The sequence below is a fragment of the Juglans microcarpa x Juglans regia genome, chromosome 2D, assembly GCF_004785595.1.
Source record: "Juglans microcarpa x Juglans regia isolate MS1-56 chromosome 2D, Jm3101_v1.0, whole genome shotgun sequence".
Taxonomy (NCBI): domain Eukaryota; kingdom Viridiplantae; phylum Streptophyta; class Magnoliopsida; order Fagales; family Juglandaceae; genus Juglans; species Juglans microcarpa x Juglans regia.
Genome location: NC_054596.1, coordinates 33,600,808 through 33,672,896, shown reverse-complemented (window position 1 = coordinate 33,672,896; position 72,089 = coordinate 33,600,808). Strand labels below are relative to the sequence as shown.

Genomic DNA, 72,089 nt, shown 5'->3' with positions numbered 1-72,089 from the left:
TTTGCCACGAGGAACAAAGAAGGTGGGGTAGTTACTTGTCTTGGGCGGAATATTGGTACAACACTACCTTCCATGCTTCCATACAAAAGAGTCCATTTGAGGTGGTCTATGGAAGGACACCCCCTACATTGGTGAACTATGAGAGGGGCACGGCCAAGAATGAGGAAGTGGAACAAGAACTAATCACTAGAGACGAGGTCTTAGCAAAGGTAAAAAAGGAACTTGCTTAGGCCCAACAAAGGATGAAGAAGTACTATGACGAAGGGAGAAGGATGGTTGCCTTTGAAGTAGGGGACTATGTGTACTTGAAATTGCAACCTTTTGGCCAAAAGACTTTGAGGAAGAAACTTAACTTGAAATTGGCCAAGAGATATTATGGTCCTTTTAAGGTACTTGAAAGGTTGGGAGAAGTGGCTTATAGGTTGGAATTTCCCCCAACCTCCAAACTACATCCGGTTTTCCATGCCACCGTGCTCAAAAGAAGAATTGGGGACCCTAGTCTCATTGTGGATGAGCTACCTAAGTTTGATGATGAAGGGCGAACGCTTTTACAACCAAAGGAAGCTCTCAATTATAGGGTGGTTCCAATAGGAACCATGAGAAAAAGTGTGTGGCAAGTTTTGATAAAGTGGGGTAAAGCCCCAAAGGAGGAGGCTACTTGGGAGGACTACGATGATATAAGGACAAGATTTCCTCTATTTATCCTTGAGGGCAAGGATATACTTAAAGAGAGGGGATTGTTAGACCCCCACGTCGAGTTGCCTCTAGAGGAGCCGCCCATGCCCTAGTCATGGTGGAGACATGCACCTTGGCTAGCCTACAACCATGCCTTGGCTCGTGGGATGACACGCACGGGGCGCCCAGAATGCATGCATGCCTTGGCCCGCGCGATGGCACCCACGGGGCGCCCAGCATGCAGGCTAGCGAGGCTAGCAGGTACACGGTAGCATACGCAGGCCAGCGCGCGCATGCGCGCGGCACCAAGCGCCCCAGCGGGCCGCACGCCCAGACACTTCGCAGTGTGCAGATCCGTGCGCACACCAGTGGGCCGCATGGCCCTGCGAGCACCCAGGCGCCGCACAGGCAAGCCAGCCCGCGTGCGCGCGCACACGCCCAGGTTGACCATGCCGCACACCCGCATGGCCTTAGCAGCCCCTGCCGCACATCAGCTTGACCATGGGCCCTTGCCGCATGCCAGCACGCCCACGCCCACCCTGCAGAGCACCAGCGAGGCTAGTGGCACGCCCTATGGCGTGTCATCCAGCGCACGGCTCCATCCCGTGCCATGCAGCCAACGTCCAAGCCACCCACTTGGACCATGCCGAACCAACACTTAGCCATGGGCCAACCAACCAACATGCAACCACTTAGCCCACCATGGGCCCGTGCATGTCACACCATCGTTTAGTCCATGGCTCTATTTTATTATTTTATTTACTTGATCCTTTAATTAATTGTTATTTACTTTGAAGGGACCATTTTAGGGTTTCCAAGTTGTAAGCTATAAATAGGAACCTTAGTCATTTCATGAACATCTTTTGGCAAATTCCCTAGTGGGTAGACTTTTGTTCTTGAGATCATATTTCGGTGCTAGAGCACTTGGGCTTTTTGGGTGCAATTCGTGAATCCCAAAGAAAGGATCACACCTTGCAATTCGTGAATAGGTGTGGTTCATTTATCTATCTTGTCTCACAACTTGGTGCAATTCGTGAATCCAAGTTGTTGTTCTATTTTTATGTTCAAGTTCATCAATAAAGAGGTTTATTTCATCTATGTGCAATTCGTGAATCATAGTTGAATTGGCTATCTTTTGTTCACTTGGTTCTTGATAATTATATCATTTGTTCATCGTGTTCATCATTTGTTCATTGGTGACATCCATTCCATTACAATCATTCAATCCAAACCAACACAAGTTTTGACCAACACAAGTGTTAGTCAACTTCCCATAGTTGAGTGATTCCTTGTGTTGCCCTAGCCGCATCCTTCCATAATCAATCAAGTCAAATTCGGCAATCACTTGCCTAATTAGACTTGACCTAGCAGACCCTCATACTTCCCATAATTAGAGTTCCTATAATTTAGGAACCCTAATTGACTATTTCCTACTATATCCGGCCATATCCTTGTTTCCTTCTAAATCCCACGAATTTAGGAGACCTTCCTAAATTCAAATCCCAAGCCGTCCAATTCCTCCATCCTTGTCCAAACCCTAGCCAACCAACATACCTTCCCAAACCCTAAACACCAACCCGAAGTGGCGCCAACCCTAGCACCTCCTAGTGCTGTGCGCCCACAACCATTCCTAACTATACACTACCTTGAACCATTTCCTTGTTACCATCATCCTTCTAGCCTAAACACCCAACCTCACCATACCATATTAACCAATTGACCATCTTTGGTCAAGAACCAAGCAAGAGAGGAACTAGGGATAGGTCAATTCGAGACTACCATAAGCGTGGTGAACTCAGTGTTTAGGGACTTAACCGAGGTCCCTAACAGAGAGGGTGTGCTTGCCTTGTTACTTGGAGCAAGGTAGCCTCTTTGGGCTGCCAATAATCAGGCATCGGACGCTTTCTTGGTCTCAATGAATGACCCTCTTCATATCTCGCTATTGTGAAAATCTACATGAGATTATCTCCTTTTCTTCTTTGGGCCACCAGAAACGGGGGCATCAACATCAAAATTCTATGAATCTTTGCAACACATTTTTTTAGTGTAAGTATTGTTATATGTGTTTATAATTTTACTTACAAGACTCATTTTGTTAATTTTTTTTTTTTGAAATTCAAATTTCATGATTTTCAACATATCAACATTTGACACGTGGAGAAATAAATTTTTTGTAAGTTTTTTTTTTTAAATACATTAAGCATTTTACTTTCAATATATCTTGCCCAAAATGGGATAAAGGCATTTTTTTTAATTTTCAATCTAGATGAAATTAATGTGATTTTCTATAATCTTAAATTGGTAACTTAAAATATGTCCCCTCAATCTCATTGTCTCTCCTTTTATACAATTCTTTTTAATACTTTCATAGCTCTTTTTTTTTCCCCTTTCTTTCTTTATGTGTATCTCAGATTCTCATTGTGATTTTTTAAAAAAAATTATTCTTTTAACACCAATATCTCTCTCTCTCTCTCTCTTTTTTTTCATAGACTTCAACATGTATTTATTTGATAAAACTTCAATTCTTGTACATGTGAATACATACACACAATACATGTATTTATTCTATAAATTGTCAACTCTTATGTGTACATATAAATAATTTCTAAATTGGAATGACTTATGAAATGGAATTGAAAATTTTGGTGTGAGCCCCAAGTAGGGGTGGGCAGTGGGTGGCAGCACCCACTGCACCGTCTCGTTTGCCCCGGCCCCGCCGGGACCGGGCATCAACACCAAAATTCTATGAATTTTTGCAACACATTTACCCAACAATATTCACATTTTCTTAATGTGCTTATAATTACCTTTAAGATATTTAAATACCTACAGATATTATACTTTCAGATATTGTAAGTAAAAAAAAAAAAAAAACTATTTCTCATTCAATATTATTATTCTTTTGGAGTAATACCTAGATATATATACATACATATATATATATATATAAATATATATAGGAGTGTGAGTCATAGTTTTGAGTTTCGTTCTATTCTTATCAGAATTCTTTGTTCCGGTGTAGTAACTAACACACTGGCCGGGACGGGGGATCCACCTCGCACAGGCGGGGGGCGGGCCCCCTCGCCGGTATGAAAGGGGCGCTGTGGAGGAGGGGGACGGAGGGGGCTCAGTCCCGCTCCATAAATCCCCTGCCCCGCCCCCGCAATTATAAGGGTAACCCCAAGTTTTCAGTTTTCTCGAACCTTCTTTGACAACCTAGTCCCTTTTCTCTCTCGATCTTTCTCATCTTTGTTTCTCTTGATCAAAACCCTCTTCGCACATGATCTCTCTCGATCTCTCGTCTTTGAGCCTATGCCCCTCCTAGGTAGATGAATCCACTGCTTCAACCCTCTTCATCTTCTTCCTCAAAATCCCCTTCCTCTGACTAGTTTCGTTTGCAAGACTCTCTCTTTATTTTGTAGGTTCTTGAAGCTTTTGTTTTCCTTACATGTATTTCACAAGAAACTAGATTAATAAGGAAGGAAAATAAAGGAAAAAGAAGAAACCAACATGTCCGCGAGCTCCACAGACTACAAAGGGCAGAGCCTGTTTCCAGATCTTCAAACGAGGTTGTTTCGCTCCTTCGAGTTCACTCTGTGCTAAAATATTTATGTCTTGTTTTTGTTTTCACTCTCATTTTCTTTTGGGGGGTTTGATTCCGTCATCGAGTTCTGGGGTTTGGTTTCAATAGCTTGTCGTTGTGGTTGGAAAAATGGTGGACACTAGACATGGTAGTAATCGATTGGGGAAGGGAAGGGTGAGGGGCAGACAGATAGAAGTCCACCCTCGCATCCTATGCAGCGCAGTGGACAGGGTACCCCGCCCCCGCATGGACAGGGGTAGATTGTGGGAAAAAAATCCTCACCCCCGCCCATGCGGCGAGGGGGGCGAGGAGGGGGTGGCCTCGCCCCGTAGGGACAGGTTGCACCCCTAGCTCCAAGAGCAAGACGACTTGTAGTAAGGTGACCATGATAAGGTGAGTAATGGAGGTGAATCATCTTGGTTAAACAATGATGGTGTAGTATAAGGATGGGTCCTGATTTGATTTTTTTTCATACATCACAAAATTACTAAGTTAAAAAAAATGTCTCGGCCGAAATGCACAGGAACCAAAATCGGACCCCAAGCATTTCTCAACCACTTTGAGGGAACCACTTTAAATGATAGTTTTTTTAAGGATAATGCTAGGGTGCTTCCCAAATGTGTCCACCAAATGTGCACACTAATACAAATGAGTTTTTTTTTCTTTTTATTTTATTTTTCTTTAAACATCCTTAACCATTAAATATATATATAAATTCATTAATAGTCAATTCCTTAATCATTAAAAAAAATAAAAAATAAAAATATATGAGTGAGCACAATTGGTGATATATTTAATAGCCATACTATCATTTTCCTTTTTTCAGCTATGCGATATCATTGATGGGGTTAATGGTTAGTTGTTTTGAGTTCTAATCCATTGCTTTGAACTGTATGGTGGAGAGACTTGCTTTCGATCTCATCATTAGAGCCTTTGTAAGGGAAGATTGTAAAATAGTTGGATAGATAGCTTAGTTCAATTGCAACCGAAATCTTCCCACGTGATAGTGCCGGCACTTGCTCTTCGTGCACTAAGCATATTTAGGCTGTCTTTGAACGTGAACTGGTTGAATTCTTTATGAATAGTAATGAGTTAAAATGGTAAAATGAGTTTTATAGGATCTACATAAAATGTATTTAAATGTATTTAGATGTTAAGATGAGTTTAGATGTATTTATAAAAAGTTACAAAAGGTTATGAGTTTTACGTGTAAAGAGGTTTTGAGTTGAGATGAGTTTAGTAATTTAAGAGTTAGATGTTTGGATGTTAGACTTAGCTTACAATTAAACTGAATTGAGTTGAATTCAGATGAATTTAATAACTAAACGAAATTTTAATCAAGTCGAGTGACCAAGTTTTAAGCGGCTAGACTCGACTTGGCTCATTTATATAGAGCTCGACTTGGCAAGCAAACAGCTCAGCTTGAGCTCAAGTTCCTTTAACATTTGAAATTAATTTATGAAACTTAATAACTACAAAGTGAAATGAAAAATTTATTGAAATTGGTCTCATTCATTTTCACAAAATTTTTCATCTCATCTAATCTAATCATTACAATTTTTTCAAATTCTCACACAAAATATAATAAACAATTCATTTTTTTCAAATCTCAAAACAAAAATAATATTAAAAAAAATTTATTTTAACAATATTTTATTCAACTTTCAAGTTTTATTTCAACTCATCTAATCTTATTTCATCTCATTTGCAAAAACAAACGAGACGCATTTTCACTTTATCCAAAGTTGCATATTACATTTCCAAACCTTGAACTAAATAATTTCAAAATGGAAGAAAATTAAAAAGAAATCGCATGATTGAATAAAAAATAAAAATAAAAACAAAAATCACATGAATAAATTTACTTTAATTAGTAACTTTACATCTCAAAAGGCAAGAATTAGATAATTTCTGAATACAAAATATAGTCTAAATATAATTTAATCAATATTTATAATAAGAAAAATATCTCTTATTTAAACTCAAAATCTTTCAACCGGAACTAATAAGTAATTAATATATATATATATTAACATTAATTTATGTATATAGTTAAGTAACTAATATCTAAGCATTTTCGATATATTTAATATCTAAGCATAAATAACTAGGTTACATATTACCTATTTAATTATAATGTTGGATATGCTAATTACACCATTACAAATATGATATTTGTACATACTTAGTGGTATAAAGTTAACTAATACAGTAACATCAATATATATACATACAATTACATATATACATATTAAAGGATATTGATATATGGTAATAAATTACATATATATATATATAAAGGGATATTAATATATAATAATAAATTACACAATAATATATAAATAAGTTTTAATAGAATCGAACTAACGAGCGGAGTTATGTTTAAACGAGCATAATGAGTAGATATTATTTATTCATTGATCAAGTTTTTATTTTACGATTGAGTTTCTATTCTCATCAACCAAGTTCAAGTATAGTGCATTTAATTATGAGCATAGAAATAACAAATTACGTATTGATATATAGTATAGAAAATGATAAATATCATTTCTCGTTTAGATTTATGACTCGGTATATTTTATTTAGCAATAACTCTCGATTTGAATTTTCTTAACAATAACTCCTTTTGTTACAATTTTCGTTTTTCACGTACGGTTGATAAGAACATATGGTCGAATCAAATGGCGCCATGTGTCAATAAGATTTTTGGCCGAAACGTCGAGTCTCAGATGGAGCAGATGGAGCTTTTCATGGCCCAAAAGGTCAATGCCATCGCTTTCAGCCTCAAAACTGCAAGTGATGCTAGGGAGCATCGACCAAGCCCGGGCCATTTCAGACAACAACACTCCCAACACATAGACAAAAGAGCAGTCCCTCTCATAGCTCAGACAAATGGATCTAAGAAGTCAACAACTCCTTATCCATCCCAAGACAATGACAAATAATCAACAGCCATCCACATTTTGAAATTTTCCGAGATTTTACTTTGGCAAAAGAAGCCTTTGATTTAACTGTCATTACCTAAATTATAATGCAAACTGTGTCAACTGCCAATTATCATAGCAGAAGAGAAACGTTGTTCTTTAGAATAACCAACTTACAGCTTATAACCAAAGATTTTATCTTAAAATGGATTGGAGCAACCCTTGAATCCTGTTCATTTAATTGTCACGTCACGTGTATTTGATAATTAACGTTATTCGAATAATCATCATTTAAAGAGTTGTGTTATTTGCAAGCCTCAACATTAAGGTTGCGTTTGAATATTAAAATGAGTTGAGTTGAGTTGAATTGATATAGATTAAGGATATTGGGACATTCAAAAATTAGAAAAATTTTATTTTCAAGTCAGTGTGTAGAGCACACATAGTAAAATATTTACATGACATAATTTGATTTGAAAAATAAATTTTAAATTTTGAATCTTATAAATTAAATATTACTATTTAAGTGATCATGTAGATTGTATTGGGCAGTACAATGAAAAATAAATGTCCAATGCAAATGAAATATTCATCACGTTACTATGACCGTAATTCAAGACTCAAGTTGAGGAAACAGGTACACAACTTGAATTACTACGATGCATAAATAACACACAACGTAGCTAATTATGTATCCACATGAAGGAAAATCCAAGTGTTGATGTGGCAAGGCTCTAATTTTTCTCTCAGGATTGGAGAGGCGATAAGGGTTATGCATGGCGCTGGCCGCCGGCCCTACGTGTTTGACTGCAGGTCAAGGCGTCTCTGTTGAGTGTTTTAATTAGATTCGCACATTGAAGAAAGTTGTGCATTCGAGGGTTGCACTAAGGACATCGTCTGGTCATGGATTTGCTAATATTGTTCTCGCAAGGCCACAAACCCTTCCCAAGGTTGATGTTCCATTGCGGGAACTATGTTTCAGTGATGGGGAGATGTTTTTTCTGTCCTCTAGAGCGGACATCAAGCAATCGGCAGAGGCTTTTCGTTTTTCTGTGGTGTTGAAATTTCTGCGTCAAAAAGCTTCACTTGATTATGTGCGAGGGTTCATAAAAAAATCGGTGGGGTTTGAGATCAATGCCTGTGGTGGGTCAATTGAAAAGCCCTCGGAACGTCTTAGTTTGGATGTCGAATGAAGAGGATTTCATCAGTGTTATGGCTCAGGGGAATGCGAATATTGAGGGTGTGCCTTATAGGGTGTTCCATTGGACATCGGATTTCAATGAAGAAGAACACTCGCCATGGGTTCCTGTCTGGATTACTCTACCAGGTCTGCCTCCTAACTATTTTCATGCGTCTATTTTGCGGAGTATCATAGGGGGCTTTGGACGGTTCTTAAAGAGGGATAATGTGATTATGTGTGACTCGTTTAGAGGTAACGCGCATTTGTGTCGAAATGGATATCTCTAAGCCTTTGAGGCACTCGTCCTAGTTTGGTACACCGGTCTAGAGATCAGTCATTATCAGGAGGTGTTTTTCGAAATGGTTCCAGCATTTTGCTCGCATTGTCGGAAACAAGGTCGCCAGGAGAATAAATGTGTTCATCGGGATCGACATGAGAAAAAAGGGGTGCCATATGGGAATCAAGAAGAGGAAAGAAGAGAGAGGCCCAAACAAGTTTGGAAGGCAGTGGGGGTCCGTGATAAGGAGGGTTTTATGCAAGAGTAGGTTGAAGATACGGTGATTAAATCATATTCTCGTAGGGCGGAAATTCTAGATGGCATCTGAAAATGTAAAGGTGAGGCGGAAAGGACTTTGAGGGATGTTTTATTTTGTCTTTGAATGGAAAGGTTATAAATAAGAGTCAATTTGATCTTGTGGTAGAGCCAGAGGGTCCATTGGAAGATTACTTTACCAGACAGGTTGGTGATATTCAAGAGTATGGTGGTGCAGCTAATGTGGCTATTGATCAGACGAAATCTTCTCCGGAGCAGTTGGGAAGATGGTTTGAGTGACCATGCTGAATTGCCTATTGCCATATTATCTCCCTAAAGTTCCCTAAAGGTGGTGGATGAAGATATGGAATTTGACCTTACTTGTTGGCAGATCGAGGGGTACTTGGTGAGGATGAGGTTTTTTTTCAATACCGAGCCATCTCTGATGGAGAACCAGAGGAGGAGTTGAATGAGCTGGCAATAAAATGTTTTGATTCAGACCTGGATATGAATGTACCTTTAAAGAGGTTAAGTGGGGTAAGAAAAGAAAAATCTATTGTTGTTCTGGAGAGGAGGACTCGCTCTAAAAAATTTCTTTAATTATGATGAATATACTTACATGTAATATTAGGAGGATTCTTTCGTCGAAGAGTACGTAGACTTCGGCACATTTTGAATAAAAGTCGTCCGTTTGTGGTGACTCTTTTAAAGCCTTTTCTTGGTTCTAATAAATGTAGTAGGTGGGCAAGGTGGATGAAACTGCCTTATTTTTTTAATAATGATGTGGTTGGAGGAAAAATATGGTTACTCTAGGAGGAGGGTTTTGATTTTGAGTTGGTATCAATGTCGGATCAGACGTTGTGTGGTTGGTTTGTTTATGGGAGTATGTGAGTTCTGGTGACTTTTGTTTATGCAAGCAGTTTTCAGTGGAAGCATAAGGAGCTTTGGGATTTTTTAAGTGGTCAAGATGTGGGTAGATGGTCATGGTTCATAGGGGGATTTTAATATAATTTGGATGATAATGAAAAAGTGGGTGGCCTTATGCAGGCGTCTCGTGCAAAAGTTGATTTCAACTCTTGTATTCAATAGTGTGGTTTGATTGATCTTCCTTGTGAGGGGCAGTGATTGTCTTGGTGTAATGGAAGGGGATTTGGGCAAGGCTGGATAGAGTCTTGGTGAACACAGAATTTTTGAATTTGTTTGGCGATGCGCGCGTTGTGTATCTTTCGAGAATTTCTTCGGATTATTGTCTGATACTTGTATCTTTGCTTCGTGAGAGGAGGTGGGGGGCAAGACCTTTCAGATTCCAACGTATGTGGGGTACACATTAGTGCTTTCTTCCGTTGGTGAATGAAGAATGGAGCGAGATGGTGGAGGGGTTTCCAATGGTGCGATTTAGTAAGAAATTACAGTTATTGAAAGAGGCCTTGAAAAAATGGAATATAGATACGTTTGGCAGATTTGAAGTGAGATTAAAAGGTATTGAAGATCATATCTTTTTGTTGGAGTAGTCGGTTAGTTCAAATTCAGGAACATGAATTTGAATTATTGAAGTGCAACAAACGCCATTTGCAGTGGCTTCACTATGAAGAAATGTTGGAGTGCCAAAAGTCGCGTGTTAAATGGTTAATGGAAGGTGATTCTAATACGGATTTCTTCCATGCAGTGATGAGAGTTAAAAAGAAGAAAAAGCTGGTAGACCGAATGACGCTTGAAAATGGGCAAGTGTTGGAGTCAAGGAGGTCCATAATGGAGTGGTTGGTTTTTTTTTTTTAGGATCTCCTTACTATGACTAGTGTTGAATTTGATGAGTCATCTTTGAGTTTGTTGTTGCCGTTGGTTTCAGATCAAGAAAATGAGAGTTTGTGGGCGCCACCATTGATGGAAGAATTAAAAGCGGCACTTTGGTCTATTCCGCCAGATAGTAGCCTAGGACCAGATGGTTTTTCGGCTAGTTTTTTCATCCTTACTTGGAATATTGTTAATCAGGATCTTTTGGACATGGCGAAAGAATTTTTTGAGGGGAGGCCTTTGTCGACATTTTTTGGTGCTACAAATTTAGTACTAATTCCAAAGGTGGATGTGCCGGTGGGCTTTGGGCAGTTTCACCCCATTAGTTTATGTTCAGTGGTCTACAAAATCATGACAAAAATTATGGTTTTTAGATTGGCACAGTTACTTGGACGTGTTATCTCTTCGGAGAAGGCAGCGTTCATTCGTGGTAGGAGTATCTTTGATAATATGGCTCTCGCTCAGGAATTGGTTCACAGCAGTAATCGGAAGACTAGGGGAGGTAACATAATGTTGAAAATTGACAAGGCGAAAGCTTATGATCGGGTGAATTGGAGATTTTTAATGGAAGTGTTGTGAAGGTTAGGTTTTTCAGATAAGTAGCGATCTCTTATTTTTAATTTCATTTCTTCTCCATTTTATTCGTTCATATTGAATGGATGTACTAGAGGTTTTTTTAAACCTTCTCGTGGTCTTCATCAAGGAGATCTTTTATCACCTTATTTGTTTATTTTGTCAGAGGAGTTGCTTTCTCGGATGCTGCACAAAGAATTTCAGTTGGGGAGGATTAAGTCTTTTAATCTGTGTGGGGGTACAATGATTAGCCATTTTTTGAATGATGATAATATCTTGATTTTTGCTAATGGTGGAAAGGCCTCTATTCAAAAACTTATGGAGGTGATCCATAATTATGAGCGTATGTCTGAACAGCTCGTTAGTCCCAACAAGTCTTCTATGTTTTTCTCTTCGAATATCTCTTTTGAAAGAAAATTAGAGTTGAAGCGTTTATCTGGTTTTGAGGGTTCTTGGCCTTGTAATTACTTAGGGATTTCATTGCATGTGGGGAGAGTGAAGTTACGTATGTTTGATCATTTGTTGGCTAAAGTTCATAAGAAGTTAGCGGGTTGGAAGAGTAAGATTTTATCTTTTGGGAGAAAGCTTATTCTCATGAAGCATGTTCTGAATAGTATGTCCATCCATATACTCTCAGTTTTGAATCTGCCAAAGGGAGTGCTGTCAGGTCTTGAAGTGATTTTTTTCAATTTTTTATGAGGTTCTAGCATGGAAAAAAAAGAAGCAAAAATGGATATATTGACACAAGATTTGTTTGCCGGTGGAAGAAGGTGGGCTTAGTATTCTAGATCTATTTGAGGTCCAAAGTTCATTGTTAATGAAGTTTGCATGGAAATTAATTATTGGTGGATCACTATGGTTGAATTTTTTTCTCACAAAATATGTGGGTAATGCTCACATTGATACGGTTATGTCTTCGTTGAGAGGTTCTCGATTCTGGAAAGGTTTCGTGCGGGTAATGCCTACTGTGTTAAGGAATTCGAGATGGTTGGTTCGGAGTGGAAAATTGAATTTTTGGTACGACAATTGGTTGGGGGATGGCCCGATTGCGGATGAGCAAATGGTGGGGGGTGATGCTGAATTGCAGGTGCGGTCTGTGGTTGACAGAGCTGGATGGAATTTTGGAATGTTGAGAACGCTAGTTGACGAAAACTTGGTAGAGAAGATTTCTCAATTCCGCTTTCGTTTGTGTGAGGGTGATGATGTTTGCGTCTAGAAGTATTCGGTGGATGGGGTGTTCGCCACGAAATCGACTTGGCAGCTTATTAGACAACACGGTAATTTATGTCCATGGTGGAGGTGGCTTTGGCAGAATCATGAGCCGAAGAAAATGTCTTTTGTGTTGAAGAGCCCAACGAAAGGCATTACTTGTGGATGATACAATCAAACAGCTTGGAATTCCGATTGTTTCGAAGTGCAATTGTTGTGTTGCTCCCCAAGTTGAGACTTTGGATCATGTGCTCTGCGATGGGGAGAGGGCAAGGAAGGTTTGGAATTTCTTTGCAGGAGTTTGTGGGCTTCGGTTGGCTGGATGGGGGTGCTTAATGTATGGTGGTGTCGTGCTTCTTGTTCATCTCAAGTTGGTTGGATACGTGGGATCATTCCCATTATTATTTTCTGGGCCCTTTGGACAGCTCGTTGTGCAGCTCGAATGGAAGATAGAAAATATGATTGGAGGGCCAAAACTCGTGCAGTAAAAGTTTCTTTAATGGAGATATCTAGAACCTTGCGGCATTTCAGGAAAATGGGTCCTAATGATTTATTAGTGCTTCAGGAGCTAAATTGCCCAGTTGTTCCAGTTCGTGCAAAGCTACCAAGGTTGATTGCGTGGCATCCGCCTGAAGTGGGTTGGTTAAGCTTAATGTGGATGGTGGATCTTGTGGAAACCCGGGTGCTTTAGGTGGGGGAGGAATTATTCATGATTCACAGGGACGTGTTCTTGCGAGATTTGCTCATTTTTATGGCCAAGCAACGAACACAATTGCAGAGTGTCGAGTTTTACTTGATGGGTTGCAGTTGTGTCATGCGATTGGGTTGAAAGATTTATTGGTGGAGTCGGATTTGAGTGGTGGGATGGCTAACTTCAAGAGTTTGTAAGTATTGATTTTTATGGAATTTTTTGGAGGAAGTGCATAAGCTCATTCGCACGCTTGATGTCCAGTTTCGGCATATTTTTAGAGAAGCTAATTTAGTTGCAGATTTTTTGACGAAAGAGGGCACTAAAGGAAGATCTTTAGATTTTATTGGTGACAATCGTGCAAGGAAGGCTTCGGGGTCTTATTCGTTTGGATAGATTGGATATTTTTTATATTCAACGTTGATATATTTCTTTGTTGTTTGCATTTCAAGAGGCTTTACTGTTGTAACCATGGTTGTTCCTTCGCCTTTAGTGAGAATTTTTTTAATAATAGGAGGCCTCGACCGACCTTGTTTTTCCATAAGAAATAATAATAATAATAATAAATAAAAATGTATCCACGTACAAAATTGCTACAAACTTCAAAAGTGACTTAAGTTGCTATACGAGTCTTTAGAGTTGGACCTTTTCCTAAACTGGTATTGGCGGTGAAAAAGTCGCAAAAAGATCCTTGAGGTAATATCATATATCAAAATGATCCATTTTTCCAAATTTCATTCATCTATTAATAAAAATTGTTAACTTTGCACTTATTTGTCATGTCATGACCAATACAAGACCGACGCGTTAAAAATGCAGAGTCAACTTGTCATAATTGGTTGATGAATACACCTGGAAACAACAACCAGTGGTGGCAAGTATTGCATCAAATTGATACTCCCCATATTACTCTAAATGTATATTGTGTGGTGTAAAATCCTTCAAATAGCACTATTATAATTTATGAGAAGCTGAATGACTTAGAATCAAAAAAACTCTCTCAAGCCTAGAAAACAATGGTAAGATACACACACACAATAGAAGAAAACACTCTCAAAAATGTTTCTTTTGATTTATGTTGAAAAGTAACTGCAGGGGCAGCCAAATTAGCCATTTAAATTGCACATATGCTTTGATCTTTAAAGCATTTATCGAAAACTCGCTCGAGCAAGGGTAAAGTGAAGTTCTGTTTGAACCAGAAACTTGTTTGCCCAAGCTCGAGCACCGCTTAAGATTGGGAGAAGCAAGACTTTAATAAATTGCAAATCTTCCTCTCTACTCAAACTTCTGCATTTAGGATTACAGTAGGAAAGGGTGCCCTAAAGAAAACAGAGCCATCGTGGAACGTTTCCACTCCCAAGTTATTGATTGAAAGCACATGGAACTCCTTGTAAAAAGGATGACAACCTAACAGTAGGATTGATTCTTCATTTTGAGGAATGACCATTTCTCATCACAACACCTAACCAAATTATGGAATGACTGTTTATGGAAGTAAAGAACGTAAAACTTTGAACTCTAAAAGCTTAAAAAAAATTCTTAAACATTTTGGAGGTGGCTGTTCAGCCACCCCAACAAAACGGCAGGGGTGGAGAATCCTGTTTTTGGGGTGTCCCAACTATGGGAGTGGTCGGATCATCCTGCTGGTTTTTAGGTGATCAGCCACCCTGAAATAGAAACAATTTCAACTAGAAACATATGTATATATATATGTGTATGTATGCATGTATTATGTGTATGTATGTATGTATGTATATGTATATATATGTATGCATGTAGTATGTATCATCATCAAACAAAAGACTAGAAATGTCCACTCCCATTGCTAGAGGAATAAAAAAGGTAGTGCTGAGAGTGGTGCACTGCATTAGACCGTGTGATGAGCTGTGATTGGGCACGCTCACCCGCAATTTAAGTGTGCCAATCACTAATATACTTCTGCCACTCTCTCTGTATAATAACCTATGGGCTCCTGAGGATAGATAACAACGATGACCAGATCTATGATCTAAAAATCATCAAGCGATCACCAAGGAGAGAAATATGTCAGTCATATGAACATTCGAACATTGATCTACTTTTGAACGAACAAAATGTATATGGAATCATGAAAAATATGTCACAACTTTGCGGAGCACAAGCAGCAAATGAAGAATATACAATGTAGTGATCCCCTGAGTAAAATGTTTCATGACTGAAGAGACGGATTGCATTTGTCAATCTACACGTCAGTTTTCTTACCGACCACAAGTATAGTTGTCTCAATCTTCGTCCTCAGCAGCAGCATTTCCATTTGGCTTATGACCATCTTCTCTGACTTCTTCATCACTCTCCTGCAGTTCCGGTGAATTCTCTCTGGAAAACGGCTGCCTCTCTGGTGGCTCATCATCATCAGATTCTGACCATGCCTGCTTCCGTCGACCTGTGTTTGTTGAAGGTACAGCCTTCAACAAGATAAAATTATTAAATGAAAAAAGTACCAGTTAGTAGAGAGGCTAAAGAAATGTTAAAAATAAAATATAGTACTTTAGACCCCCAGGGGAGGGGGTGAGGATACTGTAGCTTGTGGAAAACGAGCAATTATGATAATTTAATGATATGGTATTAAATCATTACTCATTATAAGAAAAGCAACAGGACAACAGGCTACAAATATAGAATATAGGATACCACTACCAAGTAAACCTATCTGATAGATGGATGGGAAGGCATCATTATCTATGCATAACATCAGGATCATAACTAATAAATCAACTCCCAACAAGTATGACACAGAACAATGCATTAATAAAAAATACGGAACGTCCTGTCTCAAAGTTCCAGCCATTATTTATCTCATGACGGGAGTGATAGATGTTGGAAAAGTTAAGAATCCAAGCTGAGATACCAATTGTTTCTCAAGTCAGAACTACAGAGTCAGAAACAGAAACGTAAAATTGTTACCTCGTCTTCAGCATCAGAATCTTCAAGCCCAGCAGCTGCAAGAGGATCGTGAGCATTCTCTTCAGCATCATCCTGATCATTTTGGCTGGCAAGATCCCTATAACTCAAGTTGGCATCTTCATCTTCCGGATCTTCCTGGTCATCCATCATCTCAGCTTCTACCTCTTCTGTCTCATATCGTGACTTTGAGTTCTTGTCCTTCTTTCTTCTCTTTCCACCTTTTCTCCTCCTCTTCTCACTATTCCCACCTTCCTCATCATCAATCTCTGACCTTTCCCTCCGCTTAGAAGCAGGTGTGCTGCTCTTCCATTGTTCCTGATAATGCAAAGAATATGCAAAAGACAGAAAAAGTTGAGGATGTTTTATTATCACTTAATAAGTGACCACTGACCAGCTAATAACTGAAAGGAGACCATGTAAACATCCACAAACATTGAGTTGCTCCCCATGCAATTTGTGAGGCAGATGAACTACAAGCGTTGGGAGGTCACAGATTAACAGCCCATTTGGTGTTGGCATGATCATGACCAACCAATTTGTGGCAACCCCATCTGAGATTCTGAGGTGCACTACAAATCTGGAACCACAATAGTGGCGACCTCAAAACTCAGCAGGGTTTAGAACCGTGCTTATTTGATATGTAACCTTGAGTGGTATAGCTTTTCCTTTATATTTTATACATGCTTGCTCATCTGTTCCTATAACTTAAATATACAAACTGGGAAGTGTTCAGAATGCATTGAACTACAAACGAAAAGGCACCAAATAAAGCCTATCGAGACTCTTACACTTGGGGCAACTTATCGTACCCATAAAGCAGATCAAAAGATAGGCAGATATAGCATGTTTCAGAGACATTCTTTTCATGAGAACCAGCTCCTTTCTTCAGTTTGATTACCACATAATTTGTAATAGACTTCAGTGAGAGCATAAGGCTACGTTTGGATGTTGCGTTGAGTTGAGTTGAGTTGAGATGATAAAATATTGTTAGAATATTATTTTTTAATATTATTATTATTTTGAGATTTGAAAAAGTTGAATTGTTTATTATATTTTGTATTGGGATTTGAAAAGTTGTAATGATGAGTTGAGATGAGTTTAGGTTCCAAACGAAGCCTTAAATCTCAGACATGCATTCTTACTAATTTGATTAAAAAAAAAACTAATTCAGGGTCCACCAATGAAGAGAGTTTTTTTATTAATAAGACATGGTTGGCAATCCTTACCTTTATACGCTGAAAATGTTCCTCCTGTAGCCTGACCCGCTTTAGCTCATCCTCTTGCTTTCTCCTCTCCAACTATTTTCACACATATAAAGTATCAGAGAATTATGATATACAGGATTCAAAGAAATATATCCATGCCCAACAGACATGAATGTTCAGTGTGTAAAGCAGGGAGACCTGGAATTTTCTATGTTCTTCAGCCTTACGACGGGCTTCTTCAGCCAATGCAACCTGCCGAGCAACTTCTTGTCTCTGCCGGATCTGCTGCTCTTCACGCATGGCTGCTTCAAGGTGAGGTTTGGCTGCATCAAGTACGTTCTTGCAATACTCAACATGGGTATCAATTTTCTTCTCATCAAACCCATGAAAGTGGAGGTTGGAAGCAGCAGACAGGTGACTAAACAGACGAACAGCATTTTCTAGCTCTGCAATTGTTGACCGTACCTAATTGAGATCCAACAAACAAACAACATGACAGTCAATAGAGAAGAAAATAATGCATTCAGAGAACTAAATCCTTTCCGAGAAGTTCAATATACTCAATGCTGCTTCTAGCATAACGAAATGCAACATAAACGAACAATAATTAATGTTATTGCCCAACCATTTATGCAGTCTTTAACTCCAAAATGTCTTAATAAAAAGAAAAATAGTAGCAAAAAAAGACTTCACACATTTAATCACCGACCTAAATGAAAAATAGGACTCCATTAACACAAGCAACTGCAACTACAGCAAGTTGATGAAACAAGCATAACTCTCTTCCAGGGCAATAGCTACATAAGCTACATCAACTGCAACTACATCACACATTTAATCGCCGACCTCCATATGCAGAGGTGATGGGTGAGGTCATGGATTAAGTCCCCTGGAATGTGTTCATTGTTAATTAAGGAGGAGGAATTTCCAATTTACTGTTTGTCTTAGTTATATGCTTCTGTTAATCATATGCGATTGCCCAAAATGCATTCATATCAAATCCTTTAATTTTATGCTCCGCTCCACTCATCCTTCTAACCATGTCCATTTATGCTACACTTTTTCCCAACCGTCAGTTTCCTGCAAAAAATATTTCACTGGAACAACTGTGACCTCATCATATTGGCACTAAACGCTCTCATCATCAGATAGGTGTATGGGCAATATTTTCACTATCGGGTAATGTATGTGCAGTGTTGTCATCCTCACAAAAAACATTCAATATGTTTGAACAACTTTCATAGGGAATAGTACCATACAACTAAAGAAAAGAAAAATCATCCAAAAAAAATTAAATGTCGCGAAAACTTGGACAAAGAATTTTCTCAAATAACCTCATCAGCAGTCTTCTTTTCCTTCTGTAGTGTTGATGCAGAGAACTTCTGCATTGTAACACCAGCATCAAACCTAAGTGTGTAATTTGAAGGTGCCAGGTGGATGGCTCTCAGTAAAGTTTTTTTGCAGTCTTGCCACTGTTCAGCTTCATAATGAGTACGAGCTAAATAGAGGAGAATTTGGGAGTCTGTGTTATAGTAAAACTTCCGCAAGCAATTTTGATACTGCAAGATAATAATGATCATGAACACATGCAGGCAGTAGTGAAAAGAAATTTGAAGTTGAAGGGATGCATACAGTAAAATGAGATCAACTTACCATTTTTACAGCCAACGCAAAATTTCCTTGAGCAAAATAAACATGGGCCAAATTTATCCAAACATCTGGCATCTGGACAAATATGTTTCCACTTGCAGCTTCTTGAACCTACAATAATCTCAAAGTGAATCTTCTACCAAGTTTGAATTCTTATATTATACATGTCCCAAAAAATAAGGTAACTTATTCAGCTTACCTGAGCGAAAATATCTTTAGAAACATCGAAGTGGCCTTTTTCAGCCAAGACCACTCCAGCACCATTGGCAGCATACAGATTAGCAGGATGCTGAAGCAGAACCTATAAATATTGACATGGAAAAGTACATCTCAGACATCAGACTTCTCTGTTCATGACGGCAAAGCATTACCAAAATACAAAAAGCATGAGAAGGGGTGGAAATGGAACCTATATGAGCACAATCAAATTAGAGGATGAACTCTAAAAAACGAAAGCTGAAGTATTGAATTGAGACGAGTTTATTAAAACGGAATCCAGACTAATGTTTACAAGTCAAGCAAATAAGCGTTTAGAATGTTCATATCAGAGAAACTCGTTGTTTTTCTGTTCACCCTTATATTAAGGTTCTTACTTTCTTTATTCTTTTATTTTTCCATGCTTGCTATCAACTTCTCTATCTCCCTTCTCTTCATTTTTTATGATGAGGTATCTCAGAAACTCAAAACTGAATGCAGACTAATGTTTACAAGTCAAGCAAATAAGATGTTTAGAAGTTCATATAAAGAAAATCATTGTTTTGCAGTTTACCCCTTTACTAACGTTCTTTACTTTCTTTCTTTATTATTTTCCCGTGCTTGCTATCAACTTCTCTATCTCCCCCATCTTCATTTTTATGACAAGATATCTCGAAGACCGTGTAAATGCAACATGTCTTTTACCGAATTAACTTGTACTGCACCCACATCAAACAGATTAGGTAAATCATCGGTTTTTCACCGAAGGGACATGGCTGTTAGAGATTATTTGCATTCAAGGATTTGAACCTTGGACCTAGGAGGAGCTTACCCACAAGACCAAGGCCCCTACCAATTTAGCCAACCCCTAGGGGCACTCCTCTTCATGAATGAAGAAATGATTGTTTGTAAGCTCCTTTTGATATATATATAATATTTTTACTTATAAAAAAAAAATGATTGTTTGTGAGATTCAAATAAATATATATTTATGTCTTCTGATTTGCAAATGTATTTAAAATCTATACCATTGAATATTTGCCAATCTACACACTTTCATATTCTCTAAAAACACTTCAATCATTTTACATACAATAATTTGAGTAATACTAGTCCTAGGGTGTGCAAGCCCCACTCACACATTTTGAAAAAAAAAAGGAGTCCACCATTAAAAAAATGATTTTTTCATGTGGGTTTCAAATTTACCCACTTTTTTTAAAGGGAGTGCACAGGGCCTGCACACCCTTGGACAACAAATATCATTTCTCTAATATTTTTTTATTAGTAAGTTACATATTTGCCCAGTGGGTCATAAACTCACGATCACACCTTCCAACCCATTCTCATGAAGGAAGAGTTATTAAGGCTTGAGCTCATTGGCTATAGTTTTCATTTTATAACCGTTTTAAAACCAATTTTCTAAAACATCACTTAACACGTCAGATCTGTGACCTTAAAACTTTATGGTTTATTTCATGGTCTTTAAAGATAAGTTTAATTTAGGGCCTGGAATTAAAGAGATAGCAAGACTCAAACTTAATTTCTATTATTAAGATTAGCCCAAAAAAGTCCAAGAAATTTAGAAATCCTGGTTGAAATTTTACCTGTTAATTGGCTGCCAGCATATCCTAGAGATTCTACAAGTTCATTTTTCAACTTCATATCATGAACCTAATTCTATAAGGAGCCTAACTCCTATGTTGCCACCAGCCCTATTGCAGCCCAAGAGAGCCCTAATTTTCCTAATAAATAGAATCATAACCCTTATTATTTCATCTAAGCCACAATTTTCCCTTGCTACAACCCCCTTCCATCTCCACTAAAATATTTTGTTTAAAATCCCCTTCTTCCTTGGCATAAACCTAGCTGTCAGCCCCTCTTTGGTTGATTTAAGTGAGTTTTATCCATGTTCTCTTAAGTCTTTCCTTTAGATTCATTTATAGTTCTTAAAAAAAAACCTTTCTTTAATGAACGTAATATCAACACCAGAAGAGTATAAATATTTCTAACAAATCAGTGTGATTTCATCAAGAAATAAACTTTCAGCCACTCTTAGTTCCTTCCTACGGTTTTAATCAAATTTCCTTTCAGGTAGGGGGGTTGTTTGATTCGTATCTGTTCTTAATTCTATTGTTGGTGAGTTAAAGCTTTAAAATAGCAAGATGATGAAAAAAGACTTGCACTGAGCATTTTACAATAGCAGAATGTAAAATTAGGAACAGATACGAATTAAAGCTTTTATCATGCATTATGTTCAGTGTAAAATGTAAAATGTAAGTCATATCTTGAACACGAACATCTGTAAAATGTAAAATAGCAGAATGTAAGTCATAACTGTAAAATTATGTATCATGCATTTTAGAAAACTTATCATGTAACGACCCAGGAAAAACTAGCCACATCTGCACTATAACTTTTAAAAAGACTAGTCAATTTGAAGCTTCCATAGAATCCCTTATGAATCTTAGTTTCACCAAGTAGCCAATGTGGGACTTGGCACCCATGACTACCATTATAACCTACCCACTCTGTGGGCTACATATTCCTAATGTTGGGACTGGGATGTCACACAGGATGAATTAAGATGCGCAACAAAATTTTATAAAGCATTGTAGTCACCAAGCAAGAAAGGTGGCTGTTTGTAGGGTTGAGCGGTGGGTCACCCATCACATGGCCCACCCGCCCAAACATTCTGCCCTGTTGGGAAACAGGCAGTAAATCCCAGGAAGGGTGGCCAGATTTTACTTAAAACTTAACATACTGGGCCCCGGAGGGAGAGGGGGAGAAGTGGGGGGGGAGGCTACCCGTCCACCTGGGTTTTAGCATCCCACCCAGTATATATTAATATGTATATATATATAATACATATATTTTACATCCACAGACCACATTCTCGATTCTTTTACTTCCCCTCTCTCATTTTTCTCTCATCTCCCTAGGCCTGTAGAAGCCTCCTCTCTCCCTTCTTCCCCTTCTATTCTCCTCCTCTTTCTTATTTTCTCCTTTCTTCTAGCGTCCCTAAAATTCTGAATCTTCAGAGACTCACAACAGCGTTGTGGGTCTGATCTAAGATCAGATATAGATCTGATTTATATATATATATATAAGTAAAAATACTATATATATATATATATCAATAAGAGTAACCAAGTACACTGGATGTATACAAGAAAACACCTAGCCCATACTAGAGAGCTCCTAAAAACCCAAAAAACCCGTGAAAAACTACCCAAAATACACCAAGCCCGAATTGGAATAAAAACACACCTCCTCAACCCCAACCCCTTGTTTCCCGTAAGATTAATACTCCACCCGAAACTCCCTCTACGAGAACGTCTTCATGATTCCCTCCCTTTAGTCTTCCCTCGACTTGAGCTACTACCCTTAGCGTCGTAGTTGATTGCCCAAGAAAGATGCTTTAACTCCTTACTTTTCTTAAAACTTGATTTGGTTTCAAGCGAATAGCTCACCTCAATCGCAGTGAGTAGTGCTTTAAATTGGTCTTCACATCCTCCATATGAGAGCCCCACGATATGCTGAACCTCGTTAACCTTGGGCAGAACCCAATTTGATGGTAAACCTGCTATATTGTTTATCAGAGGGAGAGAAACCAAGGGAACAACATTATCCCCAGACACAGTACCCAATTGCATTCCCGACCCTAGACATTCCTCCTCACAAGACACAAACGACAAACCCATAATTTCCTCCCCGCCATATCCTGCATCCAAATCCCGAACCTCCTCAACAGCTATATGGTTGCTATCCATTGTTGTTGTCACTAGGGGTGTAAACCGGTCAGTCCAGTCCGGACCGGTAGTTATCGGTCCGGTCAGTCCATTCGGTCCGGCCTATTTTTTTTTTTAAATCAATTAATAAAAAAAATTATTTAAAATACTAAATTAAATTAAGTGACTTATTAATGTGGATTAAGTAACAAACTCAATAAAAAAATATTTTATATGGTCAATGATAATAAATTAAATGAAAATTACATTATTAATTTATATAATTACTATATAATTAACTAATTAATATTATATATTAGTTAATTCATAGAATATTAACAAGTGTTAATAACATATTTAAAATTTTATATTGTTAATAGTGATAGGTTAGATGAAAATATATATAAAATATTGTTAATTTATAGAATATTAACAAATATTAATAACATATTTAAAATTTTATATTATTAATTGTACAATTATTATATAAATAATATATATAATTTTTTTTTTTTTATTCAGTCGGTCCGGTCCGGTCCGGTCCGAGAAATCTCCACCCCGGGACCAGACCGAAGACCGAAATTTATGTAGTGTTTGGACCGAAACTGACCATGCATTTGGTCGGTTCGGTCCGGTCAGTTTCTCCAGTCCGGACCAACCGGTTTACACCCCTAGTTGTCACCATTAAGGGTTCCTCCCTTCCATCGACGAGGACATTGCTTGTACGTGCTCCACCCCCTAACAATTCTTTCTGTGCCACTTTGTCAGATCCTACTGCTCCCTCAGGAAGAATAGAATAGGCAGGGGAAGCGCAACCTTTTGTTACCCCATTTTTATCTTCTAAAAGAGGCTCATTAGTTTCTTCCAAAGTACTCAAGACCCTGAAAGGACCCCATCTTCAACTAAAAGTAAGAAACCTGAAAAAAAGTACAAACCGCATTAGCAACTGGTGACAGAGGCAGTCAGACAACAAGCTACCGATGTCCTGAGTGACACCGGCGAGAATAGTGATGCTGGCATCAAACGACCCTATCTGTGACGGCGTCGAAATGCCCTTTGCCAGCGCACTTGAGGCCTTCAAACCCGTAGGATCTAACCCCCGCCCCCCCTTGTCTGTATTCAACCCACCACTCAAACCCACGACTAGGTCCAGCCCCTTATCCACTTTAGTCATGAGATCACTCACATACTCCATAACTCCCGTCAATTGAGCTTAGACAGCCGACAAGACCCCCTCCACTTCTCCCAATGTCACCTGACAACCTTTGTCCCCTACAAGTGTCTTACCCTTTCCTTCTACCTCGGAGCTATTCTTGACTGGACTACACGCCAGTGACCTCAAGCACCGAAGCGTACGAGACACCTTTGACCGAGGAAGGCCTTCCCACCGTCTTTCCATCAACAAACTCCCCTCTATTTGCATGCTTCAGAATAGCGACTTTGGACCTAGTAACGCTTCGAATGGACTGCAGAAAACCAATCCATCCAATGCCATTTGCACCTTCCGGAATCACCAACAAACATTTCCTCCTTCCATTTCGAAATTTTGAGAGTTGCAGAAAGTTGCCCCTTGCGTTAATATGATGTTGAATGATGAGAACTCCATTACCCATATTTAGCTCCCTGAAGAATCCTTCATGACATTTGAGTTCTAAACAATCCTCTATCCCCTTAGCCACCCACGAAGCTGCCGTCCCGCCTAGACACATGAACTTAGCCATCCTTTTACTACGTTCAAAGATGCAAAAGCTATTTCCCCTCTTTTTCGTAAAAACAAAAGTTTTTTATTCCACCTTCAACCACCTCTCACCTTCCATTTGAGACGAATCCATGTTGCGCATCGTCATCGTCTGATCCCAAGTCACAAGATCATCTGATCTTTGATCACTTGTATGATTGATAGGCTCCGATCTTGTTTTGTGATGATGTTGGATCTAATCCGATCTTGGAATGATTATGTTGTTTTGTGATTTGCACTAATTTTATACATTGTTTGGTGATCTGCTGATGATTGTGGAAGTGTTGAATCTGTGGATTTAGATGCAGAGATGGTTTGGATGGATAGTGGGCTTGGAAATCCACCCACCACTGCTGGTGGGGGTGGGGGGTGGAAAATGGCCACCCCACCCAGGCAGGGGAAGTGTTAGGAACTTTACTAAAGAATAATTTTGAAGCCAAGTGACCATAGACTAAACACCTTATTGAGCAATCCGAGGACACTTGTTGGAATTGCAGCAAAGTAATCTTCATCAATACCTTGCTGGATTTTCAGCATGCACACCTTACTTATAGCTATATAGCAATATGTTTAAGGCCTCAAAGATAATCTTTGGTCCAACAACCTATCTATTTTAGAGACCTATAAGTTCCTTAAAACCAAAATTTTCAGCCCCTTAAGACTGTAGGAAGGCTAAGTTTGAGAGAGATAAGCCTTGAGCACAAAGGATGGCATAAACAAGCTTACACTGCATCAACATGTGAGATAGGTTGGAATGTGTGCATGTTGAAAATTTTTTTTTATAAGTATGTGTGCATGGTGTAAATATTCCATGCTAATTATAAAAAATGTAAAAACTCCATGCTGAAATTGATTTAAAATAATGAAAACCAGCATCTTTAAGCATTTTACAGAGGAGGAATCAGATCTTTCCTTAATGTTGGAAGTGATGTTTAGGCAGGCCAAATGGTGTAAAATTAGAATGGCGAAGGAAACCTTGCTGGGTTTGTTAATGAGAAGTTGATTATTTATATATATGATTGCTAGGTTGTTATGTGAAGTTTGTCAAGTTCTTCAAGCTAAGGATTCAGGTGAGTAGATATTATTAAACCTTTATTGTTTCAACTTTTATAATTTTTCTATAAGTAATGAAAGATTTTATTCATGAAAATAATAGGCATAGTCCATGTGCACGAGATGTATACAAGTCAACTTTTAAATAATATGAGTTTTCTGAAAAACATCTTTTCAAGTTATGCATATGCAATAAATTTTCCGCCTTCTCTTCAGAAACCTCTTTTCATGCACTTCATGATATGTTTTTTTTTTTATAAATAAACTTCATGATATGTTATGTTCACAAGTTTATTCAAATGACTTTACGTTGCATACTTCCGCAACGTTTATGATATGAACGACTATAATTTGAAAGGTTATGAGAAAGGAGTGAAAGGTGATGTGCTAATGCAATAGATATTTTCACATGTTATGGCCATATGAGATTATGTGTGATGGTACTGGAGCTAAATGGTGGGGACAGCCATCATGTATGGTCCGGTTCACTTGAGTGCACCAGGGTTATTGAGTGATATCCATATCTTAGAGGTAACTTTACTTGTTGGCCATGGGAAAGGGGTTAGGACTTAGGATCCTTGTGGTTGCCAACCCTCGCATACACAAATACATGAAAATCGATGTTTTTCTGACTTGTGTGCAATGTATTGTCATGATTTTACAATGTTTCTCATACATAAAATTTTTCTAATTTTTTTACTGTATGATACATCTACTAAATGAGTATTCTACTCAAATTTTGTTTTAATATTCTAGCTACTCAGATGCTATTGACGATGACTCTACATGCCAGGGAATTTTGAGTCTATCTAGAACATTTCTTAAAGTAATATTTTTTGCATGTTATTTTTCTAATTAAAGACTAAGTTTGATAGTTTTTTTTTATATATAGGTAAACGATTATAATATATTAATGAGAATAGGCTAAACCTAGGTACACCGGGGGTATACAAGAGTTAACACCTATTTAAGAAGAAGAGAGAGAAATAAGAAAATCATGAAAATCTAGCCCGTTAAAATCTACAGCTTTGGCCCAAAGAAACAGAGTTCTAACAAACAATGATCTAATCTCCTCCAATGATCTCTCTTTTGTCTTCGAAGGCCCGGTCATTGCACTCCTGCCAAATGCACCAAAGAATACATATAGGAATCATCGCAAAGTAGTAGAAGATAGTCCACTGTCTCACCACTTTGTTTACACATGTAGCGACATTCCACCATTATCACCCCGTGTCTCCGTAGATTATCCATCGTCAAGATCTTTCCTAGAGACGTTGTCCATGCAAAAAATGCCGCCCTAGGAGGGCCTTGTTTCTCCAAGTTCTTCTCCATGGGATGTGATTATTTTGCGGTTGTATGAGGGCCTTATAGAATGAACGAACTCAAAATATACCTTTTTTGGCAAGTTTCCACCACAACGCATCAGCTTGTTGTGTGCTTGGTCTCATGGAGTATTGGAGTTAGAAGAAATTTACAAAATTGCAAACTTCCCAATCTTGGGTCGCCCTAATGAAGCTCACATTCCACTGAAATAAGTCACCATCCATCTCCATGAGGTCCGTCATTGGAACTTCTTTCTCACGCGCAAGTGTGAACACTGTAGCGAATGAGTGCTTGAGAGCGCTATCTCCACACCATATGTCATGCCAGAATTTAATTCTTGTGCCATCTCCCATCATGATTTTGGTATGACAAACAAACATTTCCCACCCTTGTCTGATGTGCTTCCACATACCCACGCCATAAACCCCACTTACCTCCCTAGAGCACCAACGCCCCCCCCCCCCCCCCCCAAAAAAAAAAAAAAAAAAAACCTCCATATTTGTAGTCGATTACCAACTTCCATAAAGCTTCATGTTCCGTATTATATCGCCATAATCATTTCCCAAGTAGAGCCCTGTTGAACACCCTCAGATTTCTAATTCCCAAACCTCCAGAAGAGATTGGGAAGCATAACTTATCCCACTTGACCAGATGGAATTTGAAATCATCCCCAGGTCCACTCCAAAGGAAATCACGCTGCAGTTTCTCAATACGTGTTGCAACACTTGCAGGAATTAGAAACAATGATAAGAAATATGTAAGTCGATTAGAAAGAGTACTTTTGATTAGAGTAATCCTTCCACCCTTTGACATATACAATCTCTTCCAACCTGCCAACCTTCGTCCTATCTTCCCAAGTACTACATTCCAAATAGTTTTAGCCCTGGAGACAACCCTCAAGGGAAGGCCAAGATAATTCATAGGGAGAGAGGAGACCTTACAACCAAGGATGTTAGCCAACATTAGGATGTTACAAATGTTGCCAACTGGAACCAAGTTTGACTTGGATAAATTCACTTTCAATCCGGATACCGCCTCAAAGCAAAGTAGAAGTGCCCTTAATGCCTGAATCTGGTTTAGATTTGCCCTGCAAAAAATAAGAGTGTCATATGCAAACAACAAATGAGAAATGTGAATAGTACTCTAATGTATATCAACAACCGAAAATCCAGCCAAGAACCTCCTGTTAACCATCGTTGAAATCATTATGCTACACGCCTCCATCATTATGACAAAGAGAAGTGGGAACAAGGGATCCCCTTGCCTTAGACCTCGGGAGCTATTAAAAAAACCAACTGGACAACAATTCAATAAAACTGAGAACCGTGCCGTCGATATGCCCCACCTCTCCCCAAAACCACACCTCCCAAGCAAATACAACAAAAAATTCCAGTTGACATGATCATAAGCTTTCTCCAAGTCCAACTTACAAAAGAGACCCAGATTGGCAGATTTTAATCTACTATCTAAGCATGAAATTCATTAGCAATGAGTATTGAGTCCAAGATCTATCTTCCTCATACAAAGGCATTTTGAGGTTTTGTAATGATCTGCCCCAACATTTCTTCCGATCGATTTGCAAGCACCTTGGAAATAATCTTATACACCCTATTCACAAGGCTAATAAGTCGGTAATCCCGAACCTCTGATGCCCCCACCTTCTTGGGAATAAGTGCAATAAAAGTGGCATTGAGACTTTTTTCAAATTTCCCAACCGAAAAAAATTTGTGAAATTCCTTCATTAAGTCCTCCTTCACCACTTCCCAACAAGATTGGAAGAAGCCCATAGAAAATCTATCAGGTCCTGGTGCTTTGTCTTTTACCATCTTTCTCACCACTTCATGAACCTCGGCCTCCTTAAACAGCCTCTCTAGCCAAATGGCATTCTGTTGCTCAATGGACTCAAAAGCTAGCCCATCAATCTTCGGCCTCCACCCAATTGGCTCGGTAAGCCAGTGCTCAAAATAACCAGCGACATGTTCTTGGATCTCAGGGATATCCGTGGAAATAGCTTCACCAATATTCATCATCTTAATGGCATTAGCTCTCCTATGGGAATTTTCCATTCTATGAAAAAATTCCGTGCTACTGTCTCCATCTTTCAGCCACAACGCTCGAGACTTTTGCCGCCAAGAGGTCTCCTCCAATAGGGTAACCCTCTCTAGTTCTGAAACTAGTTCTGTCCGTCAAGCAAGTTCCTCTAATGAAAGGACCTGTCCCTCCTATTGCCTATATCTCCAAAGGACTACGGATTCCAAAGCTTTAAATCTTTTTTTAAAGCTTTCAATTTACCTGCAAGAATGAAACTAGGGGTACCTTGGATCTGATAGGAGGACCACCATTGCCTTACCTGTTCCATAAAGCCTTCAGTTTTTAATCACATATTCTCGAACTTAAAAGCACCTCCTCCCTCCTTGTATACCCCCACACTCCAATAAAATAGGTAAATGGTCAGAACATAGGCGAGGCATTCTTTTATGACATACTTCTGGGTAATGTATTTCCCACTCCAGGGAGACTAAGAATCTGTCCAATCTAGACCACGTTTGGTTATTGGACCATGTAAATGTGCCACCCATAAGAGAAATGTCCACCGATCCCAACTCAAAAATGCAATCCGAAAAACTCAACATTGCTGGCCACAACCTACTACCTCCTGATCTTTCACTTGGGAATCTGACAACATTAAAATCCCCTTTCTATACACCAAGAAGTGTCCAACCAGCTATGCAACCCGGCTAGCTCTTCCCATAAAAAATGTCTACTGCTGTCCAAGGTCGGCCCATATATTCCAGCAAAAGCCCATCTAAAACGATCCTCCACATTCTAAAAATAACAAGCCACTATGTATTCCCCGATATAAATAGTGGCTTGTTTAAGTTTCTGTTTATGTGTACAATGGTATGTTGTTTAAGTTTGTTCGTAAGGGTTGCTTAAGCTGTTTCAGTCTATGGAATTCTTGAATCTTTGTACTACGATAGGAACGATATGCAGAAAGAGGATGTTATATAACAAGTGATGAGAAAGACAATAAGCACTAAAAACAATTTAGTTATACAATCTCATAAGTAAAATATTAATGGAATTTCCCAAACCACATAGTCCACCCACATAGAAAAGCTGTAAAGCAAAAGAAATTATAGAATTGAGGAAACAAAGTAGTGCAAAGAGTGGCAATTCAAGGGAAGGAATAAGGAATTGATAAAGCATCATAGAGGGCAGCAATCAGACCAAACAAGACAAGTCAGAAAACCGTACCCGTGTGTAGAGTTCCTTGGCTTTTTCCAAATGGGTAGCTTCCAACTTGGGATTTCTTTTCTCATTTCGAATTGCGGCAAAGTAATTCCAATTTCCCTTTCAAATGTGAAGTAAGCATATGAGATGAAAATGGTAATGAATGATCAAAGGGATAATGTATGCGACAAGAACAGGAAAAGAAACACTTAGAATAATCACATGCAGTTCCTTATCACAAGATGCATAAGCTGGTAAAAAGAAGTTTCTGGGAATGCATTTTGACAATAAAAGCATGCAAAGTGAACAATATACACACCAGAGAAAGAGTAGCATAGGAATCCTTCCCATCAGTGGCATCACTAGCAGCCCGGAAGGTTTCTTTTGCCTTAACCCAGTCATCATTTTTCAACTCCAACTCACCAAGCATAGATAATGCATTGGGGCACTTATCATTCACCTTCAGAGCATCATGAACCTATGATAAAGGCAATATTACATAAAAATATATAAATATGATACATAAAAGATTATAATAAGTAATAAACAGAACCAAGTGATGTTGTAGGGGGGCAATAACAAGTTAACAACCAGTTCGATGCTTAGTTGAACATTGTTTCTCGCTTTTGCAATGGCAGCAAGTCTCAAATATGCATCTACATAGTCTGGATACTGCAATGAACAAACAAAAGGTATCAATCGAGAAAAACCCACAAAAATATCCACAGACAAGGTCAGTTGAAAACCATTTAACATAAAAAAATAGGAATTAAGCAAAACTTACCAAAACATACCAGGACAAGATTCTAAAACAGCAGACAAATATTACAGGAAGTACTTGTTTTTCCGAACATTCCATTAAATTGAAGAGAACTAAAAAAGAATGGGGGTCCTCGAAAGATATCCCAATACAACAAATACAATGTATGGAAATAAAACTAAAAATACGCAGTGGAACCAAAAATTTGGTCAGGACCCATGTTCTTGGTGAAGCCAAGGAAAAGGAATGCCTTAAAAGGCAAGTTTTGATGTAATCCCTCCACGGGATTGTGAAACTACGACTGACGCCACAGTGGGCAATAACGCATTGGACTTGACTACTTCGGAGCATCCGGTGAAGTTTTCTACACTCTCATTCTCGATATCCTTGGAAAGAGAAACAACAACGATAGTAGGCTTTAGACAAAAGAGACAGCAGAGAACTATCCCTCAAAAAGAGAAATCAAAACCTTATAAGTGCTGCTGAAATGAGAGGGTGCTGGGCCACACGTGTGTGTTGAATCTCTGATCCGGTGATGTATTATTGTGGATCAGTGGTCTTCTATACCGGAGAGGGGTGGTGCATGGTAGCTTTAGATAGGTGGATGGCAGCAGATCTAAGATTTTAGTTCCACTCAAAAGGAAGAGGAAAATGGAGAAAAAGAGAAGAAAATGGAAGAGAGGCCATAAATGAACTAGTAAATGAACTAGGGACGAACTAGTTGATTTTGCAACAAAAATAGGCCAAAATAGGTTCGGAAACCAGAGCTTGGGGCTGGGGCGTGGTGGCCAAGCACCAGTAGGATTGACCATCTGATGGTTGGTGGGGCTGGATCGGGGTGCAGCAATTGTAGGGGTGAGGAGCATGTGGTGGTTTAGTGGATGGAAAGTTGTAGATCTATTCTCCAAGGCCTAAGCAAAAGGAAGAAAAAATAGGAGAAGAAAAAAAGGGAAAAAATAAGCAAGGGGGCAGAATAGGAGCAGAGTGACATATCTGAAGGAGAGTTCTATCTTTCTCCGCTGGAGGTATTTGGGCGGATGAGGCAGTGGGAGGTATTTGGGTGGATGAGGCAGTGGGAGGGGCATTCACATGGGAAATAAAAAAACTGGGCAGACACTGAAGCACTTACAGGAAGTATTTGAAAGCCGTAAAACATCAAACAAAATAGATGAAAATAAGCAGTTTCTTTTTGGTTTAGGCATATACTGTAGAAAAAAAGGTTATCCCAATAATCTTCTTCTAAAGTCAACTTTGCTCTTACTCTATAGTTATGGTCAGGGTATCATTCAGCAAAACATAGCTCATAACAGCACCATTTGAAAGGTAACGATTCAGTTCAAGTCAGTAAGAACACAAACACATTGAAAACAGCCAAGAATTGAGGATATGGAGGAAAAGATGACTCCTAGAAAAAAGCAGAATGGTGAGTAATACATGTTGATTAAACGACATATATAAGGGCCTAGTTGAGTGTACTCAAATCAATTTTAAGTCCCTTGGGGAAGGAAAAAGGAAACACCCACTAAATACAAACTGAAAATTTTAAATGAGTGTACTGTTAAAAATATCTCGAAATCAATAGAGCAACTATATATCTTTTTTTTCTTGATAAGTAATACGGTAACTATATTTAAACGTGCAATCATGCAAATGCCTCATATAATTCAATAAAAGTGACATAAGAGGTTCCAAGAACAAATAATCAAAATTTATAGCATTCTAGGCCCCTGAGTGGCATTTATGTATAACACAGAAATCAGGATTTAAGAATGGATGCATGCACACAGAAACACACCACTACCTTAAATAAGATTAGACGGTACAAGATACTTGCAGTTTCGGGGTTATGCAACTGCTCTTGTAATCTGGCAAGATTAAATAGCGTCGTGACTTTATTCCAAGGCAGTTTCACTTGGCGACCAGAATCCTGAAGTTGTTGAAAAAACTGCACGTCCTTGTATTGAAGGATAGATTCACTAGCAGCAATCTCTTGGAAGTTCTCTCTGCCCTCAATGAAAGCAAGCCAAATTCCATCACCTAGGCCCTCCTTAAAGGTTTGTTCAGCAAGCTAGAAAATAAGAAGACATAAAAGTTATTTTCTGGTTGCACCAACGATTTACTATCCATGGAAAAAAAAGCATAAACCTGCATAATAACAATGAAAGTGCAAATTTCGAATAGCTATATAAAGATTCTTCCACAGGATCAATTGCGACTACTCATCTAATCCTTTGAGAATTGCACAAACCTCAAACTCTCCCCTCTCAAAATGAAGAACTCCAACATTGTTGAGCAATTCAATTGGTACTTCTTGGCCTCCCTTCTTCAGAAGACCACGTGCCTGTAACATTAGTTTAAGTCTAGATTATCCAGGAAAAGTTGGAGAACTTAATGAGATACAGTGCTCCCTTAAATATAAAAAATAACACTTGCTATATGCAACAGAGTAGCAAAAAGGAAGCCCTTACCGTTTTGAAGGCATCCAGAGCCGCTCCAGAATCAGATGAAATTAACAATTCTCCCAGCTCAAGAAATGCCTATATTATATCTAGACGTGTATTAAGATGTGAAAATAGAATGTAACCAGCTGAGTTAACTTTGGCTATTGCTTCTTGAAAGCGTGCAACTTGTAAGATCTAGTAACTTCATTAAAAACAAAAGAAGAGCAAATGAAGAATATATGTACAATCCGACATAAAAGAGTTAACTGTTTTGCATTCCACAAGTATGCATTATTGCATATAATTGTAGCCAAAGAAACAAATTCACCTCATACATTCTTCAAGCAAATAGGGCTGACAAACCAGGTCCTTAAAAGGGATACTTATTCTATAACACATCTAAAAACAATAGATAACACGATCGATTACCTGGGAATCGCGTGGGTCAATTTTTGTAGCCTTCCTCATAAATTCCTGGCCCTTCTCAGTCTGGCCAAGCTGAACATATATGTGCCCAAGAGCCTAATGCAAAAGAGACATCACTTCAAGATTAATCATAAGAACAAAATTGGACCAAAACAGATTTCTGATTGCTTTAGACCTAATATTTGGATCTCAAAGGATCATCAGAGAAGGTTACAGTAAAATTATTAGTTTTCTTGCAATCTTCTTGCTTGGTATATATATTCTTGTATAATGAGGTGGTGGCACTGGCAGCTGATGATCACAAGTTTGCCCAAAGGGAAGTTTCAATGACATAGGAAGAAAAGAAAAATGTTTTCATGCAAGTTATACTCACAAAATAAATAGAGCCTAAAATCATGAAATAACAATACCATTACGCTTTTATTTAACTCACTCACTTTCATTGTCTCGCAATTATCAGGGTAAACCTCCAAGACCTTTTCAAAATTTGACTGTGCACTTCTAAAATCTCTCAACTTCAATTGAACCTGTCCCAAACCTGTCATCAAATTTCCAACATAATAGAAAGATGAACAAGAGGCAATAGATGAAAAGAAAATAAATATGAAGCAAGGTTATAATAATTCGGCAAAGATTGCTTCCACTTGGGCACAGTGTTGAACAATATCATTCTCATTGTATTCAAATTCCAATTAGTTGGAATTAAGACTTTGTTCCATTGGTCGATAGTAATAGACTTTAACAGCATGGATGTACATGATTTCCTTGTTTCTTTAGACACCCATGCTGCCATGCATAGGTGTTGCTCTTGTATATCTCCCGTGTACTTGACTTCGCCTTTTTTTAAGAAAATTCGTAATTACCGATCAAAAAAGAATTAAGACTTTGTTGGCTTGAGCTGTCTTGAGGAACAATGCAACTTGAAACATGCTTAATTTTGTTCATAAAGAACTTATTTTTCCACTCAACCCTGCCCCAGAGCATATTGTATTAGCCTTTTCTGTGATCATGCTGTTACTCAAAACTTTGATCTATGTCATGTTTGGTTTTCCCTTCACCTTTCTACTCTAACGCAAATCAATAGGAATTGTGCTAAATATGGGTGATTAAAATGCATGATGATGTCACACCAACATATAAGAAAATGCTTATAAACAACTTGAAAGAATATGATATAAAAATGGCATACAGTGACTGACCATAATAAGGAAAAATAAATTCGTAGGGCGAATTGATCTCCTTGGCAGAAGCCATGTAGTACAGCCCAGCTTTTTCATAGTCCCCCTACAGTTAAGATCCAGAATATCAGTAGCCAGAAAGAACATAGGAGACAACAAAATATGCTTGATTAGTCAAAATATTTAACTTCAGACCACTTCTTAACAACTGGAGAGAGGAATGAAAATCAATGGGATAATTTTTTTAACAGGCAAGGTAAGTAAGTCACCAGATAAGCAAATGCCAAAGTGATTATTAATACATGGTGGATAAGCTAGTAAAATACAGAAAGCAGATCTACCCACTTGAACAGGAAGAGCAGTTGGCTTTATTACCCATTTCATCTTTTTTATTCCCCTTTAGTAAGTAAAGGGAAAAATGAGGTTAACAGATAAAGGATTTTGTTCCCAACCTTGCTATGGTAAGACCGTGCTAAATTGTAGTAAGAATGTGACTTTGTCGGTCCATGATTTGTAACAGCAAGTGCAGTTTCTGTTAGTTGCTCAACTAAAAAATGTTGACCAGTGAAGAAGAAGTGATTTGCTAGATAATTCAGTGCCATTGCAAAGTAGGGGTATATCTCAAAAGCTCTCTGCATTTTTTGCATTCCCGTCCGAATTCCAGCAGCTGCAAAGATGTTATAGAGCACTAGATAAGTTACTTAAATAGAGGAATTAGCATGGACAGCAAAACAATGGCCAGACGATGTTTATCAGAAGGAAAACAATATTTGAGGACATAGCGTACCTTCATTTGTATGCAGATCCATAATTGCAAGTGCAACAAGAGCCTCAACATTTTCAGGATCTAACTGCATGAATGCAATTGTGAAACACATATGTACCACAGGATTAGTGACTCGCATCATGTTCAGTAGATTTTTATACAATCAATTCATTTGTATTCCATAGAGAATACTTACCTGTAAAACCCTCTCAAATGCCTGCCGAGCTTTATCGAATTGACCTAATTTGTAGCGACAGAGACCTATGCCAAGTCTTACAGCGGCGGGACAATCAGGATGCACTTGCAAGGCCCTCTTAAGAGAGCTCAAATGTTACAATCCAAAAGCACCATTAAAATCATGAACATAACCGAGAACATATCTCCAAATACCAATCATATTATGTCATGCACAGGGCTACCAACGACTACGGTCAATTTTATGGTATTTATCTTTGTTTCATGTATGGATGTCGGCCAGTGTGAGTGCATACAAATGTATGTATTAATGCAACTCATAAAACCAAATATAAGACAAAAATAACAAACCTTGTACAACTCCAAAGACTCACTGTAGCGTCCACGATTGAACTCAACACATGCCTGCAAATATCCAAACCACATTATGTAACTATCCAAAGAAAACACTAGATACACATCTATGCTATAACCTCAAAAGGTCTAGTCAATTTGAAGCTTCCCCATACTTACTTATAAAGCCCAGATTCACCTAGTACATAGCCAATGTGGAACTCGGTACTTATTGCTACCTTTATACCCTACCCACTCTACATGGGGTATTCATATTCCCAATGCGCGGCCGAGGTTTTACACATTATTTACAATCAAGGCAGATTTTATTTATTTATTTATTTATTTATTTATTTATTTTTTATAGGTAAACAACAAAGGCAGATTTTGTGCGCCAACATATGAAGCTATGCCCCAATTTGGTCTTTCTAGGCTGACCTGGTCTTTCTTTGTAAATATTTGTTAAAGAACCTCCAAGACGTTATTTTAAATTTAACATGGCGTGCCCTGTTCACCCCAAACCCTGCGGGGTGCCATCCCCCAACCCCAGTGTTCTTGTATCAGTGTCTACCTCATCTTTCTTGCTAGTGACAGTCCGATGCAAATAGCACATGAACCCCAGACATATGTATGGTATATGTCATGCTATAACCAAGAGATAAAGTGTTAGCCTGTAATTGAAATCCCCTCAAATAATAACTCAAGAGATAACAAATTCCGAGACAAAAATAGTGAGAATGATTTTGCTTTACCAGCCACAAGTAAAAAGTTGTAGGATTTGTTGAGCAAAATCATCATCTAAACTACATAACATGCCTATTTAGGAAAGAGGGTTTCAATGCATGGAAAAGTATTTTCAAGATGACCAACTATTATTCACTAGTGAACAATAGCATTACAAAATTTACAATAGAGAGCGGAGCAGGTTTTTGAAAAATATCAATCATATGTTCGTTTGGGTAATGTTTCCACCCTCAAATAAGTAAGGGACAGCACAATTACTTTTTCTATGAAGAACATTCAATATTACCTGACCCAAAAGAGCTGGAACATTATCACGATCTCCATCTAATACAATCTTAAAAGCAGCGGATGCCTGTTCTACATCACCCTTAGCCAGTAAAAGCTGACCTGTAAGCAGCATATATGCATCGAATTTTTTATTATTTCAGCAGCGACTTATCTAAAATATGGCTCACACTTTCAGTGATAAACAAGATATCCCCACATATCACATTTTACGCACTACTTATAAACAAAAATCACAGTTTACAAACTAAGACCTTAACAAACTCATTGAAAAAACAAACTCATTCAAGAATGGTATAAGCACCAAGTAATTTGCCAATGAATTCTATACCCAAAACCAGCATCTTCCTGAACCTAAAGTTCAAAAAACAAGTAGCACATTTTGTTAGGATCTCTTACAGATTAAAGTAAGTCTACAAAGGAATTATTACGGTAACAGTTCAAATACACCATGACACTTTATGATCACGGTCTTTTTTCTTTTTCTTTTCTTTTTTTTTTATTTTTTTATTTTTTTATTTTTTATTTTTTGATAGATAATATGATCACAGTCTATTTGTTTTTTTTTTATCGGTATGATCACATTCTATTCGTGAAGCATGAATTTAAATAGAGACCAAAAGTCAGTGCCAGTGGAGAAGAAAAAACAAGGCTAATGCATTCAAACAATAGGATTCCCACCAAGTAAAATAAAAAGGATAGAACCATCCAATAAGCCAATCCATTTTAAAGGTCCATACTTCACCAGCTAACAGTTTTGTGCACATGAAGAAAAACATCCAAGATTACGATCATGTCTACAAGTGTAAAATGGCCCGCCAATTGAATCATTCCTTAGATATTCAACAAAGGAGAGAAGTTCCAAGCATTCACCTTTTCCAACCCAAGTAGACGGCTCATGCATGTCGATTCTAGATGCTTTGTTATAGTATTGAGTAGCCAAAATGAAATGTTCCTCCTTTTCTCGTTGTTTTGTCTCAATTTTCCCAAGGTAACTATAATAAGCCCCCAAAGCATTCAAGATGGCAATCCTCTCATATCTAACATCGGAATAATACTCATCAATTTCTGCAAACAAAAAAGAAAAGGAAAAGAAGTACATCATAAACCCAATCAAGTGATGTACATACAAATATCAGCTAGTATCATTATCTTATTTCTTCAGAGAAAATTTAAAGCTAACAGCAGCCAAGCGAATTGTTTTCTTGCACCATCATACCACCAGTTAGCCAGTACAGAGTCTCCACATTACTCGTGCAAAACCCTTATCTTATGAGATAACTAGAAGATTAATTTAAACAAACATCAAAAAGAAAAAGGAAAAGAAAAAGATATATAAAATATAATTATAGAAAAAAGAAACTACCAGGGCCTGACCCTTCCTCCAATATTTGCCGGAACTGCTCAACTTTTCCTTGTTTGAAGTACTCCCTCTGCAACATAGCATTAGATATTGAACTTCACAAGTACGAAATAAAGCTAGAACAAAAATATCTACGGGTCTGTGTCTCTGTGTGTTTCTACACATAGGCAATATTAAAAAATTACTGGGTCAGCCTCTCTGGTCAGTTATTTATACTTGCATTATTAATTGGTCCTTTAAAATTCCACTATATAGGTGATTCTAATCAGAGCACGAGCATCAACAATCTCGTGCACTAAGCAACCTCAAATGTTCATGCTGATCAAATTATGGAGCTAATTCTGAAGAACTGTCCCATAACCTGGGCTATGAACCTACAAGTTCGTTGATGTTGAGAAAACGGAAAATAAAGGAAAAGAGAATTCAAAAACCAGAACGTACCGCGATGATAAGCCAGAGATCGAGAGGGGCTTGCTCGGCCTTAAGGATGTCGAGAATATCGGCGGCGTCCCGGGGAAGCTGATCGAGAGCAACCCTCACCTCCTCCTCCGAGTTCTGCACTGGTATATACAGGCACGCCATTGGTTTCGAATCCCTCGGACTGGAACTGTTCGGGAGACACGAAAAGCCAGAACTGAAGAGCAGCACGGCGATAAATCTCGGTGAAGAATAGGTAAAACGACTGTTTGGCCCACGCAGGAAACCCGATCAAAACAGGCTCTGCTGCCTTGGGGGGATTTCGTTCCGTGTGAAAAAATTTCATTGGTTTAAAAGATAATTTAAAAAATATATCAAGATAATTTATGAATAATAATCAGATAATTTAAAATATATATTTATTAAATTTTAAAAAATTAAAAATAAATTGAATAAAAAATATTATAAAATTAAAATATTATTTTTTAATATTATTTTTATTCTGATATTTGAAAAAATTACATTATTTTTTATTTTTTATTTAAAAAGTTAGAAAAATTGTAATGATTAATTTAAAAATATTTATATTTAAATGATATTTGAGAATGAAATAAGATAGGATGGGATAAGATAAGATAAGATGGGATGAAATAAAAATGTTTCCAAATATCCCCTAAATTTATAAATTAATATGTTTTCATATAATTCGATATATCTATATTATAATAAAAATAATTTTATAATTTAGCATATTCTACTTTTATAAAATCTTTTCATAGTTAAAGCATTTATCAATTTTTCAAGATGAAAAATTCAAGAACGGTCCAATTTAGGTCTCGTTTAATTATGCAAATAAAATGAAATGAGATAAAAGTTTAAAATTGAATAGAATATTGTTATAATATAATTTTTTAATATAATTTTTATTTTTAAGATTTGATATGAAAGGAATAAAACATAGTACAGAATTCCAAAAACATGATTAGTGTTTATGCATTTTTTAGTCATGGAAGCCACTTGTACAGTCAAATGATTCTCTCCTCTCTCTATGGAGGTACAAGGTGGTGGTTGTACTTGTGATGAATATCAAAAAATCTATCCGTAGTAACTTTTGTGTATTCCTTGTGCACTCGACTGATGTGATTGACAACATTACTTTTTTTAATAAAAATAATAGTTTTGGCCAATCACATAAGTGGAGTACACAAGGAGTATACAAAGATGATTGTATATAGCAGAACTCGATAAATATACATGATTTGCAAATATAAATAAAAGGCAGAAAATAAAAGAAACACGAAGATTGACATGATTCGACATGAAAGCTTATATCTGTAGTTCTTGGGGTGAAATCCACCATATATGGGGTTTAAACTCTCAATGCTCTCATTTACAGTTGGGGATGGAGATGGATGGAAAAATGAAATAAGAAAAACATGAATTCTAGTTTCTCCCCCTTCTCCGAAATGAAGTCATCACTTTATTTGTTGTGTTTCTCCCTTTCTCTCTCATCCCTTGTTTTTTCTCCATTCCCTTGATAGCTTTAGGTTTATCTTTGCTTATTATCTTCAACTTTATGTCTTGTCTCATTGACGTAGGGCCTACTTATACTTTTTATACTTTATCTCTAATAATTATACAAACCTGATAGTTTTTTATAAGATAGAAGCAGCAAAAAAAAACATGGACTCCCTCCTGCCTCTTAGAGAGAAAAAAAGAAGAAGAAAGAAATGGTGTCCCTGAAGTTCTCATAGCATCATTCACTAAGATGCCAGAGGAACAAAATCCTACGAAGGACAAGAGAACTAAAAGTTGGGGCCAAGTTTAGTGGAAGAAGTCTATAGATGGGAGAAACATGTATTTGTAGTTGGAATTCAAGCAGTAGATGGGAGAAATGTGCATTTGTGTAGTTGGGGTTCAAGCAGAATTTCTTACTCTCGACCTAGTAATTGTTAAATTTAAGCACAAGCCATAAGAGATCTCGTGATTGTCGACGTTTGCATCTTTCCATCAAACAGTTGCTATTCAACTAAGGCTAGGCTGCCTCAAAAAGAGATGGTACTTCTTCATCTAAGGTTAGAGTGCCTCAAATGGAATGGTACAAAGATTGGTTTGAGCGGTGATCATTCTTTACTTAAAGTTAGATTGCACTGAATGGAGTCGGTATAGAGCGTGGTCTGAATGGTGTGCATTATGACCTTAGTTGAACAAACTAGTTCGGTGTCATTAGACCTTAGTTTAAGAAGCATCATGCATACCACATGATGGCTCTATACCAAGCGTAGCGTTGCCATCATAGTATTGAGTAAGCAAGATCACATATATTTTATCCATTGAACTAGCTAGAAGCTGTCGCTTTCGATTAAAGAACTAAAATAAAGGACCGGAAATGAATACAACAGCATAGGAACCATGGGCCCCGATTAGTGGGACGAGATGTGCTTGTTTATCCATATCTTGACTCTGAATTGGTGTAGGCTTGATTTGAAAAAGGATCTTAGAGTGTATAGGGTTGGTCCAAGAAGGTCTTGACTCCTCTTGACAACTTTTTTCTTCATTGAAGTTATTATTTCACAAATATTTGTTGATATAAAGGAGGGGAACAAGCATGCTTTTAGAGCTTAATACACTAGATTGGTAGAACTGTAACCATAGAATACGATCCTAATCGTGCTAGCTCGACGTGAAATGTAGATCATTCATGTTGTTCTAACCATAACTCCAATTTGATTTTTTGAATATGACCTAGTCACTTTGGACGTATTTGTCCTATTGACATGATAATAGTTTATATGTGCATAATTTCACTATAGTAAATAAAGCATAATTACAATTAAGTAATGCTAACTATATGAATTTGGCTCATAATCTCACCGAGGTAATTATGAACAAATGGGCCGCAATAATGTATGAATTCCTTCTATACCTGTCTTGGTAGTGCATGTTACTTAGTAGCTTGGTCTTGATATAACATAATTGGTTGGTACATAACTCATAGAATGTGTGCTATATAGCAGAGTTTCGGCCATGAATTAGCTAGATAGTTCATACTTTAGAAGGATGGTTAGGAATATAGTTTCAGTAAGGGCAGTGAAGGAACAATACATGCAATGTGGAGTTCATGAAAGGTAAGGTAAGGCTCTAAACGAGTCCAGTTCGAATGATTAATGGGTGGTCAAACTTTATTCGTTTGATTTTCATTCGAACATGAGTTGAGTTTGAGCTTTTCATCGAGTTGGGTTTTATTTTCATGAACATCTCGTTTAATATTCAAGTGAGTTCAAACTTGTTTAGAAATTGCTTCATCTAGATAAAATAAATAAATTATTGTATTTTATAACTTTATTTAGAAATTTTAACAAACAAATTTTGACTTCTTCTAATATTTTTATACGCCTATATATACATATATCAACGATTTACGAGTCGAATCAAGTTTTATATAAAATGTATGGGAGGCGCTAGGAACCGGATGAGTGAGAATTCTTGTTTTACATCCACTAATAGACGCATTACACGTAGAGATTTTAGCAAAATGAGTAATAGAATTGTATGTAGGCTATTCCTCACAAAATCATCTTTTTCCCAGATCCCTTTTCTGCCTCCTCTCTCTCTCTCCTACCCACCACTCTCTCTCTCTCTCTCCTCTTCAAAGGTGGGTATCTCAACACCCCCTCTCTCTCTCAAGCCTAAAAGAAAATAAAATAGTCTCTGTCAAGTTTCAGTCTTCCGTTAAGCACAAAAATTGAAGAAACATTTTTTTGGAAAAACATCAAAATGTTTCTGGGCATTAATATATTACTGTAACAATTGAAGAAACATTTTTTTGTGTATTATTCCACGTCCAAATGTTTTCTTTTCTCTTCTCAAATATAAAAATTTAAATATTATCTCTGAAAGGGAGATGAGAGTGAGGAGAAGAAAAGAGAAGAAAGGAAAAGGAAACTGGGAGAGAAGAGGGGAGAGCTCGGGGGAGACAGAGAAAATTAAAATAAAAGGAAAGATAATCTCAACTCACACCTACCATAACACATAAATCTCCTACGTGTCTAAATTTTGTTGGAGGGTGTAAAATCTCAAACGACACCTAATCTGATTTTCTAGTTACAACTCATTTTATAAACAAATGAGTTTGATCAAGCCAATCTCAAATGACTTGTCGAATAGTTTTGTTTACTTATAACTTAAAAGGAAATAAGCAGGCTTGTGTCATTAATTTGAATTGCCAATTACTTATAGGTGAGTCAAACAAGCAAATCAAGTGTAAAAAGACTAGGTGATGGGGCTGAAGTCTTCTGTATGAAAATAACTACAAAAATTAGACGCGCGCGTGTGAAAGGAAAAAAGGGTCATATTGTCTTGGCATCGAGAATTTCACGTTGCTTAAGTGAGACTTTTATATTGCGACCTCTTATATAAATGCTATATTAGATTATATTGTAACTTAGTACAATATATTAAATAAAAACTATACTTAATACACAATATTATATTTATATATAGTAAAGTTAATAATCTATAGTTGTAAATATATTTCGCCGGACCATGCGGAGCAGGACGGGGTAGAGGAGTGCGCGCAGTTGAGTGAGTGAATGAGTTGTAACAAATATTTGCTAGTTTGGTTGTATTTGTTAAAAGAGCAGTATTACTCTACCGCCTGAGTAGTACTGTTCAATCTTATCACCAGTTACTTTTACAATTTTTTATTTTTATCTTTTTATTCATATTTTTTAATATATTTAAATATTTTAAAAATATAAAAAAATATCAATACACTTAAAATTACTTTATCAATTACAAAGTTATAAGTAAGAAAAAAATTATCAAGACACTTGAGCGGCACCATTGGTGCGGCAAAGCCGCAAAACAGCTTTTCTCTCGTTAAAAACTCGTGAGATCCTGAATGCCCTAAAAATTGTCTAAACGTTAACGTTCGACCGCGTTAGCCTGGATTGGGCTCCGACTTCCACTAACCTGGCCTTTTCCTGTGGTTTCTCAGATCGCGCTCTCACTCTTTCAGTTACGTTCTCCACACAACGAAGATGCCACTCAAATGGTAAACGAGTGAGCGATTTCTTTTCTTCTCATTCAATAAATTTTTCTTTGGCTTTGGAAAACATAAAAGAAATTTTCTTTTGAGAAACCCAATAGAATAAAGCAATTTTTTTTTTTTTTATAGGTAATCAACCATTAGAATAAAGCAATACAAATTTGAAATTATGTTTTGTTATTGTTTGGGGGCATTTCTCTAGGGTTTTGCACTGGCAGCCCAATGCTGGAAGCACCGTGAATAGCCAAATCCTCAGCGAAGTCTCGCAGTGCGTGGAGAGCATAAACGGCGTCAAAGAAGGCCGATGGAGAGCCACTCTCACCTTCTACAAGCCCCATACCCGAGGTCATTGCATTTTCCCTTTCTAATGTTTTCTGTGCTCAGGATTTCCATATTTCGTTCCTCTGTTTTAGTTTTCTCACTTTCTGGAATGTTAATAAAAATTGCCTTCACCAGAGCAGGCGCAAGCTTCCGAGTTTCCGCGTGATTTTCTTGGGATTTCGCTTCCGGAGCAGCCCAGCAAGTACTATCTCATAATTCGCGGGCAGCGCATTGTTCTCGAGGCGGACTCCTCGATCCAGACTTTGATGGAGAAGCTTCAGTCTTACAAAACCCGAGTTGCGCTTTATTTCGATGTTCGTTTCCTCCTTCTTTCAATCGACTTATAATTTTTATCCATTACAAATTTATAATGTAGAAATAGACACTGTTAATAAAAAACTAAGTTTTTTGTTGTATCAATCATTGAAACTCTTTTCCACTGGACGGGCAACTCTAGTAGAGATTTTTGAATTTGTTCTGGTTTAAGAGGCTTATGTGTCGTGGTTATGTGTAGGGCTTTCAGTATCAACTTGGTGACTTTCAGCTTAGAGTGGGAAAAGTTGTTCCTACTCATTCTGAGAATTTGAGAGGGATAGTTATGGAGGTACTGGACCAATGTTGTTAAGTTCTCACCCTTTGGTAAATTTTTTAATTGCATTCTTACTGATTCGTTGGCATCCATTTTGTTTATTATTACTATTTAAATCTCATTGATTAAGGTGCATTGGGGTTTGACTGATGATGTATATGTTGGAGAGTTATGGAATTTGTTGATGTAGCAGTGCATTTTTATTAATTTGAATGCTTGCTCAAATTGAGGTTTAGTTTTGGACATGTAGATATCGTATTTTGACTCTTATTAACTATACCCTTGTGGAAAGAAATGCGAAATGTGCTGGTGCTGCATGTTGATTTTTTAATAATGTGTTACTGATGTTGTTTTGGTGATCTTTGTTGGAGAATTTCATAGAGGTTGGAGTTATTTTTAATAAAGCTCTTATTTACTGATAAAAAAAATATCAGAGGTTGGAGTAAAAACTGAAGTTGAAAGGTGACAATATGAGACTAGGCCCAAGTTTTATTCGAAGAATGAGGATTGACATTTTGTCACAGTATGAAGCATGGACCTTGTTGGGTTACCAACCTGCTGAATGATTGGTCTTCCCTTTATCCACATGGATTTGAAGTGATTACTGTTGCCCTGAGGTTACTGGATTTATTCTGGTCTTTAATGAACTCCTACATCATTTAAGATTATTGATTCTGCGAGGATTTTCACAGTTGTTCTGAAAACCCCCCCTCTCCCTCTCCCTCTCTCTCTCTCTCTCACTCTCTCTCTCCAAATTACCTACTTGTGGTCCTGCAACCCTAAATACTCTGACTGGTTTTCTTCCTTTTTTTTCCCGTCTGGTGTTATATGATGCATTTGACCATCTACATTAGATTAATGGGTAAATTTGGGGAGTAACCTTTTTTTTTATGGTGAACCCTTATTGCTCTATTGTTGTTTGCAGGTTGAGTATCTTCCCATTTCTTCTATGGAGAAAGGCAGGCAAGTCATGGAAGAGTTTGTTGATATATGGCAAGAAGCTCTGTCAAAAAGATCATTACCGGGACATTTTGTGCATATAGAACCAACTTTTGCTGATTATGGTCTCGCAGACAGCTATACTTCCCAACATAGTGCCGTTCAATATGCTACGGTTATGGCTCAACTAATTGCAACAGTTCAAGCAGTGCAATCAATGAGAAATTAGGAAAGGATGATCGATTTGTACAATGTATGTGATATGAATAACCGACTCCTTTCCCTCTTTAGGCTTTAATTGATGCAATCTTGAAACCTACTTGCTTTGGGACTAGGTGTAAAGGTATGCAATAGAACAGAAACAAGCAATTGCTCGAGTATTGCAGGCAATTAGAAGTTACTTTCTATGGAATGTTTCAAGATATAGAATCGCCCAACTTCTTAATGCTTTGATAAAATCATTTACTTCGGTTTCAAATCTAAACGAATATTTGAGATTCCACATTGTTTGTGACATCTGAATAATTGACTGGTTGCTTTGCATAAGATGATCCGGAACAAGCTGTGTAGAGTAATTGTATAAAAGCTGGAGTCAAAAAAAGAAAAAGAAAAAGGAACAGCAGTCATCGAAGAGCAGCCAAATTATAGATGCCCTGGCATCATCATATAATATATTGGCAGGTGCCAATGAACAGTATCATCATCATCATACAATTCATTTATGAACAGTGCACAGAGAGAGAGAGAGAGAGAGAGAGAGAGAGAGAGGCTGGATATCCTGACCAGTGCTTGCTTGTATTGCAGAACAATGGCTAGGAACTGTAAAAATTCAACTTTCTGCTTCCCAAATTAAATGAAAAGCAACATATTATTACCAAAAGATAAAAAAACAGCGTTTTCAAATTTCAGAAAAGAGTGATACATTTGGTGGCTATCTGTACATTTGGTGGCTATCTGTACATCTACTACTCAGTTGATTATAAATGGATTCAGGTTCCAAAGCTATATTCAACATATAAATATATATATATATATATATATATATATATTATATACGGTCTACATTGTTTGAAAGTCTTCTTTCGATGATTTTAAATGCTTTTATAAGGGTAACATATATATGAAATATGTATTGAATATCTTTTGTCACTTCATTTATGAACATATATTGGGCATATTCCTCGTAAATCTGAACATTAATGAACTCCATTTCTAACCCCTGTAATATCTACTATCTGTGGTGATCATTCTTCTCCAGACTAAAACACAGAGCGAAAATCCAGTCCCTCGTACGCATGCAGTGGAAAGATGCAAAACTTAGGCCTCGTTTAGATGGTCGAGATTAGATGAGATGATATATCAATAGTAGTGGGATCTTTAAGTTAAGATCAGATGAATTGGTTTGTAAAAATTTATATATTTGAATGTAAAAATGAGATGAGATGGTTTTAATTCTTTACGAGGATTTGATAAAGTGGGTGGGTCCCACCAATTATTGAAAAATATTTGTAATGATTGAGTATTATTTATGAATATATTTTCTATTAACTAATATCAATTATTAAGTTAAATACCCATAAACATATTAAAATCACAAAAATTAAAATTTTTTATTTTTTCCGGAGTTTATATTATTCAACAATTCCCAAAAATATCAATTTTTATTATAAAATACACTATTCTAATTATCAATTATAGATTAGAAAATTCCCTCAAATATTTTTTCTCAAATTTATTTGATTCGAAAAATTCTAAATTATGAGTGGATCCTACCCAAAATTACACCATTCTAGCATTCAATTCCAGTGATGAAAAGTTATAAGTTATTTTTTTCATAGATTTGTTGTAATTTAGAAATTCTTATCAATTATCAATATAGAATACACTATTATATATATATATATATTAGTTTTAAGTTAAAAAATTAGAAACTGTATTTTTTCCTTAATTATTTAATTAAAAAATCCAAATATAATATAAAATTTCAATAAAAAAATATACAATTCTAATTATCGATTATAACTTGGGAATTTCTCAACTTGAGTTTACGCCAAATTTATTTAATTCAAAATTATGAGAAGACTGAACAAAAATTACACCATTCTAATTTTCAATTAGAAGGACGAAAATTACAAAGCTATTTTTCTTGGGAATTTGTTTAAATTCAAAAATTCCCGTCAATTATCAATATAAAATATTTGATTTGTAAGATATTTTAATTTTAAATTTTTCTAACAAATTAAGTCTTGTTAATTCTCACGTACAGTCTCACGACAAAGACGTAAGAAACTCTATCCACAAAATGACACTTTTTTATAGGTAAAACAATAGTTTTTGGTAGACCCAAAATAATAAAAAATAAAAACTCTCTTTTGATAGATCCAAAATAATAATAAAAGACTCTTTTTTGATAGGTGATAATACACACACAGACAGACCTGTCACCATTCAAAAATATAGTGGCACAAACACAATTTGGTGAAAGAAAAATTATATTCGTCATTGTTAGATTTTATTAAAATGATAAAATTATTTTAGGTATTTTAAATAATAATATAATATTTCATTTTCCTTATAGGTTGAAATAAAATCTTATGCATTGATGGAGAACGTCAACTTATTGAAATATATGAACAAGGAAACATTATACGACATTTCTTACGTAAAAGAAAACTAGCCATTTTCTAGTCGTTATACGACATTTGTTATGTAATGATAAAAATAGTCATTTTCTAGTCGTTGGTAAGCATCATAAATGGTTATAAAATAATTGATCTGTTCAAATTTTTGAATAGATAAGAAAAATCAGAATTCTTATTCTAAAAGATATCTCTCCATCTTGAAATTATAAAAAAATTATTTTTGAATTGTTCTATAAAAGTGCTATTGTAGAACAATGAGAAGAGATTATTTCATTGTATCCTGAAAACAATTTTTTCAATAATCTATAATACATTAAAATGAGACAAAATATATTATAAAGAAATCGTCATTACGATAGAGCCTTGTAGTCCAATTTTTTATTTTCTACTTTCGTGACTCCGCTATTTTCATTTTAATTTTCTAACAGTTTTAGAACATACTTTGTATCATGGAGGCAAGGTAGTCCATTCAATTGATCAACCAAAACTTTGTTCGTCTTGATCGTTTTGATGGTCAGAACCTCATTTACTAGAATCAAAAAATGATGTTCTTCCTCACCACTTTGAAACTCACATCAAAGTTTTGAAATTTGTTATGTTCCAGCCAGAATGATCTAAATTTTTTATACTAGAATAGTAACCGGCATGATATAGGTCACTATTCAGTACCGGCTCAAATTCTGGCCATTCCGGTTAGATTCCAGTATTCTGGTCTAAATGGACATTTCGGCTTGGAATTACGTTGAACGCAAGAATGAAGTTAAATCAGGGTCCTATTGTAAATCAACTGAAGAATGAGAAACAAAATTGTATTTTTATGCTCCAGTCAACTATGCCCATCTTTGGATCTCTCCCTTCTCGTGACTCCTTCCAGAAATCTCCAAAAGGAAAGAACAATGAAAACACTCCTCAAATTTGACGTTTGACTTGTCAATGTTGTCATCCATGTCTGCAACACTTGATCTAATGGACCAAGTTCCAACCAGCTCCATCTTTGAATGTCTAGTAACCTGACAAACCTGTCAAAATTGGGACAAAAGTCACAAAAGTTCAATTTACAATGTGTTTACGTATTATGGTTTTAAAAATAAAATAAATATATCAATAAATATGTGTGTTTTACGTATATATTTTTTCTTTTTTTGAAAGAATAAGAGATTTTATTAATCATCAAGAATCAATACAAGTTTTTTCACTCAAAATAATAAAATAACCTCACATTGTCCTCCTTTAATCCAAACAGTTTCAGAAGTTAGACATTTTTTCCAATTGTGCAGCAGCATGAGTTGCCTTGTTGCCATCTCTTTTAGTAAACACTAACTTCCAGCTCGTGTGTCTTGACAAAATGAACTGAATGTCCTCAACCAGTTGACCATTCCATGAGCAATTTAAGTTTGTACCATGTATGTTATGAATCACCTGTTTAGCATTCTCTTCAAAATTCATATGATGAAACCCCAGCTCTTGACATAGTTGCAAGGCTTGAAGCAATGCATAGCATTCTGCATGAAACACAGAAGAAACATTTTGTCTAGGGGCAGCTAATACAACCTCCGCATCACCCCTACAATCTCTTAGGACAATATCAATCCCCATAAAACTGTCATCAGAAACAAATGCAGCATCAAAGTTAAGTTTAAAGAAAGGTTACAAACCTAGTGCCCATAAGAGACTATCAACTGTTTGCAACTGTACTTGCATCCCTTGTGTATTGCTACTTTTGAAACTGAACAACCTCTTTATAAACATCAATATCATCCAATGCAAACTGATAGAGTGCACCTGGAGTTTGGAACTTTTGATCAAACGTATCAGTACCGAAATATTCCGTTCCAGTGACTAAACCAAAATCCAACTACGTGACATCCAAGAATGGATGATGGCTTGATTCTGGAGCTACAATTCATATCTCGAAGGATATAAGTCATTTCAAGACTTATGAAATGGTAGATGATGGAATTGAGGTGAAAAAAGGGTAACAACATTCGAACCAAGGTCATTGGAAAAGGAACCATCGTGCTACAGTTCATCTATGGAAAAGTTTTGACTCTTGTCAGTGTATACCATGTTCCGAATATAGCAACAAATTTAATTTCTAGAGATATTTTGAATAAGAGGTTTTAATCTTGTGTATAAATTGAATAAATTTATTTTATCCAAGAATATAGTGTTTGTTGGGAAAAACCACTCTTGTTAGGGGGGTGTAAAAATTAACTGGAAAACTAGTCCGGTCCGGTTTTAGACCCGTTCCCTTAGTTCCAAAGCCGGCAAGTACTGATTCGGTTCTGATTCTATGCTTTTTAGGACCGGACCGGACATGACCGGTTTACTATATTATATATTTTAAAATAATTTTTATATATAATAATATAAATTATAATTATATATAAGATAATGTTATTATAATTTATAACATAAAAGTTTATCTTAAACATGAAAATTTATTTGATCATATACTTTAAACATAAAATATATATATTAATAACATTTTATGGCCTAATAAATTCTCAACATATTCATTTTGATAAATATATAATACATTAGTAATACTAATATACATTAGTATATTCATTACATTTCATTTTAATATACTAATATACATTAGTATACTAATTACATTTTATGCCCTAATACTAATGCTATTAAAATTAAAAAAAAGACCGAGCCGGACTGAAACTGGTAAAACTGGAGGTACTGATTTAGGATGGTAATCAGTGCGTAATCGGTTTTTTAAAAATGCAAAACCGGTGCATGCCGGTTCGGTCATAAATTTTGTTCAAAACCGAACTTGACTGGACCGGTTACACCCCTAACTCTTGTATGGAATGATTAAATTGAATGTAATGTATGATAATTCAATTTATATTGCGTCTTCTTTTAATTTATGGCATGGTAGATTAGAACATGTAAATTAAGATTCTATAAAATATATGTCTAATCTTGGTTTGATTTCTAATTTTGATTATAACAATAAAAAAATGTCATATTTGTGCTCAATAAAAAAAACTAGAAAATCTTTTTAAAATGTTGAGCATAAATCTGAAATTCTTGAACTTATTCATAGTGATGTTTGTGATATTAAAAATATTGAATTTCGTGGTGGTAATAAGTATTACGTTTATTGATGATTGTACTAGATATTCACATGTTTATTTTCTCAAGAGTAAAGATGAAGTTTTTGATTTATAAAGTTGAAGTAGAAAATCAAATGGAAAAAAGGATTAAGACATTAAAGTTTGATCGTGGTGATGAATACTTATCAAATGAGTTTACTAAATTATATGAAACTCATGAGATTAATCACCAAGTCACGACCCTTATATACCACAACAAAACGGAATAATCGAACGGAAAAATAGAACTATTATTGAAATGATGAATGCTATGCTTTTAAGTTATGGTCTTTCTCTTAATTTCTGGAGTGAAGCTATTTTATCTGCATGTTATATTTTAAATTGAGTATCCCATAAGAAAATATTAAAAACTCCTTTTGAATTATGACATAAACATCCTCCATCTTTAAAAGGACTAAAAGTGTGGGGGTGTTTAGCCTATATTGGGAAACAGGATCTTAAAAGATCAAAATTGGGTTTCAAAACATATATATGTGTTTTTGTTGGATATTCTTAAAATAGGATGACATACAAAGGGATGTAGAATTTTTTGAAAATTTGACTAAGTCGGATTTTCAAAAGAATAATTATCGTGATCATTTTCTAAAGATTTCTGAAAATGAAATTGAGCATCCTAGTGAATTTGAACTAAGGATCAACAAAAGGCTTCGAAAAGAAATATCGTTTGACCTGATTTTCTTATTTATCTCGTAGAAGGAGATATAAGTGAGGTGAAGAAGGAAGTTAAATTTGTTTTTAACGTTGAAGTGGTCTTTCATCTTAACAAAAAGCTATGTCATCACAAGATATAGTTTTCTGGAAAAAGGCTATAAATGCTGGAATGGAATCAATAGTTTCAAATCAAACTTGGAAACTAGTTAATTTACCTCATGGTTCAAAAGCAATAGGATGTAACTTGTAAGTGGATTTTTAGAAAAAAGCTTAACGTCGATGGCTCTATTAATAAATTCAAAACTCGTTTAGTGGCTAAGAGATATTGACAACGAGAAGGTATAGATTATTTTTATATATATGCTCCTGTTGCTAGAATGTCCACTGTTAGAATATTAATTTCTCTTACATCTTTCAATCATTTAGTAGTTCACTAAATGGATGTAAAAACTGTTTTTTTAAATGGAGACTTAAATGAAGAGATTTATATGAAGCAACCCCTAGAGTTTTATCATTGTCGGTCATGAAAAGAAAATTTGTAAATTGACTAAATCTATTTATGGTTTAAAATAAGCTCCTAAACAATGACATGAATAATTTGATAAAATAGTTTTATCTTATGGTTTTAGAGTAAATGACGCTAATAAATGTGTTTATTATAAAGTAAATAATAATGATTGTGTGCTCATACATTTGTACATTGATGATATGTTAATATTTGAAAGTAATCTTCAATGTGTAGAAGAAACTAAAAGGTTTCTTTCCTCAATATTTGACATGAAAGATATGGCAAAGGCTGACGGGATTATTGGAATCAAGATTGTGAGGACAATCAATGGTTTATCCTTGACACAGTCTCATTATATTGAGAAAATGACCAAGAAGTATGGTCATAGAGTCTAAAAATCCATCTCAACTCCATATGATGTTAGTCTTAAATTGAGAGAAAACACATGAAAATGTAGATCACCATTAGAATATGCTAATGCGATAGGGAGTCTAATATATGTTATGCATTGCACTAGACCTAATATTGCATTTGCTATTAGGATGCTAAGTAGATTTACTAGCAATACAAGTACAGAGCATTTGGATGCTTTTTCTCGAGTTCTAAAATACCTTAAGGTTATATTTGGATTTTGAGCTGAGTTGAGTTGAGTTCACTTCAATTTTTTATGAATAGTAGTGAGTTGAGATGGTTGAGTGAATTTTGTGGGGTCCACTTGAGATGAGTTTAGGCGTGTTATGAGTTTTGTGAGATCCATTGTTCACCTGACATTCATTCTCACTGCTGATGCAAAAGACAATTTTTTTTGTACAAAATGCACTTGCAGCCATGGCGTCAAGTATGCAAAAGTAATAAATAATATGAGGGCCCACGAGAAAGATGGAAAATTGTGTGTTTGGCAATTAATGTTTGTCAGTTATGAACCACACGCTGAATTCAATTTTGAACTGGACTCCAACCATATAAACTGTGTGCTTGGATGTTGATGATAGTTTAAAGATGAACTCATCTCATATGAGTTTAACATCCAAATGAGCCCTAAATGGACTATGAATTATGGTTTACACTCTCAAAAAAAGAACCCGTTGTATTAGAATGACATAAAAATACTAGTTGGAATAGTGTAGAATCAAATTCTAAGTCTATAAATGGGTGGATTTTTACGTTAGGAGGAGCTGCAATATCATGAGGATCAAAGAAGCAAACTTGTATAACTCATTCTACAATGAAATATGAGTTTATTACTTTGGCATCTACATGTAAAGAAGTGAAATGACTTATGAATGTTTTGATAGACGTACCAATTTGAACTAAACCATTTCCTGCATGATTTATTGTGATAGTAAGGCAACCTTGTGATTAGCTACAAGTAAAACGTATAATAATAAATCAAGATATATTAGTTTGAGGCACAATTATGTGCGTGAATTACTCAATAACGAAGTGATTACAGTTGAATATCTTAAATCTATTCAAAATTTAGCGGATCTGTTAACAAAAAGCCTACAAAAGGATATGATCTATAAGACATTAAAGGAAATGAAATTAAGATCTATAAATAAAATCACATGCAATGAGAACCCAATCTTGGACTTGAAATATGGGCAAGGTTCAATGCGTATCAACAAGTAGATAGAGTGATGATTGTCTAACACTAAGTAATTGTTTAAAAGGAAATTACCCTTTTATTCCCAAATTCCAAAGAGATGTATTCTAGTGTTAATAGTTCATGGAGTTTAAAGGATGAGAAAAACTCTTAATAAGTTCATAGATTAATTTTGTCAAGGTGAAAAAAAGATCACCTTAGATGAACTTACCTATGTGAGAGTGGATGTGTGGCAGCTTTCTATGGTACCAATCATGCATAGAGCTCTCATGAAACTGGGATATGCTGTAACACTCCACTCCCCATGGTTAAGAAAAATGTCATTTTTTCAAAAGTCACGGGAGCTGAAGTGCTATTATTACACTTGACTTAAAAATAATTTTCTTTTATTATAGAGGAAGTGCCAAGTACAAAAATTTCTTATAATAAATACAATCGTTTTGTATTAAAATATTGAAATCATAAATGAGAGTGCATGGAAGCAGTTATTAAAAATTTCTAAGATTTTATTACTATCAAAATCATAACTTAAAATCTATGTATATGATGTAGGCCTCTACCACGCCTTCCTGAGTCAAGTCTCGTCTTGTACCTCTATTTTTATAAATATTCTCACTTGAGGTGGTTGCAAAATACAAAACAAACTAAAATTACTCAATGACTCATTGAGAAACTCATCATTACGCAAATATACTTAACATAAAGTTTTTCATAAAATATTTCATATCGTGGATTAAAATCATGATTGTTCAAAAATATGTTGATGACATGCATGACTTGGAAATATTTATGATATATTGATTGATCTGACTTATCTGAATTAATTGACTTGTCTAACTACTAACACACTTAATCCTGTATGCGAGGTTGTACATCGGTCCCACATCCTGTGGCCATAAGGGAAACCACTGATATGATCTAATAAAATCCTATGGTGGACCATATTTGAGTCCGTGACTTGCACATCCACCTTGTCTGCATTGGAACCATGCATCTGAATGACCATCTGATTAATATGATATTTATCTTATATTTGATCTTATAAAAATTTACGTGTCTTATACAACATGTGATGCATGAAATACATAATATGTATATAATTATAAAATGCTGAATTAAACATGATGAGAAATTATCATGATTATGAATTATGATGAATGACATCCGTGACACATAAAAAGTGGTTATCAAAGAACTGTCTTTAATAATAATTTATATGACTAGCTAATGTATACTAATAATAATTTATGATCAAGCTACTTATCTAGTTGTGTTGATCCAATATTTTTAGGGTGCAATGGATTACGATGATTCAGCAATGTGAGCATTATTTCCTCGGAGACATGCCTATTTGTAATAAGCTTGAATGAAATTTAGTAATATATATATATATATATATATATATATATATATATATATATATATATCTAATTGAAAGTTTTAACCTTGATTTATGGAAGGCTGTGCTTTATGGAATGCAACAAAATTTGACATGTTTTGTGATGGGAGGCTACGACAAGTCTACTGAGAAGGCACATGCACAATAACTTTGGAAATCTTTTTCCTTAATTTAACTACACTATGGTTGCATTGCCTTCTAATATATATACTTGGTGTCAAAAGAAGAAAAACAATAGATAGGTATTTGGCAGGTGAGTTTGACATCCGAAGAAAATTAAAGCAATGGCTCATAGAGAGAAAGAAAAAGAAATAGACAAAGAGCAACTAAAATAGAGAGATCACTTATAGAAAAGAGATCGTGCGACAGGCTAGTGGTTGGTCTGAGATCAACGATAGTTATAACGAGATGAAGGAGGACGAAGGATATGGGGTGGCCAAGTGTTCCTAATCTTCCGATAGTTTTTGGAGTACGATGGCGACATGAGTGTGAGGGACTGTTGGCGTGAAGGAAGGAAAGTCTACGTGCTATGTTGTGTTTAAAATTTGTAGAGGAAGATGATTTAAAGATGGAGTAAGACCCTGACGTGTTTGATTGAAAATCAATTTGTGAATGTCGAAGATTTGGAGGTTGACAGAGTTCAATTTGGACTAGGTTAAATCAACCGATAAAAGAGTTTAAAATTTAAAAACACAATCTAGTAGTTCATTTTACGTAGAATTGGGAGTGACTGAGTCTGTCTATGGAATTTTAATCAGTGATGATTTTAAAATGATAAAGATTGGCTGATATTAAATTCTAAAATGAGTTTAACTCATCCAATAATTATCTTTGGTCTTTAAAAAAAATTATTGAGCCAATTACCAGTTAAATAGGACTCATTTGGTCCATAAAATATTAAATGGGCTTAAATCCAGATCGCTCATTAAATCTAATTTAGGCCTAATAAAATTATCCAGATTGCATTTCTAATAACATTGGATTGGATCGTTACATATGCACAAGGTCATAAGAGTGCCAACTAATGAAAATACCTGGAGAATTAGAAAATAATTGCATGAATTCTATTCGGCTAGTCTAATAGGGTCATCAATTCAAGATACGTTCATTGATAACCTTGACATAGCTTTGATATAATTACACTAGGTGAAGGTTCAAGTCCAAAAGACACCTTCATTGAAGAAATTTATTTCGTCCATATGCACAATAATTTTTTTTTATTATTATTGCAAATAGTGGGGGAATGTTAGATTTTATTAAAATGATAAGATTATTTTTGGGTATTTTAAATAATAATGTAAAATTTCATTTTACTTATATGTTTAAATAAAATCTTATGCATTGATGGAAAACGTTAACTCATAGAAATATATAAAGAAGGAAACCTTATACGACATTTGTTACATAACAAGAAAACTAGCCGTTTTCTAGACGTTAGAATACATCATAAATGGTTATCAAAGAATTGATTTATTTAGATTTTAGAGTATATAAGAAAAACTAGAGTTCTTTTAAAAGATATCTCTCCATCTTGTAATTCTAAAAAAATGGTATTTTTGAGTTGTTCTATAAAAGTGCTATTGTAGAACAACGAGAAGAGAGAGATTTTCATTGTACATGGGAACAATTTTGTCAATACTCTATAGCACATTGAAATGCAACAAAATATGTTTTAAAGACATCGTTGTTATGATCGATCGAGCCTTGGAGCCTAGATTTTTATTTTTTGTTTTTGTGATTCTATTATTTTTATTATAATTTTCTAACAATCATTCTATACCACACACCACATATGATTTTTTAATTTTTTTTTTCTCCCTTACCAAATATATGGTATGTGAATGATGAGTAGAATAATTCTTTTAGTTTAGCAAGAATAAAAAAAAAAAAAAAATTCAAATGTGGTGTATGATGTAGGGAGTAGGGATGATGAGTAGAAGGGTTTGTATGTGTGTGTTTTTTTCCGTTACAATTTTTTGCACCTCTCTTTTTATTTTTCAATGCTTCCAACATCAACTAGAGAAAAGGCAAGTGAGAGACACAAGGATAGAGTGAGACCGAGAAAATTCGATACACTTTTCTTGAAAAATCGTAGAGGAGGAGAGATAGATCTGTGGACCTTGCATATCAAGAACTCGACTCGAACCCCTATCTTGCTTGGAAACTCGTCTTTGGAGATGACAATATCCTTGAACCTGGAAAAAAGGTCAAATCTTCATGCAAAGTTGGGGATTATGGGTTCTTTGAGATCAAGGTTTGGAGAAAGTTGGGGATTGTGGGTTCTCTGAGTTATAGTGCAATCCTAATGGATTTATATTTCTGAGATTCCTGGATTTGGTTTCAATTCTGGGTTTGTTTCGATTTGATTGATGTATGTCTGATTTTTGGTTTGACATTTCTATCGCGAAAGTAGGAAGAAGATTCCTTAGGGCAACACGAGATGAGAGATGAGTCATTCTCGATTGAGGCTTGGGACTATCTCTATGTTTTGATCAGGGAATGGTCATCTCAGTGAATAGTATTGAGATAATGAGAGACCAATTTGGATGAGAAGAGATACATTTTGATAGCCATTTGGATGTACAAAGGTCTTGTCTTTACGAAAACACTGAGACAACTTGTATTTTATACAGTATCCAAAACGGGCCATAATGAATTGAAAGGCACGTGAAGACGTGTCGATCATAACCTTGGTTTAGGTTTCGATCGTGACAAATGAATAGTGCGTTTGATTCGAACACCAAAGTTTGGCTTCTATGTAGTCCTCTCTCTCTCTCTCTCTCTCTCTCTCTCCCCTATTGGCTGCTCCGCTTCTCAGACAACTTTCCATCGAAATCTCGAAATAGGTAAGCTTCTGCCACCTTTCAACCTTATCATTATTGCTATTCTTGTTCTGGTTCTGTGTTTCTTTTTATTCGTTGGTGAGCCTACAATCTCTTGTAAACAATATACTACTAAAGTTGATTCCCGACATGATGTGCATGATCCTATAGTCATGTTTACATTTGTCTAAAAATTTGCAATTGCTCCTCCGGTTGGGATGAAAATGTTATTTATTAATCGGCTATTGACATCAAACAATATATCATTTTGATTAGTGCGCATCTATATATGTCATTATAGTCGTTATTTTGCAAACTGATGCTGGTGTCGAGTCTCTTCTATTAGTTGCAATCCAGTAGTTGATGATATAGATTATTTTGGAATGTTTGCCACCCTTTTTAGGCATTTCCATATAAACTACTAGTCAGCGGTTGGGTTTCATCTAATCTGCCAGGTGTTTTGCAGATGGTCTGTCCTTCAAAAAGGCATAACATCTCATAGATTATACAAATCAAACACCAACCATAATTTTAAATTTTAAATTTTTATTTTTTGAAATAAAGGTACTTGCAATTATATTATAGAGTTTGTTGCCATTCAGCCATTATAAGAGTATGGATACAAGGGATAATAATATCAACATTAATCTTCTGCAGAACAACCTCTCTTGCTAATACATGTGTCACTTGATTTACTTCCCTTTTTACATGCCTAAGCTTCCCTCCAGTTTCATGCAATAAGAGTTTGATATTTGCAATAAGAGGATTACAACATCCCTCCTCCCCATTCTATTGAAGTATTACCAGTAACCACTTGGGATGAATCACCCTCTAGTAAACAATCACTTAAGCCCAATTCTTTACACAAATTACTAGCTTCAAATAGTCCATTCACTTCAACTAGTGCTGCATTAGAACAATTGTGCAATGGTTTCATTACACTCATTACTACAAACCCTTCCCAATCTCTAACTACTATGCCAATACCAATCTTGTTTGATTGTCTTCATTTAGGATTACTTGCACTCTCACATTTTCTTAATTTTTTTCTCTCTCTCTTTCACTTCATAGAAGGCTAAGTGGTAATGAGATGTTAAGTGAACCCAAATTATGTCCAGGACCTAGGTATAGGCACTAAACCTTTTTAGTTTTTTCATCATTAAAAGCTGCCTAAACAAGGCCATAACACCAGTCGGATCTTGCATATGCAATTTACTGCCTATTGGTATCGGCGTTTAACAACCGCCTTTTGACTGTCTATCAAGTAATGAATTGTAACACCCCTTCCCGTACGTTAGGATGCCACTTACATTCCTAGCTAAATGACTGGTAAAGAAATTCGACATTATGAAAAATACCTCAATTATTGAATCATCAAAACTAACTTAGCATAATAGAATTCCATAATATAAAAAACTAAAGCATAAGAAAGTAACAAAAACTAATCCTGTGTGATAAAACAACTTATTTCACTGTATAATCATAGCTAGACCCATATGGTACTGACACTTATTCAAGGTCTAAATCTCTAGAAGAATAATCTACTCCTGACACTCCGCTTTGTATTTACGAAATCATCATTAAGGACAATAAAACATAAAAACATAGAAAACAAATGAGTCGAAGACTTAATAATAGCACATCATACTGTAAACTTAACTTAGCTTAACATTAGGCTTAATTTTGAAAACTTACATACATTGTCATACATACACATAGCATATAGATCATTCATTAGTAACATAAGCAGAATCAAACATAATCATGACAATACATGTAACATGGATGGATGAATGACTGACGCCATGCATTTCCTATCATTCGTGCATAGCTTATTCATCTTGTCTTTTACTTGCTTAGTGGTCAATATAATATATGTGGATTGGTCCAATTGTTGTTGATCTCATAAATCATATGGTGAACCACGCTTAAGTCCATGGCACCACATAAATCATAACATGACATATGGTTGAGCACGCTTAGGTCCTTGTCACCAAATAAATCATAACATGACATATGATGAGGTATGCTTAGGTCCGTGTCACCAAATACATCATAACATACGTATTGTGGATCACGCTTAGGTCCGTGACACCGCATAAATCATAACATGGCATATAGTTGAGCACGTTTAGGTCCATGTCACCAAATAAATCATAACATGGTATATGGTGAAGCACACTTAGGTCCGTGTCACCAAATACATCATAGCATACTTATGGTGGACCATGCTTAGGTCCATGACTTGCACCTCCACCTATAACATAAGGCCAATCATAACTTACTTATCTTTCACATGAATTCTTACTTATTTTATAATAATGGATATGAACATGTTGACTTCATGATTTTCATGGCATATCTTACTCATATGCATGGCATATCATTGATCATGGTATACTAACATGAATTTTTTAGATAACTTACATAACGTAAGCATTTCGTAATATAATCTAAGCATGACATACATAAACATTATATAATCTTACCATAAACTGCATAACATGTCATGAGCATTATATGGCATAACATAACATAAGCGTTCTATAATATAACATAACAAACATACCATTTAGCATAGCATACGTAGCTATGTAAGTGCATCATACATATATGATCATAATTCATTTAGGGTTCATAAAGAGGGGCTAACCTTTAATTGGCTATATGTAGCATAGCATTGGTGAACAACTTTTTTTCATGCAAAATATAATATTTACAGTACACATAAAAATTATGATCATACTATTTACCTCTTAGTGCTACTTCCTAAATCTCAATTTGTAATTCGATACCTATAAGCGCTAAGCATTACAAAATTTCTAGAAAAACGTGTCATAATACTCTAGGTAATTAAATACGTATAATGGAATTTAACTTAGTAATTATCTTTTTTTTTTATGTAAAATTAATGAATACTCATAATATATAATTAATTAATTACTAATAAATATCTTAACTTTAAAATTATAACTTAGTAGCATAATTAGGCTTAATACAAATCTGTTAGATAAGTCGCATAAATCTCAATTTATAAAATAGGTTTAATCATGTTCAAAACGTTTAAAAATTAAGATAAGCCCTTATAATATGCTGGTGTAGATAAGTTTGAAATAGTTAATATTTAATAACATAATTTTGTTTTTTTTTATAACAATAACATAATTAACTCCTAACATTTTCTGAAAAATAAGGTTTTTTGGGCTAGTTTTTGCTTAAGTGAAGCAAAGCCCATCTAAATTAATATACAAAGATTTTCTTGTAAAATACATAAGGGATCAAACATAATATACTAGTTTTTGAAAAGAAATAAAAGTCGAGTCCAGCTCTCACTTATAAATAAAGAGGCACCAGGCCGAGTGGGCTTTAGGCCCAAAGCTCACTTCAAATTCAAAGGGTACAAACTGTGTGTGGAAAACACAAGGGCTGAGAACTGAGAAGTGAGAACAGACAGCTCGTGAGGGAGGGAGGGACCTTGCGACAGACTCACCGAGAGAGGAGGCTGAATGCGACGGTGGTGGTGAGTCGAGGTCGAGGGCGGCGCAACCTTTGAGAGAGAGAGAAATAGATTTTGTGGTCTCTTAGACCGAGAACCACGACGGAAAAGGAGGGGGATCTCGGTGTAGCCTTACCTCTAAACCCTGAATTAGGACCCGTATCTTACATGAATTGACTAATCAATAAGTTATACTCTTTTTCTTACTTGAAGACTACCAAATAATTTGAATGGAGTCAGAATCCTCCAAGGACACTACTGCTGCCCCCAGGAAGGTTTGTTTTCATTCTTTACCTTTTTATTCCTCGAATATATACATGCAAGGTTATTCGAACTCTATTTCTGATGATTTTCTATTGACCTACTGCAGATGAGATTTGTGCCTAAAGCTCCCCCAAGAAGAGCACCAAAGCCTGAAGTCAAACCGTACTTATCATGTGATTAAATGGCAATTCATGCGTCCATGCTTAATTCTTCTTATTTTGATTTGTGTCAATCTCACTTTCTGTTTGCAGTGAAGTCGACGAGGATATCGATGCGAACCAGGCTAAGGAATTGCTACGACGTTTCAATGTATATGTTTTCATAATAATGTTATTCGTAATCATGTACTTCCAAGTTTAACATTCTTGGGCACCCATTTGCTTACGTATTAATTTGTTACTTTTCTCTTGTATAGGAAGGCGCTATGAAGGCAAAATCTAAGGTTGAAAAGAAAGGTAGGTCTTTGTTATTCATTCTGCTTTCTCACTCTTGTATTTAGGTTGAACTACCATGTAACTTTTCCTATTTGCCTAAAAAATTCTATTATTTTTCTTTGTTTCAAATTAGCAGGTAGTTAGTAATATATCATTTCTATTTGTTGAGTACCTTTTTATGTTATTACAGTAGCAATCAGTTAGTCTTTCCTGGTATTAGATTTTTTAATATTAATGGTTTTTTGACCAGATGACATCCCATTTTTCCCATAAACAAGAGATGGTCTTGTTTACAGAATGAGTTATGCATTGTCGTTTATCAATAAAAAAAAGTCAAGGAACTCTTGAAACTGGATCATTTAGTGTTCTTGGCTTGATGTTGGAGAAATGGATTACCTTTTATTTCTAGTTAGCAGGTGATGCTTCACTTAGTTTCCACTTCCACTTAAATCTATTACCATTACTAGGAATCTAGGATAAGTCCTGGAAATAAAATTGTTCTATTGTGAGTCTCATTAATGTATAGTAGTGCTGATTATGTAGTTTCAGACTCGCCCTTTATATACTTTTCCTATTAGAATTTTTTTCTTGTTGGATTTTAATACATGTGTTTTGATTGTTTGATTCTCTTTTAAATTTGCAGTGTCACCATCTCAAATCGCGTTTGGTATAGGAGGTGCATCTCCTTTCATAAAATCATATGGTGTTCCTAAGGCTGGAAGTAGTTATGATAGCAACCAAAGACCTGGCTTTAAGAGTATGCTCCCTTTGAGGCACTCTCTTTCTTATTAGCTGCTAGTAAGATGCTTCCAGTGCATTACAAGTGATGTTTCTGCAGGTGATGCTTCTGTCTCAGGCCTGAGAGAGAAAGAATATAGAGAACCATGGGTAGGTGAAACTGTCATTCAAGTATACAAGCCCAGATGGCTTTGCTTGGTAGCCGTTTCCAATTATCATACATTTTTCTTCTCACACTGTGTGTTTACTTAGTTATTCTTTTTGTTGCATGCTGCTGCAGGACTACTACAGTTATTATCCTGTTACTCTTCCATGCGGAGGCCATATTCAGGAAATCCAGGTATGTTTAGAGGCGCATCTTATCTTAAAATAAATAAAAGTTAAAGTAAGAGCTACCTTCTACGACTGCCAATACCACCATGAGTTGTACTCGCCATAAAACATTCTCAGCTTTCTATTTACCTAAAAGGCCCACATCTCACAGGTTTTAGGCTTGATTTATTTCTTTCTGTTTCCTTTTCTAGCATTAAGGATTCATTGAATGTCATGATGAAAATTGGTCTGTGTTTCTTCATAAGAATGTTACTTGTAAATTTGTTGTACCACTTGCAGAGATTCTAAATGAGGAGGAATTTATGGATGATCCAGAAACCATAACTTACGATGAAAATTCAGTGAGTCCAGCGGTGGAGCTTGGTCTAATGGTTGGTAACCTCAATTAAAGATCAGTTGTATTTCACTCTTAAATCCATTATTATTCATTTGAGGTCTGGTTTGCAGGAGGAAAATCTGGAACCAAGTATGTTCTTTCTTCAGTTACCACCGATTATGCCTATGATAAAGCGATCCGCTACTGCTGATGGCCGGGAGGTTACTGACAGTTCAAGGCTTCCTGGGGATGTGCATGTTATAAAAAAGGCCTGTTCTTTCGATGAGTTACCAGCAGGCTTTATGGGTAAAATGCTAGTGTACAGGAGTGGTGCTATTAAGCTGAAGATTGGTGATACCCTTTATGATGTGAGTAGGCTTTGTAATAACCAAGAATGTAGAATGGATCATTATATTACTCTATGCATCAACTAAGCAAAATCACCGGATATAAGCCAAACTCACAAGTAATTTCCTTATCATTGGATATTTCCTATTAAAAGGTGAATAGATGAGTTTGGTTTCATCCAGTAAATGAGTATATCTTACCCTTTCATTTTTTGACAGGATAGATTCAGTGATTTTTTCACTATAACTAAGCCCAACTCAATACTTATCAATTATCTGTAAAACTTGTTATATTACTTAGATAAACTTTTGAGTTAGCCAATCACACAAAATTTTAATTAAATAGTCTTGTAACAAGATCCTAATCTTATACATGGTTTGATGTGACAAAGTGCAAAATAAAAGAATATTGATTTTCCATCTTACATCTGACCTTTAACCTTTTCTTTTCTCAATTGGAGTCAGGTTTCTCCAGGTATGGATTGTGTTTCTGCTCAGAATGTTGTAGCTATCAATACTGCAGAGAAGCATTGTTGTGTAGTTGGGGAACTCAACAAACATGCCACGGTTACCCCAGATGTGGACTCCATTTTGAATAGTATGGCTGATTTATAATTCTTGCTCGTTGGCAACATATATTTGGTATAAATGAACCGATAATTTTTTCGAGGAAAGAATTTACCGTCACCATTTTTTGTTGGAAAAAAGTCAGAGAATAAGGTGACAGAGTTGCAAACAAAACTTCAGATTGCGGCTGGGAAGGAGAACTTTGTTTTGATAAGTTACTCCTGAGAAGGAAAATATAGCAAGATAGTTAATTAGAACATTTTGTGTTTGAATTACCCAACGAAAAAAGAAGTTTGTGTTTCTGAGCATGATTATTTAATGATAATAGTGCAAAGTTTTCAAACATAGTGTGCGATATATGGATGTATCATATTACATCAGCATTATGTGGCTAATTGTGATGACATTGTTGATGTTCAAAGACCAAGCTGCATGTTTTATTAAAGGGGAAGTTCCTTAGATTCCTCTTTGGTCCCTTTAGTCCAGGATCTTTTAATTCATTTCTAATTTATCAAGTAATAGTTCATGATACTTGGATTTCCCATTCATTTTCCACTTCAAATATCACCATCGTTCTGGAATGTAAATAAACTGCGAGGTTCTTATTAAAAAAATGTACATAAACTTTTAAGCATCTTGATCTTTTATCAGCTTAATACACCAACTGGTACATAAACTTTGCGATTCAAGACTTGTCTCTTTCATTATACAGATCACAAATATTGAAAAGAGAGGTGATCTGTGTATCAATGGATGAGTTTATGGATGCAATATTCAGGTTGTGGTTCTATGTTTTCCTTATCAAAGCATAGCTTGGATCCGGTAGAGCAAAACTACACAGGACGCTATCACCATCTTCATGATGTGAATCTGTAAAGTTCTGTTAGGATTCAGTAATCCTAACAAGCTTTATTTTGAAGAAGTTTGACTATTTCATTCCTAGCAGATGCTACTACATAAGAAAGTTTATTCCCAAGTACGAGCAAAATATTTATCCAGATCTTTATACTGGAAGATTCTAGAAACATTACAGACAGAATATAGCAGCATAACAGACAACTAGGTATTCTTTATGATGCAGAACGAGATTACTTTTTTTATTTGGAATTCTCTTATGTTCTGCTTAGCTTACTACTGAAGTGGGTGTAATATGATTTGAGCTCCATGCTGTGGTTGAAGGGTCATAACAGTCTTGGGGGCGTGAGTGTAGGAAGGCGAGAGCTCGAATGAGAAATTTTGAAGAATCATGACCAGAGCAATCTTAGCTTCTATGATGGCAAAATTTTGGCCAATACAGGTCCTTGGGCCCCACCCAAATGGAAAGAATGCTAACTGATCCTTCGATGCCTTTGAAACACCTTCAGAGAATCTCTCTGGTTTGAATTCCTCTGCATCATCACCCCAAAGTCCAGGATCATGATGGATGAGTAATGTAGGTAGTACAAGATCAACTCCAGCTGGGAGGAAGATATCTCCTATCTTGGCATCCTTGTAAGTGTGTTGATATTGAGCAATCACAGGTGAATATAACCTCTGGACTTCATAAAGTATCATGGTGACCTGAAGGAGAACTTTAAAATTTTCAATGATGAAATACATATGAAGGCTTTTAGGATCTTGGAGAAAACTAGTTGAAGCCATTATTTGCAATGAAGAATTTCTATGGATTTTTTTTTTCCTGGATGGTGACAACATTAACCAGCAGGGTTTGAACTGTCGACCGATAGTAGTGTATCATTGGTGCCAATTAAGGTGTCATTTAGCAAGCATTTTGATATTACTTTTCTTGTGTTTGAAATCAAAGATTGTGTTTGTCTCGGCTCTTCTAAGCCAGAGAAGTACTTAAAATGTAGAAAGTGGTCGAGTTGAGAGGACTACTTACTATCTTGAGGTGGGTTATAGCTTCAGAATTGGGTTCATTTTTTGCACAGACTAGTAGGACTTCTTCCCTTGCCTTCTCTTGCCAGACTGGGTGCATAGCTAAGACTATAATTGTCCATGTCAACCAGCTTGAAGTTGTCTCTTGGCCAGCGAGGTAGAACTGCTTGCATTCCTCTATCACTTCCTCAATCGACAAGCCACTATCATTTGTAGCAGTTGCACTTTCTGGTATATTGTTCTGGTTATTAGATTGCAAGAGCAGGCCTAGTAAGTCATCAACCCTGGATTCTCCAGTCCTCGTGGCATTCACTTTCCTTTGAATTACATTCCTTAGCATTGATTTGATCTCTCTGTCCAGCTCCCTTCTTCTCCTGTTCTTCTTAGTTGGTACAAATCTATACAAATAAGATAGAGAAGTAATCTTTTCAAATTTTCTTCTCATATTTTCCGTACAAGGAGGCATGCCTGTGTACATTATATCAAAGCTTCTTGACGTAGTAAACAGAGATTGGCTATAGCACATGTTATAGGATAAATCTATTTATCATTATTTTTATCATCATCCTCTCAACATTCTTTGATGTAGCATTAAATGATAGGCCTACAAGTAAAACATAATAAATAGTCTCCAATCATTTAATACCACATAATGGGATGATGGTAAAATGGGTGATGAATAGCATTACTCAAACACAATATGCGGAATCTTCACCGTCTCGGGTTATAGATAATTTTTTGGAAAGAAAAATCAAACTTCATGTTACTTGATACCAGCAACATACCTAAAACCAGGAATATTTAAGCTTAGCATGGCTTCAAGAGTTAGTATGATCAGCTCATTTTGAAGTTCAAATATACGTTTCCCTTCTTCATAGTTGCTTCCAAATGCTGCTCTAGATATAACATCAGCAGTAAGTTTTTTAAGATCAGGCCAAACATCAACTTCGCAAGCTCCTCGAGGACTAACCGTCTTCTGCCATCGTTCAATCATCTCCCCGCAACTGGATGTGAATGCCGGTATCATCCCCTTAGAAGAGAATCAATGACAAGTTGTAAAGAGCAGAAGAAAAAAACATACTAATCAGGAGAACCATCAAATGAGATGTTAGAAGATCATTCAAAAAAGAACTTTTTTGCTTTTGTTTTACAGTTGCCTTGCATGTAGTTGACATGGTATAAACTGAAAGAGATGTTAAAGTGGCACCTTCAGTTTCTCCAAGTGGAAAGCAGGATTGACTATACTTCTGCGTTTTGCCCATTGCTCACCCTCTAGAGTTGTGAGTCCCTTGGTCAGAATGAGAATAAGAGGAACTAGTGGAGGCTTTTGGAAGTGCCCTAGCTTGTTAGAGAGAACTTCTTTAATCATCTTCGGATCCATGATAATCAGCCTTGGTCTTGTCCCAGCCCAAAACATCGATATCTTCCCTGTGTTTAAATCAAAGGTGAAATGTGTGACAGTGACAAATTTATATTTGCAAACACTTACATAAGAACCTTTTACTGTGTATGTTAATATAAATTTTCTTTGTAAGTTAAGTGTATAGAACATACTTTCCACATAGTTAATATGTTAAATTAAAAAAAAAAAAAAACTCGATTTTTTAACATGTTAATAGTGTGAAAGGTGTATCTTCTTTATTTACTCGCAAGTAGAAATACTCTAAGGCTGTGTTTGGTTGCAAGACTCAACTAAGCTTAGTTTAATTTTAAACTAAGTCTAACATCCAAATATCTAACTCTCAAATTACTAAACTCATCTCAACTCAAAACCTCTTTATACATGGACCCATAACCTTTTTCAACTTTCCATAAAAAGTACTACACTCATCTTAACATCCAAACACACTTTAAACTCAGTTTAGATGGGCCTTACATAACTACCTCTACTACTCAACTTATTACTGTCCATAAAGAGTTCAACATCCAAACGCAGTTTAAAAAGAAGTGATGGTAACTCTTTTAAGCTTAGAGAAACATACCGTATTTTTGGACAGTCTTTAGGGTGAACGGGTCCACACGAGGAACAATCTGATGATTAAGAGTAATGGGTTTAGACCATGCTTCTGTTATTGCCTTCACAAACTCTTTCATGTCCCCAATCAGAGGCTTGTAAGAAGTGCCTCTAATTCCTTGGCGTTTTATGCACCTCTCTAGCGATTTGGGTTTCCACCAAATTGTGTAGGAAATCCTCACAATACCGTAGAGGAGTAGAAGCAGTACTGAAGAGAAAGCTAGAGAATAGAGCACAGAGTCATTCATTCTTGACAAATGTCTTTTTTTGGGTCTCTAAAATCTGAGATGCTTTGTAATAATTCATGGTTCTAGACTCAAGTTTCTGCACATTATATGCTAACTCCACCCCATTTTGTATTAATTTTTAGTCTAATTCTTATCTTGTATAATTATTTTATAATTTTTGCACTGTTTTTTAATAATTATAAAGAAAAATTCTATTATGGAGTGTAAAACATACGTAATAAAGTATTTATATGACATAATTTAATTTAAAAGTAATTTAAATTTTATAATTTAAATTTATTATTACATTAGGTTTAAAAATAGAATAATTCATTTATAAATTATTTGTATATGTATATTAAAGTATGCATGGTTTGACCGACTGTTGGATGATCAAAGTGCGGGCTTGCGTGAGGATCAAGGCTTACCCAACCAACAAGTTAGGAGTGGTGAGCACGCTCATTGGCTTTGTGTCTACCGGAGGAAATAATAATAATAATAATAATTTTTCAAATTTTCTTAATTATTTCTCACGTATTAGTATTTTAATAATATGTTATAACTCGTCTCTTGTATAATTACGACAAACAAACCCCCTATAATCTACAAAATGGACTTCAACCCACAACCACGTTTTTCACGAGTTTGAGATTCTTGTGCCAAAGTAGTTAAAAAAAAAAAAAAACACTCGAAGTGAAAAGGAAAAAGAAATGATTAATTTACAAATACTTTATAATTATTTTATAATTTATATAAATAGAAAGCAATTTTATTAAATTTTGAAATTTAGTTTTAATGAAAGATATGGTTATATTAATTGATTATAATATATGTTGTAAAATAGTTATAAAAGAATCTAAGGGGTTGTTTGGAAGATGGGATGATTTCATTTGATCTTATTTCCTTCTCAAACATCACTCAAATACAAACACTTCTCAATTTTAAATTTTTAGATTTTTCATCTAATCATTATTTAATCATTACAACTTTTCTAAACTTCTAAACAAAACACAAAAAACAGTTTAACCTTATCAAATCTCAAAATAAAAATGATATTAAAAAATCATGTGTAGTGTGTGGTGTGAGGATAATAGGTAGAATTTTTCTTTTAGCTTTATAATATTTTTCTTCAACTTTTTTTTTCTCTTTCCCCAAAATCCCAAAAAATATCATAACTCAAACCATTTCAATACTATTCACAACTATTTCACTATTATTCACATATTTCTCATTTTATCTCATTCCCCAAACATCTCCTAAATATATGACTATTCAAAAGAAAAGAAATCCTTGATCCATCTTCTCATACATGAGTGTACTTTTTTTTTCCTCTCACTATCATTCACTATAATCCTTGGTCATGGTAGATTATTGAATGTACTCTTTTCCACCTTGAAAAAGTAGAAAGAGTGAGTGTCTCCTAGCAAGAGCTGATGAGTTTGTTTGCTTTATGCAAGAGTGTCTCCTTTTTGGAGGAGGCTGGTTGGTTTTACTTTTCTTGTTGGTTATTGTTCTTCTTCTCTTATTGAGAGTGTGTCAGAAGTGACGTTGTGCTACGATGGCTGATGATATCATTGAGAAATGGGGTGAACTTTGCTTCACTGAAAGGGAATAGAATACTTTAGACGTGGAGATTTCAAAAGAGAGCATGGTGTCTATTCGTGGTAAACTCTGCCTTGTTGGACTCATTGTGGCTGAGATGAGTGTCAATGGGGAGGTTTTAAAATCCACCATGCAGACTGTGTGGAAGGCTAAAGAGAGAATACAGTTCAAGGAGGTTGGTTCCAACCTCTTTGTCATCGAGTTTCAACATGCAGCAGACCTTCATAAAGTGATGAAAGGTAGGCCTTGGATCTTTGATCGTAATTTGTTATGCTTGACTTCTTTTGATGGTCATGTTGCACCAAAAGACATTACATTCTCTACTGAACCAATGTTGATTCGACTCCACAGTATCCCTTTAGGAGGGATGACTTGAGACATTGGCAGGTTGATTGGTAGTAAGATTGGTGTGGTGGAGGATGTGGATACTAATGAGGATGGAGTGGGATGGGGTCCATATCTTAGAGTTAAAGTTGGTGTGGATATATCACAAAGCCTCTCATGCGTGGTATGTTGATCAATGTTCTAGGGAGTAAATGTTGGATTTCTTTTAAGTATGAAAGACTTCCAAATTTCTATTTTAATTGTGGCACTATTAAATATAGTGCTAGTGTGTGTGATCAGTCGAATGTTGGAAAATCCTTGCATAGTGGGTCAAAAGTCAATATGGAGTCTGGCTTCGAGCTTTATCTCAGAAACCAGTTTCTAAATCATCTCCCATGAACAATGGAAGTAAAGATCATGACAATTCTCGAGGTTCTTGGGACTAGGATGAAGATGAAGCAGTGAAAGGAAATAATGTCAAAGATGGTAAGATTTCAAATTCTGCTGGAAAAGAGGCAAATTCAGTGGAAGCGATCAGAGCTACAATAGTTAATATGGAAAGTCTCATTCCTAGGAATGAGGAGCAATCAAAGGGTATAAGATTTGAAGTGGAGAGAGGAAATCAATCAAAGGAGCTTATTTAGGGGGCTGTTTGGTCGAAATTTGGCAGCAATGAAAGAGTTGGGGTCTCTGATATGGATTCTGATTCTGTTGGAATCATGGCTGAAAAGGAGATTCTGTCCAATTTAGAAATTG

The 72,089-nt window shown here is 36.0% G+C and overlaps 3 protein-coding genes and 1 pseudogene across 5 annotated transcripts; 2 read left to right on the top strand and 2 right to left on the bottom strand.

Annotated features, from left to right (window-relative positions):
- Positions 1 to 15,204: 15,204 nt before the first annotated feature.
- Positions 15,205 to 39,460, bottom strand: LOC121249130 (protein CTR9 homolog). 3 transcript variants are annotated; one of them, XM_041147806.1, is made up of 24 exons: positions 39,157 to 39,458; positions 38,719 to 38,785; positions 38,226 to 38,420; positions 37,354 to 37,454; positions 36,342 to 36,395; positions 35,992 to 36,108; positions 35,817 to 35,880; positions 35,482 to 35,696; positions 35,051 to 35,135; positions 34,289 to 34,389; positions 33,855 to 33,947; positions 33,453 to 33,521; positions 33,233 to 33,325; positions 32,786 to 33,052; positions 30,813 to 30,896; positions 30,544 to 30,702; positions 30,249 to 30,344; positions 19,153 to 19,254; positions 18,957 to 19,064; positions 18,638 to 18,862; positions 17,502 to 17,768; positions 17,325 to 17,396; positions 16,099 to 16,413; positions 15,205 to 15,599 (listed from the first exon to the last, which is right to left on the bottom strand). In XM_041147806.1, exons 1-24 carry the CDS (start codon positions 39,295 to 39,297, stop codon positions 15,417 to 15,419), a joined length of 3,273 nt encoding a protein of 1,090 aa, XP_041003740.1. In that variant the 5' UTR covers positions 39,298 to 39,458; the 3' UTR covers positions 15,205 to 15,416. The 3 variants fall into 3 exon arrangements, with proteins under 3 accessions (XP_041003740.1, XP_041003741.1, XP_041003742.1); XM_041147807.1 differs by having other exon boundaries at positions 30,816 to 30,896; positions 39,157 to 39,457; XM_041147808.1 differs by lacking the exons at positions 15,205 to 15,599; positions 16,099 to 16,413 and adding an exon at positions 16,456 to 17,031 and having other exon boundaries at positions 17,220 to 17,396; positions 39,157 to 39,460.
- Positions 39,461 to 44,014: 4,554 nt separating this feature from the next.
- On the top strand, positions 44,015 to 46,411 carry LOC121249129 (mediator of RNA polymerase II transcription subunit 20a-like). Its single transcript, XM_041147805.1, has 5 exons — positions 44,015 to 44,188; positions 44,385 to 44,527; positions 44,639 to 44,817; positions 45,018 to 45,107; positions 46,018 to 46,411. Exons 1-5 carry the CDS (start codon positions 44,175 to 44,177, stop codon positions 46,258 to 46,260), a joined length of 669 nt encoding a protein of 222 aa, XP_041003739.1. The 5' UTR covers positions 44,015 to 44,174; the 3' UTR covers positions 46,261 to 46,411.
- Positions 46,412 to 62,207: 15,796 nt separating this feature from the next.
- LOC121250661 lies at positions 62,208 to 65,747 on the top strand (annotated as a pseudogene).
- Positions 65,748 to 66,265: 518 nt separating this feature from the next.
- On the bottom strand, positions 66,266 to 69,459 carry LOC121250660 (cytochrome P450 72A397-like). Its single transcript, XM_041149845.1, has 5 exons — positions 69,149 to 69,459; positions 68,374 to 68,594; positions 67,952 to 68,196; positions 67,171 to 67,564; positions 66,266 to 66,848 (listed from the first exon to the last, which is right to left on the bottom strand). The coding sequence occupies exons 1-5, from the start codon at positions 69,426 to 69,428 to the stop codon at positions 66,420 to 66,422; spliced, it is 1,569 nt and encodes a 522-aa protein (XP_041005779.1). The 5' UTR covers positions 69,429 to 69,459; the 3' UTR covers positions 66,266 to 66,419.
- Between the last annotated feature and the right edge of the window lie 2,630 nt (positions 69,460 to 72,089).

Coding starts and splice junctions, on each gene's coding strand:
- LOC121250660 (XM_041149845.1), bottom strand. CDS start 69,428: ATGAATGACTCTGTGCTCTATTCTCTAGCTTTCTCTTCAGTACTGCTT. Junction 68,595..69,148: donor AAAGACTGTCCAAAAATACG/GTATGTTTCTCT, acceptor ATTTAAACACAG/GGAAGATATCGATGTTTTGG. Junction 67,565..67,951: donor TTAAATATTCCTGGTTTTAG/GTATGTTGCTGG, acceptor TTATTTGTATAG/ATTTGTACCAACTAAGAAGA.
- LOC121249130 (XM_041147806.1), bottom strand. CDS start 39,297: ATGGCGTGCCTGTATATACCAGTGCAGAACTCGGAGGAGGAGGTGAGG. Junction 33,948..34,288: donor ATAATTGCGAGACAATGAAA/GTGAGTGAGTTA, acceptor CTTTTGCATTAG/GCTCTTGGGCACATATATGT. Junction 19,255..30,248: donor CCAAGGAACTCTACACACGG/GTACGGTTTTCT, acceptor CAATATTTATAG/GTTCTGCTTCAGCATCCTGC.
- LOC121249129 (XM_041147805.1), top strand. Junction 44,818..45,017: donor GAGTTGCGCTTTATTTCGAT/GTTCGTTTCCTC, acceptor GGTTATGTGTAG/GGCTTTCAGTATCAACTTGG. Junction 45,108..46,017: donor TGAGAGGGATAGTTATGGAG/GTACTGGACCAA, acceptor TGTTGTTTGCAG/GTTGAGTATCTTCCCATTTC.